Source organism: Nannobrachium achirus, assembly GCF_963921795.1.
Source record: "Nannobrachium achirus genome assembly, chromosome: 1".
Lineage (NCBI taxonomy): Eukaryota > Metazoa > Chordata > Actinopteri > Myctophiformes > Myctophidae > Nannobrachium > Nannobrachium achirus.
In genome coordinates, this window is record NC_137810.1 from 24,379,880 (window position 1) to 24,451,968 (window position 72,089).

At 41.0% G+C, this 72,089-nt stretch overlaps 5 protein-coding genes across 6 annotated transcripts; 1 reads left to right on the forward strand and 4 right to left on the reverse strand.

Annotated features, from left to right (window-relative positions):
- Positions 1-2,186: 2,186 nt before the first annotated feature.
- On the reverse strand, positions 2,187-7,582 carry ccl44 (chemokine (C-C motif) ligand 44; the record flags this gene model as incomplete). The annotated part of the gene is made up of 5 exons (XM_080724499.1): positions 2,187-2,286; positions 4,388-4,463; positions 5,290-5,437; positions 6,298-6,427; positions 7,519-7,582. The coding sequence occupies 4 exons, from the start codon at positions 7,580-7,582 to the stop codon at positions 4,425-4,427; spliced, it is 381 nt and encodes a 126-aa protein (XP_080580625.1). The 3' UTR covers positions 2,187-2,286; positions 4,388-4,424.
- A 5,451-nt stretch (positions 7,583-13,033) lies between these two features.
- On the reverse strand, positions 13,034-16,110 carry pole4 (polymerase (DNA-directed), epsilon 4, accessory subunit). The gene is made up of 4 exons (XM_080721286.1): positions 15,767-16,110; positions 14,992-15,076; positions 14,025-14,066; positions 13,034-13,239 (listed from the first exon to the last, which is right to left on the reverse strand). The coding sequence occupies exons 1-4, from the start codon at positions 16,010-16,012 to the stop codon at positions 13,226-13,228; spliced, it is 387 nt and encodes a 128-aa protein (XP_080577412.1). The 5' UTR covers positions 16,013-16,110; the 3' UTR covers positions 13,034-13,225.
- Positions 16,111-18,591: 2,481 nt separating this feature from the next.
- On the forward strand, positions 18,592-21,619 carry LOC308286664 (serine/threonine-protein kinase NIM1; the record flags this gene model as incomplete). The annotated part of the gene is made up of 4 exons (XM_080727760.1): positions 18,592-18,697; positions 19,115-19,396; positions 20,288-20,556; positions 20,870-21,619. 4 exons carry the CDS (start codon positions 18,592-18,594, stop codon positions 21,617-21,619), a joined length of 1,407 nt encoding a protein of 468 aa, XP_080583886.1.
- Positions 21,620-29,370: 7,751 nt separating this feature from the next.
- LOC308292016 (thyroglobulin-like) lies at positions 29,371-45,169 on the reverse strand. 2 transcript variants are annotated; one of them, XM_080734211.1, is made up of 17 exons: positions 44,920-45,169; positions 42,654-42,722; positions 42,394-42,507; positions 42,117-42,269; positions 40,387-40,520; positions 40,161-40,266; positions 39,238-39,365; positions 38,716-38,821; positions 37,462-37,562; positions 37,280-37,379; positions 36,050-36,165; positions 35,713-35,818; positions 34,786-34,919; positions 33,101-33,203; positions 31,833-31,960; positions 31,629-31,734; positions 29,371-29,453 (listed from the first exon to the last, which is right to left on the reverse strand). In XM_080734211.1, exons 1-17 carry the CDS (start codon positions 44,978-44,980, stop codon positions 29,446-29,448), a joined length of 1,773 nt encoding a protein of 590 aa, XP_080590337.1. In that variant the 5' UTR covers positions 44,981-45,169; the 3' UTR covers positions 29,371-29,445. The 2 variants fall into 2 exon arrangements, with proteins under 2 accessions (XP_080590337.1, XP_080590338.1); XM_080734212.1 differs by lacking the exons at positions 42,117-42,269; positions 42,394-42,507; positions 42,654-42,722; positions 44,920-45,169 and adding an exon at positions 40,849-41,001.
- Positions 45,170-51,905: 6,736 nt separating this feature from the next.
- ccl25b (chemokine (C-C motif) ligand 25b) lies at positions 51,906-56,483 on the reverse strand. The gene is made up of 5 exons (XM_080722130.1): positions 56,417-56,483; positions 55,887-55,976; positions 53,865-53,982; positions 53,308-53,419; positions 51,906-52,616 (listed from the first exon to the last, which is right to left on the reverse strand). The coding sequence occupies exons 2-4, from the start codon at positions 55,948-55,950 to the stop codon at positions 53,308-53,310; spliced, it is 294 nt and encodes a 97-aa protein (XP_080578256.1). The 5' UTR covers positions 55,951-55,976; positions 56,417-56,483; the 3' UTR covers positions 51,906-52,616.
- Positions 56,484-72,089: the final 15,606 nt, after the last annotated feature.

Consider the following 72,089-nt stretch of genomic DNA (forward strand, 5'->3'; position numbering starts at 1 on the left):
TAACAGACTGTTCTATACTGGGTTTAATTTCTATACCAGTTATTGATATTTTAATGGTTTTGGTTGAATGGTTTTCAATCACTGCATTCTATATTGTATTTCTGTGTATTTATAGTGTTCCTTTATTGAGCAGTCTTTGGTGCTAGTTCTTTTTCATGGACACGAGGCTGAATGCCTTCCCACTTATGGATGGAAGACAATACATTATTTGAAAATATTTTTTTGGTTTTTCTGTCATTGTGTAATATTTGTTTATTCCATTACAAGTATGAACTTTTTCTAATGTTCATTTCTACTTAATTGTGCTTTAATGTTATTTATTTTTTTACATTTTAAAGGATTGTTTCAGCTTACACCGGACTTATTTGTTTTAAAAGGTTCACAAAAATCCATGTAGACTCTTCAACCTTTGATACGGCCTACATCAGTTAGACACAGGAGAAAGTTGTTGTATAATATCATTAGCTCACCATTATATATATATATATATGTATATGTGTGTATTTTAATTTATGCTATCAACTAAAAGTTTTATTTCAGTTTATTTCATGTCTTGGCTTGAATATTAGTTTTTGTAGTTTTATGCTTCTCAAATTGGTTTATTTCCTAGTTCTGTGAATAGGTACTGTGAAAAGATTTTGGGAAGGCAGTTTAAAAAAGAAATAAGGAAAAAAGTGCGGTTATTATTTCTGGTGTTAAGTGAAGAGTGTTGTTTTAAAGGCAGTATAAGGCACATAAAAGTGAAAACATATTTAACAGAGAGCTTATTACTTGACTTTAGTTCCAGTTTAAGGGTTTGTTTTTGATGTTTTGATATTTCACAAAATGTTTAACTCAGTGTTGTAATGGACAATTTGTTTAAATTCAACAAATAAATGTCTCAGGAATGAAGTTTTGTTCAAGCCACATAATTGTGTGTGTGCGGCTGTGCGCGTGCGTGCGAGTTACTGGAACAAGCGTTGCAGTGCAAAAAATACAACTATGTATACTTTATACACACAAGCACACACACATACACACAACGTTTTATTGCTTAAAACACACAGCTGTGAGGAAATCAACAGTCAGTTGAAGTCATAATTTTAGAATTTATAAAAGAATTTACTTGCAATACTCCTTGAACATACAGTGCATTCTTCTACATTACATTTATGTTTCGACAATATCAAGCCCTCTAACTTGGTAACAGCCATAAGTTGTTGTGAATGTCATCAGAAATGTTTGATAAATACTTTGGCATAGTTTTGTGACAGTCAGAATAAAAGGTGATTTTTATGTTGATACATATCAAAACCTCCAATGGTCTCTTTCAAAAAGGCAGATTTTCTTTTTTCCAGTACACAATTTGTATGCATACAAGCATACAAACACCCCATATAGCCTACACTGAGAATACAAAATGTTAGTAACACACATTATTAGTAGGTGACCAAGTGAATCATGATGAAAGCTATGGAATTTTTACTGTAAATGAATACATGGTAACTAAGGAAACGTTTGACCTTTCTTTCTAACCCAAACCCTTAGACATGGGTTGTGTAAAAATAAATGCAACTTCTATTGTTGCCCTTAACAGTCCTTGACAAAATCCGGTGCTGTGCTGTACTGTTCAAGGCGTCCTTACTGTACAGTACATATTATTGAAGTATACAAGTCACAAATAAGTATATATCTCACAGATATACAGTATTCATACCACTGAAAACTGCTAATTTTTTGTGAATCACAATCGCCATTGACACAACATAATAGGCTACTTGGACCATTTTGATGCCCTTGATGACCTGCTGTGGGCTTGACCCAATAATAGTAGAGTTCATAGTTAAACCACCAGTAGCAGTAGTAGCATTAGTAGCAGTAGTAGAAGTAGTAGTAGTAGTAGTAGTAGTAGTAATAGCAGTAGCAGTAGCAGAAGACACTTATAGGGAGACCTGGGCAAAATAAACTTCAAATTGGCCAAGAAAAACACATTAGGACTTGATTTTACAACTCTCAACATTTACCAATAATAGCCAATATACAAGCTCACAACGTGTCGGCTATTTTTGTAAAATACATTTGGTGTATAGGGAAAATGCGCTCTAAGTACAGTTGCAGCTCAAGTCCGTTTTACTAAGACTAGAGGGTTTAGTGTTTAAATAAGTGTTTAAGCATTAAATATAATGAAATTGAATCAGTATGTGCTGCTGCCCAGGTCTTGTCCCAGGGTACAAAGAGACACAAGGTGACTGGAGGTTCAGCTCGCTCCACCAAATAAGGATGACAGGCTGCTGAAATATACTTGGCCTGGGAATGAGAAGGCAGGGTTATTACTGGGTTACAAATGCATAAATGAAAACACACACACACACACACACACACACACACACACACACACACACACACACACACACACACACACACACACACACACACACACACACACACACACACACACACACACACACACACACACATAACGATTGTTATTGTCGCTTAGTTAAAATTGCTGTAACTTGTGATGTTTGTTTGTTAAAATAAGTGTTAAATATAGCTCTATATTATGATAGCAATTAACGTGTCTGTTCAGTAACAGTCTAAAGCTATTTAGTAAACAGAAAACATTTTGAAGTCGGGATACGAGAGAACTCACACAGGATATCAGGATAAATAAGTGAAACTGGAAGTGATGAAACAAAAACAATTAGCATAAAATGTTTGAATTGGAACACTGGTAATTGAAGCTGATAAATGGGTTCTCTCCTGGTTGGATGAAATTGGTGACCCACCTGAAAGTGTATTTTCTGTTCATAATGAGCTGGAGGTTGCCTACGGCTCCATAGGCTACACAGTATACGCGATACGTGATACGGGGAGACCCCTGACCACTATGTGTGTGTGTGTGTGTGTGTGTGTGTGTGTGTGTGTGTGTGTGTGTGTGTGTGTGCACGCGCATGTGCATGTGCATCTGTTTGTCTACAATATGTCATCTGCATTTCTGTCTTATCTCTTCTCTTGTGCACGCTGCACGCCAGCAGGCCACAGAAGTACTGTTTTATACTTTTTGAAATAATTAGGTTTAATTTAGGTAAATATTTTGTGCCAAGGACCTCCATACAATATTTGTTAAAATGTCTCAAAAACACATTTGTTTTAACATGCTTTTAAAGTGCAGATCTGCTAGCTCACGGTGAGCTTGTGGATCAGTTATCTGATCTGGAAAAGCATCTGTGTCGTCATAGATTTTATACGTTGGCTATTCAAAAATGGCTATGCTTACATCTGCTATAACATATATACAGTATATACAATCTTTAAAGTTGAGAACTACTGATTTAGAAGGCATTGGTAGAACTAACTCCTGTCCTGTGTGTCATTCTTATTGGCACCTTGTATAACAGCAGCCAGTAAGAATGGCGCACAGGACAGGAGTTAGGCTACTGCTAGCTGGTCCAGTAACTCTGGACTAACGCTATAGGCTACAGCTAAGAGCAAGTGTCAAGAGCCGAGCATTGACATTTGAATCAGATGTGTGGAGGGAGATCCTGTAGGCTGAGTTGGCCCTAGCAGACTAATGTGATGTGACCCTTTTTTGATTTGGGTTGTGTTCCCACCTTATTGACACGGATCACTCAAATGAATTGAATGACTGACATCAGGAAGTAATGTCCATAATTCACGCAAGGCCTCACGGGACATTGGAAACTTTTGGATATACAAGTGATTAAACTGATTTTGATGCTATATTAAGTTATTTTGCTGGGGACCCCCTAGAATCCCTTCAAGGAACCACTGTTGACGACTGACATCACAGTTGACTGACAACACATTTTTTGATATTACTCCTTCAGATTTGTTCAAAAAATCACGCAAATCAGTACACAGTATCTCTAGTAATGTATGTGATCAAGACTGATCTGTCCGATATTTCTTACATTGGCTTCCAAAGTTTGCAGGATTGGTCCGTTTTGAACAAAATGCCTCAAATCATAAACGCAGCTTGCGATTTCCATGCAATTTTGCACGCACATTCCCAATAGGTCAAGGAACAGATGCCACCCTCTTCACATTGGCCTGTTATAGCACCACCAGCAGCTCAGTTTTTGCTAAACACATTTTTGGAACGAAATGTCTCAAATCATGACAGGCAGCAGATGACATGGCACCCTTTTCACATTTGCCTATTATAGCGCCACCAGGAGGCCACAATAAACTACCTGACCTGGCGGAGACCTGTGCTCGGAAGAGCACTGCTTCTAGTTTTAAATGAGTTTTGTTGCATCACTTCCAATTTGACATGTTTATCCTCCATTTTGAAGTATTCAGGATAAACTATTGGAATACCGGTATAGTACCATTTAACAGTTACACACCTTTATAAACTACTCATTTCACAATTGTATCTTACCTATGACTATGAATATTGCTCCTTTTATAGTCTTTTCTCATTCCACGTGGAGGGCTGCCCAGTTATCTTTCTTGTCCTGATAAAGATACAAAAGTCCATAATATCTCATGTCATGTGTAAGAGGGCGTGAAACAGTAATCACACTATTTAATTCAATAAATTAGAACAAATAATAGATTTGAATAAAATCTTTTTGGGGAGAATAAATTGCATCTTTTCAGCCATAACCATACGCCTACATATGGAGTGTGTTGTCTAACCTCAATGTGTCCTCATGACAGCAGCAAAAAAAACGGTCAGCTCCATATATGGGCACAAAAGGGTGTATGCCCATATATGGGCATACAATGTTATTTTTGCACGCCAATCTTGGTAAAAAAAAAAGGTGTCAATTTGTTGATATATAAAACCAATTATTAAAAAAGCACTTCTCCATTATCTGATTACCGGTAATCAAAAATCACACCCGTGTGAACTGAGCGGTGGTCGTGGAGGCTGCGCAACAGCAAAACTAATATATAATAATAATAATAATTATAATAAAAAATATTTTAAAAATATTTAAAAAAAAATTATAAAAAAATATATATGGGGGGGGGGGGGGGGGGGGGGTGCTTGCTTGTGTGTGAGAGAGAGAGCCATCCATCCATCCATGTCACTCCATGTCATTGCAGTTGATGCTCAGGGCAGACTAGACTCAACAGCACCTCTCTGGTCATCAGAGGTACTTAGGCTACATACGGCTACATACGGACCCACCCACCCACCCACCCACATAGACGGATACACACACGGCCACGCTATGGAGACGGTGTGACCACCGCTCAAAAAGTAATCGATAGAATAATGGCTATGAAAATAATGTCAGGTTGGCCCTCGATAGTTTCCATAGTATAGTGTACCTCTGACATGACAGGGAGGTTGTCATGAGGAAGAAGCCACATGGTCCTGTGGGATTTGGTTCTCTGTCTCTGCAGGAGCTTCCTCAGTAACCTCTTCACCTTCCTGTCCCGGGGATCTGCGCACTTCACTGCCTTCTTAGTGTACAGGCTATCCACCAACAACACACAACACACACATATCCTCAGTGTTAATTCAACTCGGCGCGTGCCAAATGGGTAGATAAACGCTGAGGGTTTTACTGCGCAGTTTTACCGAATGCAGACCCCACAAAGGTGAAGTTAAATCTATGTTTGGAACAATTTGGTGCTACAGTACAAAAGCACAAGAGGTGGTGGTGGTGGTGGTGGTGAGTGGTGCAGGGGAAAACATTCATGCAGAGGTGAGATCAGTGGACCTTCAGCTAAAAATGTATGGGCACTGCCAGCATGGGATACCAAAGGAATATGTAATTATACACAACCATTCCTTATACGGAATGACTAAGCCGCATGAGACGACAAGCTCCTTGAGCCTGTTCAAATTAGATCTGCTTCTAAAGTATTAGGATTGTTTTTTACAGCATGGTTTAGTGAGCTACGTTATCCCTGCTACCCTGACTGACTGTAATAACTGACATGCTGGCTGACTGTGATGATTAACTGGCTAACCGACTGACTGACAGACAGGATGACTGACTGACAGGATGACTGACTGACTGACTGACTGACTGACTGACTGACTGACTGACTGACTGACTGACAACTAACTGACAACTAACTGAGTGACTGTGACTGCAGCAGGGTTCAGCAGGCTCAGAAGGTATTTTCTGATGGCGTGTTATTCCCACATATTTCCTTCCTCGCCTCCCTGGCAATTACAGCTCAGATCCCTGCCATAACAACATGACCTGGAAAGACGACAATGCCTCTCCGCCCCGGCTCTGCCCTGTGCTAACGAGAGGCATATTTTCCATGTCTGCAGATGGCTGGTGTTCTTTCGCTCCGGGATGAGATAGTTGAAATACTTGCATGATGGCTTGTATGCTGCAGTCGGGCCCCTTCGTCTGCACCTCGAACCTCAGCACGTCTTTGGTGCGCACCTTGCCCTGAGAGTACAGCATGCAGCACTGGACGTCCCTCTGCATCTGCACCCCTTTCCCTAAATGTGGAGAGGGAAGGGAAGGGGAAGAAGAAAAAAACAAGAATTGTTGTGTGTGAGAGACAGAAAAACACATGTGCAAAATTAGAAGAGCCTGGTAGGGGGAAGAATGAAACTCAGTGTTTTTAATTCCTTGTCCTTGTCCATTTCAAACTGTATTTTATTTTACTTTTATTCAGGCAGAAGACCCTAAGCACTTGGGTGAAACTTTTTACGAGACCTGACCAAGAACGCAGGTTGTTAACAAACACACAATTTCATTGCAAAGTAATTGTATACTGTACGTACGGCCACACGCTAAAACAGAATAGAAAAGAAGATGACATAAATGCAGCATCACATGTTATGCTGTTAGTGTGGCTTAGACAGAAAACACAGAAACACTGAGACCAAAGTGTTATCTCCCATGCTTTATACTGAGGCCAGTGCTCTGTTTTGTTATTACAGGTTGAAACGGAATGTTTTGGCAGCTTTTGCTGACAGCAAAGTGTTATCTGTAGACTACTGTACACACCCCCTTGACACACACACATACACACACACGCACGCACCAACACATGTGTGTGTGCGTGCGTGCATGTGCCTGCCTGCCTGCCTGCCTGCCAGCCAGCCAGCCATCAGAGCTTTTCATCCGAGGCAATCGTGTAAACAAAACAAAGTGGAAGCAGCATGAGCAGTAGGGCAGCACTGCTCTGTTACACCACAGATGGCTGGGAACCACTGCCCCTTCAGCTCTCTGTCAACAGCACTGTGTTCAGGCAGACAGGCAATGGCTGTGGACTCGTCAAACGCAGCCCGACCCTCAGGTCGGTGGCTTGCTTGCATGCACAGTGTTGTTGATATGTGACAGCTCCTATGGTGGCTCCCCTCGCCTTTACATCCATGCCTTTTGCCCTGCTGCTGCGTAGCATACACAGTACATCCCTGTTCCCCTCCTCTCGCTTTTGTTTTCCTCGCCATCACTCCCCCCCTGCTATGCTGCCCACCTGCCGGGTGCATGCAACCCACACACACACACACACACACACACACACACACACACACACACACACACACACACTTGAGACACTTGAGGTGCGGTTGTGTCCTACCTTCCACAGATGACAGAAGAATAACAGTCAAAGAAATAACAGTCAGCGTCTGCAGCACAAACATGGTTAGCCTGGCAGAGAGGAGATGAGAGGAGAGGAGAGGAGGACAATCTTCTCTGTCACCTCTCCCTCTATGGCTGCCTCTATTATATTACTCCCTCCCTCTTTCTATGCCTCCCTCCCCACCACACTCACTCACTCACTCACTCACTCACCCAGTCACTCATTTCCACTCTAGCTCTCTTTTTCTATCTATCTATCAGCCTTACTCCCTCCCTAACCCCCGCCCCCACACCCCCATCTATCCACTTCAGTTGCTGCTCTGGCCCTCCCTCCCTCCCTGGTGCGTCTCACTCGTTCTCTCCTCTTCCTTCACACTCAACAGTACTGTCATTTCTCCCTCCACCTCTCATCCCACCTTGTTCCCTTGATGGCACTCTCTGGTTCCTCTCTGCCTCTGAACTCTGAATACATTTAATCGATTTCTAACACAATGCTTGAAAGTCAGCCTTTCGTCTAACTTCTCTGATTTGCCTACTGCATCATTATGATTTAAATCATTTGAACAGATGAAATCAACAAAAAATATATGTTTCAGCTTGGACACGCAATATAATAATAATGTATAACCTGTACTGTATGACATTCATCAACCCCCATCCCTAAAGATGCATTCCCAACATGAATATTCTGTGATTTAATGTAAGTCCTTAACCTTAAGATGTCGTTTTTGAATGACTGGAACAAGGCCCATTTGGCGTTTGTTATTTGGTGTTTAAAGTGGTGATCACGAAATATGTTCTTAATTTGCATACAGAGTTGCGCTGACCATAAATCGTAGATAAAGATGCGTGCTTGCTTCCATAACTGAACACCACAGGAATACGCTGTGAGGCAGTTCCTGAAAGTTAAGCATCAACAACCCATTAAATAGAGGCTTTGACCGAGACAGCAGCAGGACCTGATTACCCAGAGATTCAGGATGAATTGAAGTTTATCTCTTTCAGAATTCTCTTCCTTTGAAATAACCTTTTGCTTTTGTTGAGAAATGTCAAACACATGCCAATATCTGGTAATAAGCCTGATAAGGTAACACATGCTGTCATATCAAAGTATAGTGTTTGGCTACTATCCCCTTATCAGTAAAGGGAAGCAATATGGGAGCACTCTGAAAGTCAATATCTTGCCTTATTGCTTTAATCATGTGGGAACATCTTGTGGAAAGGAAACAATTGAATAGACTTTTGACCCCATTTTCCAGACAGTGCTTTGCATGTTCCTTGGAGCGTTGATCATTTACATTGTATGAAAAATCTCCACTTTTCACCACTCCCACTCCCAAAACAGCCTCCCTTCACCTGCTGGTATTCTGTTAAATCCAGCCAGCAGAAATGATGTGGGGAAAAACACTATAAAATGTTTGACTGGTTACATAAATTCTAAAGCAAAATGAAATAAAGTATAACACATCATACTTCATTAGGCTAAATACTTTGGACATGCCTCAGGAAATACCCATAAGAGTAGATGAATTCTAAGCATATTGGCATTGAGTTGGTTGAAATATGACTCACCTCACCTCATAGAACCTCTCAATGCGTTGCTTCACTGGAAAAGTGTAATTAAGGGTCATCACAAATGTGCTGAATTGGCATGTAGTGTACATTTCGCAGAGGTCAAGTAATATAACTCTGTGCCTGGCTTTAAGTTCCTATGGTACAATAGTTTATCTTTGAGAAAATTAGCCTTGGTGGGAGGGCTGAGAAGATATTCAGTCGACATGGCCACAGCATATTCCCATATCTGTGTACATACTGCGTGAGCCTTGGCAGTGAAAATATGCTGTTCTGAAGGGGCGAGGGAAGACTGTGTGTGTGTGTGTGTGTGTGTGTGTGTGTGTGTGTGTGTGTGCGCGACAGTGCGCGTGTGAGCATGTGTGTGTGTGTGTGTGAGAGAGAGAGAGAGAGAGAGAGAGAGAGAGAGAGAGAGAGAGAGAGAGAGAGAGAGAGAGAGAGAGAGAGATGGGGGTGGCAGGGGGTTAGGTGTTCAAGAATTTGACCCTCAAGAAATCAGGTTGGAATCTCTCAGCTGCAAAAACATACCTTTCACATGACTTCAGGTCTGCTTGTAAGGCCAAACACATTTCCTGCATATCTTTGCAACGATTAACAAATCTCTTGTTGAAGTATACAGACACACAAACATCCTAGAAGTTGGACAAAAATAAAAATAGGGTGCAGGGAGTGCCAGGTCTCAATATTCAGAGTAATGCCTTTATCTTCACCCTCTCTGAAAGTGTGGAAAGCCAGAGGTGTACGGTGGGATATCATGGCCTCCTGGAGAGGTTATAGGACAAGGCTAAGGGAGACTATAGGAGCTTAGCTGAAAGATTTTCAGGCGATCTTGTGCAGGGGTTAAATTCTTGCTTCAAAAAGTTAAGACACTATGTAAGATCATATAAGACACTTGGTAAGCTGTATGGAATGCAATTCAGAAAACAGTTTACAGTATACATTTTTTCCACTGGTCCAAATGACGACAATCAATCCAGCAAATCTAATCCCTGATTCATTTCTTCATGTTCTCCTGAGGACAGGAGGGATCTGAACTTTAACTTACTTCACATGTGAGTTCCTTAATGGAATGCCTTTATTGACTGTGGAACTAAAATTATGTCCATGTCCGCAACATGTTGTGATTACAGTTTATTAGAAAAGAGCAGGACTCCATGTTCCCCTCTGCCAGTCAAGCATTCTTCAGGAGGGAGTTGACTGGACCTCCTCTCCTCTGAAACCTAACATCTGTGCTTCTCACAGGCCTGTTTCATTACCCACCGAAACACTAAACCCGGGAAAGTGTTTGCTTAAACACACTAAAGCATTTATTTTGAAAAACCCAGTCACAAAAACTAAAGAGGTCTCGACTGTGCTGCGAGTGTGAAACTGAACACTTGTCAGGAATGGATATGTTTAACAAATGCTGCCAGAAAGTACAACACATATTTCTGTCTAGGGAGATTCTCATACATCTCTGATGTGAACTCAAAACATCAATTGATTTTCTCAATGATACAGAAAAGTCACACTGGGAAAGCTTGAAGTACCTGGGTTGGAGCAAAATGTGAAAGACAGCACTGTTCAACAGTGGTCTGGCCTCTGGTGCTCTCTGCAGGTTGTTTGCCTTAGATTGTGCACTATGACATATTTGTCTCCACCAGGCCGAACCGAGACTATGTTTTGCACCCTGTCTGTCTGTCTGTCTGTCCGTCCGTCCGTCCGTCCGTCCGTCCGTGTGTGAACTAAACCATTGGCACGATGGCAGCGAAACTGTCCACACACTCTCCCTGGGTGCCAGAGCAGAAACTCTGCCCCAAATGTTCACATGGGCCTGTTAAAGCGCCACCAGGAATCATCAATATATGGTCATTAAAAGAAACAGGTCTTTCAGATTTTTCATATTACATCCTGATTGGCTAAGATTGACTTCCAAAGTTTGCAGGAGTGCTCCGTTTTGAACAAAATGCCTTAAATCATGAACACAGTGTGTGATTTCTGTCAAGTTTTACACACATTCCCACTAGGCAAGGAAGAAATACCACCTGAAATTGTTCTAATTAGCCTCACGGTGGTGCTATACCATTAACAGGTTGATTCATTTTTACAATGATCTGTGTAAAACTTATCAAAATTGCACGCAAACCGGTACTCATGATCTCTCTATAATAATGAGATCAATATAGATAGATCTGCTCGATTTTTCATATTCCATCCTAGAATCTAAAGTTTGCAGGGGTGGCTTGTTGTTAACAAAATGTTGCAAATCATGAACGCAGCGTCCGAATGCAGTGAAACTGTGCACACACATTCCCACTAGGTAGAGGAAGAAATGCCACTTGACAATGTTCAAATCAGCCTCATGGTGGCGCTATAACAGGCATCGAAATGAAAACAGCTAAAATCGAATCGTATCGTTTTATTTTGTATCGTATCGAATCGGCAGTGTAAAGAATCGATTGTATCGATACTACCTTCTTGTGCATTGCATTTAGCATTTTTAAGAAGAAAAAATGAAAAGGAGGGGTTTAATTACTTTCCATTCCATATAGCTACTCTTGGTCTATCGATAAATGTGTGTAATATCTCTCTGTTCATGTCAAGGTGCAGGTTTGTCAATATATAATGTCCATGTATTTGGCAGATAATCACTGTGTACTTATTTATATCCATAATAATTAAAAAACTGCACTATCCACACCTTTCAGATTTAATTTCTTTGCTAAATAGTTACTATATCAATTAAATCATTGAATCGTATCGTATCGCCATGAATGAACCAATATCGTCCATGTATCGCATTGTCAACCATGTATTGTGATACGTATCGAATTGCTATTAAAATGTATCGTTACACCCCTAATCGGTACATGAATGGATATAGTGGATACAGTATGTGAGGCCGTTATATGTAGTTTTGTCTACACAGTGGGAATATACTAGAAGATAATATAAATATGTACTGTCAATCTACAGCGAATAATTGACATAGCCTCTGGGATAATCCCATGCATTGTCTAAAATGGTTAACTTCAACAGCACTATTAACCACATGGCTGACTATCTATTCAGCAAAGGTGTGCATGGTGACTGAAGGAATGCACCCCCAGAAGAAAAGAGAATATTGACAAAGTACTGCAGTGCCTTTTAAACCCACCCTTGATTTGCTCCAGATCATTTTAATTTTCCATAGCAGAGCGGACCACCAGCACAGATAATCTCACTGGCATGTCTGCCAAGCCTGAGCTACTCTGATCTATTACAAATCTCTTGCTATGTTTTCTTGAAAATGGCATGCCAAACCATCACTGATTGTCTGTAGAAAGGTCAAAAATAAAAACACAATGATCTGATTGGAAGATATATTTCTAATTTAACCAAACCTGCTGACAGCAGTGTGCTTCAATTGGTTTTGCAGCAGGAGCCCAAATTGACCTCATCCATCCAAAGCGGCCCATTGTTCCAAGTGATTTCCTTAACGGATCAATCTGCTATTCATAAAAATAAAATAGCAGGCTCAGCCAAATTATTTTAAGTCTGACGTAAAGCACTGAAATAAACAAAAATCTACAATAAACACATGACACTACATGACTGTCAAAGCTTGGAATTGTCTGTGTCCCAATTGAACTACAGCACATACAGATAAGTCATCTAGCATATTGAAATGTAATTCTTTTGAGTCCCATTTATGTCTTATCCTGTGAGGGCAGCAAACATTCAGAAAATTGGGTTGAGACAAGACCCAACTGAAATTCAATTTCTATAATGATTCTGGTAAAATGTCCCTCTTGATTAATAAATTGTAATATCAGTATCAGGTGGACCTTTCTGAAATTAATGAAACAATGTCTCAAATTATTAATTTCAAATGGATTTATTTTATCGTACTATTTAACAAATATTTACAAAAGAGCAAACTCCATGCATAGTAAAAGACTGACCACTACTGATACCACTGATGTATCAGCAGTTTAGCATGAAAGAAACAAAAATCTTCATGGCACATTTTGTATATACATACAGTATTCTAAAAAGCATTTACAAATGTCCAAATGATTAATCTGACAAAATAAGGTTCCAGTTCTCCGCAGTAAATGCACGGTAAAACATCTCTGATGTAACAGATGCTCAGTCCTGTCCTTACGTGGCATTTAGTCCAGTGTACCTAGACAGAGAGGATGAGAATGTTATTCATTTATTGCTAACTGACATGGATTTGTTTGCATGCCATAATAACTCTGCTGTTATGCCTTCCTAATTATTGTTGTGTGTGTTATAACCAAAGTCCTCTTCATTTCTTTTAACTCTTAAAGGCATACTTAAAGGCACATACCCCTGGCCCTGTGTATAATATATAGCATAGTGTTACAGTGTGTGCGCGCGTGCGTGCGTGCGTGTGTGTGAGCGTGATAGTACCAATTTGCATTATGAACATGAGGATGGACAGTTCAGATGGGTATTCCAAGCTAACAGAAACTACAGCCTTTCTCAAACTGGAAAGTTAGCACAACAAAATAGAAGCCATTCTTCTTGGATGAATACATAAAAAGAAAGTGGAGCAGAGTGGAGCGTGCATATCATTAAATAGTTCATACATGTCACATGTCTGCGCTGCGGTGGATGTTTATGAAACAAACACTTTGCAGATAGAAAGAGGATAATTCAAGTTTTCCATATAGCTCCAATGTTGGTGAGTTTAACATTTATTTTTAATACAATCAGATAGGACTTTGTTTGCATGTATGGGCTGTCAATGGTTGATATTGCAACTCTAGATTCAACAATTATTAAAAAATAAATCTAGAGTTGCAAGTTGCAGCTAATGCTGCACCATGGTATCAAATGACTGTCACTGAACATTTGTACTTAATATAATATCTGCAGGAAACAATACAAGATGGAATTATCTTAGAGCAATAGTAGGCAGATAATGCTTGATATATTGCTTACCTTCTAGAAAAGCAAACTCATCTATGGCCTCTATTGCATTGTCTGTCAAGCAGAAGAGAGGAAAACATTACAAATCTTAAGAATTAAGTTAAAATTGATGACAGTACCAGGCATTGACACTAAGGCTTGCCCACCTGCCCCCAGCAGGTAAATAAAACTTTCGGGCAGGTGAAGTTTGCTTTCTGGTTGCCCGACAGGGCAAGTGCTCATTTGAGAGGGGACGCAACCGCCTAAACACAACACCAGATATCTGTCTAAACACCTGAACGTGGCTAGCGTGCTCTGTTTTCTGGTCTGTGGAATGTAACAAGTGTGAAATCATAGACATATTCAATCACAGCGATGGAGGTATTTGGATATGGAGGTATTGAGGTATGACATTTGTTTTATCACACAGCCCCAGAAAGTAAAGAAAGAGTGTTAAATTGAGCAGTAATTCAAATCCTACCTATCATTTTATAATGGACGATTTACTTTTCGGGCAAGTGGGCATGACCTTTGGGCAAGTAGAACATGAACGGTACTTGCCCGACGGGCAAGTGCCTCTGAGACCTTAGTGTCAACCCCTGCAGTACAGTAGGTTGAGTGTCAAAATGTTAGGACTTTTAATACAACAATATGGTCTCACTGTCCCATAAGTTTAACGGGAGGCTCTCTCCATTCCGACATGTCGCCACTCCGAAATTGACTTCTTATTGTCGGAGTGGCGACACTCCCATGGGCCTAAGGTTTAGGGTTAGGGTTAGAGATACTGAGATAGGGTTAGTGTCGGAATGGAGACATGTCGGAAAGGAGACATGTCGGAGTGGAGAGAACGAGAGATGCACTCAAGTTTAACATTATATCAATGTTGGTGTACAATAATTTAGATTTCTGTAAGGCCATGGCAAAACCAAACCTGACCCCAATGCCCATTCCCAGCCCAGTAGTAATCAGGAGAGAATATTAGCTGTTTTACAAAACTTACCCAAATCCTTTCTCTGCAACGTTTTCCTCTTTCCTTGCTGGGCATATACCAGAGCATCCTTGGCAATCATCTCAACAAATAACTCCTGTTGGGAGCACAACAATGCTAAATGTAATGTATCCGAGTGGACTTTTTACACAGTAAAAGTGTTCAATTTATGCAATATTAATTGCTCTAGCAGTTTATGGCATTGGTTCTAAAAGTGGTGTCCGGGGACCCCCAGGGGTCCTTGAGGGAGTTCCAGGGGGGGTGGGGGGTAAATGGAACCAAATGGACCTGTTAAATTAACATTGATTTTACAATATATATTGGGGTCGCTTATCTAACTGCTTCTTTATTTTTTGTTATTGATGATATCCTATGCATATAGTACTGTAACTGTATTCTATCTGACTGTCTTTCAATGTTATATGAGATACATAAAGGGATCCTGTGTAAATAGAAAAAAAAAATAGAAATATCCTTCTAATCTAGTTGACCGTGTACCAGTGAACTGTACTGTCATTAAACTGTACTTTTTCTTATGCAACCTTCTAATACATTCTTCAATCAATCAATCATCCAGTTAATTTGGCCAAGGACAACACACACGCACGAGACACACACACACACACACACACACACACACACACACACACACACACAAGCACGCACGCACGCACGCAAGCAAGCAACTTGAAGCAAGCAAGCAAGCACGCACACAGCTACGCTAATGTGTCTGTCAGCACATGTGAACATGCGTCTCTGTGTCCTGCAACGTGTGCAACAAACGTACCGTGGCTTTAGCGATGATGAACACAGACTCCTGGCTGGCCAGCGACACGTCCGGGTCGGCCTTCATCAGCGCCTTGATGCGGGCCAGCGGCAGCTTGGAGAGGCGGCTGGGCGGACTGGGCCCGGTCTGCTGGCCGCTCTCCTCCTCCGCCTCATGCCCTCCTGCTCCTCGGCTCTCCTCCTCACTCACGCACCGCTCCGGCTCGGCCTCTGTGGGGGTGACGGGGGTCGCCACTGTAGCTGCCATTCTCTGGTTCTACAAACGAGATGTGTTTAGAACTTTAGGATCAAGAAGGTTGTTGTTTTTGTCTACATATCATCACGTTTGCTGCTCGGCTCGGCCAGCGTGTTGTTGTTTTCGCGCAATGGAAGGAATGTACTACTCTGATTCGTCAATGGAGGACCACATTGTCCCGCCTCTTCCTCTCCCGCCAACTAGACCTCGTCGGCGGTTGGTCAAATAAGAAAGTAAGAGCTCGCGATTGGCTCTGGTCTAAAGCCAATCAAGGTTCATTTGGCAGTGTTGCTGTCACTAGTGCATGTTCAAGACATCTCAATGTTGCTAAAAGTGTTAAGAAATTAGAATTAGACTCACACAGCACCACCTGTATGATAATGAATACATATCATCAATATACCCCAGTATCCTCGGAAACCCATACTTTTAATACCTCAGTTCAGTTACACCAGTAGATATTTTATATGCCAGGGGTTTTCAAGTATAATTTCTTATGTTTTATATTAAGCATGATATTGAATGTCTACATTTCTGCACTTTTACATTATGGTAATAGAATATTGGTTACACTAATTTAGCCAAACCCCCCTGGCTGGAACCCATAAAAGACCCTGGGCCGGGGGCTACCCTGGCCATAGTTTTAAAACAACTAGCGGCCTATATATTTTATTTTGAATCCTCCAAATTAGTGCAATTTTATATTAATTCTGGTATTATAGCATTTCTGTTTTAGTTTTTGTCTATGTTGATGCTTACCTGTATATCAGCCTTGAATGGAACCAGGATGGGTTTCACTCTCATAAGATGCTTATTAATACATTGTGTTAATAGGATTACCAGGAGGAGGTGAGCTGTTTAGACTCCAGAAGCTCATTTCAGTGTCTCCAGTCATCTATAGCTGCCAGAGGGAGAGACATGAAGAATCCCCTGCTCTCATGTAAGCTACACACTTTTGACACAGGGCAGAAACTTATTGCATATTAGAAATGTGTGTGTGTGTGTGTGTGTGTGTGTGTGTGTGTGTGTGTGTGTGTGTGTGTGTGTGTGTGTGTGTGTGTGTGCGTACCGTGCGTGCGTGCGTGTGTGTGTTTAACATTCCAACTGCTCTCCTTTTGTTGTTATTGTTTCTGTTGCTTTTTACACGTTTTTCTCTCCAATTTAGTCACTGCCAATTTAATAGTTCCTACTCAGTCATACACATTGCTGCTCTACTGTTACTGTATCTTACTGGCTCACCTGTTGCACTCTCCTTATAATGTATTGATCTTTAATCAACTGTGTAAGTGTGTATGCATAATCACAATTATATGTGTTGGTGCACCAACTTGTTTTTATTTATTGATGATGATAAGTTTGTATTTTCATGTAGCGTACCTCCTCGTTTGTTTCTTTAGTTCCAATCAGGGCAGGAATTTCAGGGAGGCCATGAAGGCCATGGCCACCCCTCAGTTTGGCCTTGTGCCACTCCAAAAAATGGCATGCCCTGAGGCCACTGGCCTTAATGCCCCAGCTGACTGTAATACTTTCTCCTGTCTCTGTCTTGTCAATACTGTATGTAGACACCTGTCTCCTTCTTGTCATGTAGACACCAGTGTAAGTCCCCATTTTTAAACCAATCCAGTATATTTGATTTGTGCAGGGCTGATCAGATTGTAAATACCAATAAATCATCCTTAACCCATAAATTCAATTAATTCTTTCAATGGATGAAAATCTTGTTTTATTTGATGGCCTTCCTGCCCTGGCATTTGGCATTCGTGCCCTCAAAAAATGGACAACACCAAAGGCCAAGTGGCCTTGCCCCTAAAATGATGAAATTGCAGGCCTGGTTCCAATGTATTATTGACCTATCTCATATATGCATCTTACAATATAGTCTATAGTCAAATGCAGTTTATATTTGTTTAACACATCATCAGGCGGTTCTTTTTATCATGTTATGTCAGTAACCTAGTTAGCAAATCATCAGAGTTCTATAATTAGCATCCTGAACTAACCCAGTAATGTCTAAAAGCAGAGCCATAATCCTTACCGGTATTGACTGACAAAGATTTGTGGCTTAAATCATCTGCCCAAGGTCTAACAGGTGCTATCGGTAACCCATTCTGAAGGAAGAAAAATAGCAAACTTACAATAGACACTACACAGAAATTCAACATTGAGTCGTGTTGTGTTGCCTTGCTTAACTAATTAATCACTTGTCCATGTTTTCCCTCATAGTATGGGTCATACTAGCCCACACTAAGGCATTCTTAAGTCAATAGGCAGTGAAAGTCAATAGGATTACTAATGGAGTCTAATCTCATTACCACTGTCTTGTAGTCAGAGTAGACACCCTGCCGTCAGCACCGGCACCACTAACCTAGTTCAAGAGTCCTTGTTTACATCCACTGATTCATTACTGAATAGTAAAGCAACACATGTATTTGTAACAATAAAATAATGGACCATAACTGACCTTTCTTTCCATGACAGTAGTATTTATTTGGCATTTTATGATGAAGACAGACAAGACGCTATTTTACACTGATGCCTTGCCAGCATTCCAATTTAGCTGCTTCTAATCATTAGGGGTTAGGGTTAGGGTTATGCCACCCTACTCTGCCCCTGAACTCTTTAAGAACAGTGGCTACATTGTTCAGACATCTGGGCCTTTCCTCTTCTTCACGGTGACAGCTACCATGCCTTTCCATGGTAGGCTGGAAAGGGCAGCTGAAGAAGACCTTAGGGGTCGAAACGTATATCTTCTTGCTGTTTGCTAAATAAAATAATTGGAGCTACAGAGAAAGTGAGTGCGAGCTATTTTGTTTCTTTCTAGTACTACTGCACTGTCAGTTTTTAGCTCAGCACCAAGAACAGGAGGATGTGCGTTACTTTTTCTCTAAAGGCTGGAAAGGGCACACATACATTACTACTGTATATTTTGTACAATCTTCAAAGAAACCGTTATACTTAGGAAAGTAGGTAAATAAAATCATTGATATATTGTATTATTTAACATTTATTTTCATTAATGGATTTACATAAGATTGGAATATTTGTTTAACAATGTCATTATTTTAACCATTTTAACTTGTTTCTTTCAAGTCATCAAAAAACGTCTATGGCCAGAATGCGAAGAGAACCTAAAATCGAAGCCTAAGACTCTGCCAGTGGACGAGTCTACCAAATCCCTGCCATCCCTGGCTGTTGCCTGCACTGTCCCACAGCTGGTGTACTCGGAGAGAATGAAACAGTCACCGCTTGAGAAGGTTGTCTATGACATGGCCCACAACCAGAGGGTCATCAACGACTTAACACTGGGCCGGAGGATCAGCTTCTATGAGTTACGAGGGGAGATAGGACAAGGCAACTTTTCTCATGTCAGACTGGGTGTTCACACGTTGACTAAAGGTGAGGTCCTGTGCAGTAAAATCTGTGTTAATTTAACCCTGAGAGTGCGCAAATAGAACCAAATAATGGACCCTTCCAGGTCCATTTGGTTACATTTGGAAACCATTTGATTATAAATGGATACATTTACACAACTCAAAAAGTTTTTAATTCACACATAGTGCAATGTATCCTTCTTTCATCCATTCATCCATTAATTCATCCTGAAACTGATTCATTTTGGATAGTTTACCCATATTCTGCATCTAGCTATCTAAAATATTCATACTTGGCATTCCTCAATAGTCTCCTCTGCCACACAATAAGTGACTCCAGGGGGATATTAGGTCTAGGTGAATACACATGCCAGTGGATATGGGGTGGTCGCCTAGATAAGCCCTGCTGATCAGCGCAGATCCTCCCCACCCCCAGCATTGAATTAATGTCATGTTTCTTGGTGTTCACTTTAATTTCTGTTGAGATACTCTTTGGAAAACAACACCCTGGACAGGGAGTTTATGTACGTGTCTGTGCGTAGATGTATGAGCGTGTGCCTGTGTGTGTGCGTGTGTGCGTGAGTGCATGCGTGCGTGTGTGTGTGTGTGTGTGTTCGTTCGTGTTTGTGCTCACATGCCGGGGGGATATTCTTCTTTTAGGCACATTTTTAACATGCCTTAAATAATACTGCTGCAGACCTTCTCAAGATTATGCCAGATGTTATGTGTGATGGTTTACTGCCTTCTCTCTCTCTCTCTCTCTCTCTCTCTCTCTCTCTCTCTCTCTCTCTCTCTCTCTCTCTCTCTCTCTCTCTCATAGTGAGTCCCTGTAACCCGATCTTGACCTCTGAACATTTTTACCTGTTTAACCTCTCACTGACGCTCAGCTTAATCCTCTTCTTGTCTCCTTTGTCAGAGAGGGTAGCCGTCAAGGTCATGGACAAGATGCGCCTGGACAAGAAGTGCCAGTCCTTGTTCGCCTCAGAGATCAGCTGCATGGAAAAGCTGTGTCACCCCAATGTGGTGCGGCTCTATGAGGTCATTGAGACTAGCACAAAGTTGTACTTGGTGATGGAGTATGGAAATGGTGGGGACTTATACTCACGTGTCAAGGTTGGGGGGAAGCTCACTGACATGGAGGCCAAAAAGATCTTTGCCCAGGTCATCGCTGCTGTTAAGTACATGGTGAGTTCTGATCAAATGCTGACAACACCTTCAGTTGACCCCTTTCACAACACTTTCACAACACTTCACTTTACCAATTAGGCTTTGATTTGGGAAGTTTGATACATTTTGTCATTGCTGTGAATGAAAGTGACTTTTGCACTCTATTTCTGTGAGCAAGATGCTCTAGCAACAGTTCTTGTCAATAACTATTACATTTCATTATAAACGTATTTACCTCCAGATACCTATTATTACTTAGTAGTCATTTGCTCATAGTTACCGGTATACAGTATCAAATCTTAATCAAGCATCTTCCAATTTTTTGTTCTAGCATGACAATAACATCGTCCACCGAGACCTAAAGGCAGAGAATGTCTTCTATACCACTTGCCACTGCGTCAAGGTGGGAGACTTCGGTTTCAGCACAGAGAGCAGCCCCACTGAGGTCCTCCATTCCTTCCGCGGCTCGCCACCCTACTCTGCCCCAGAACTCTTTAAGAACAATGGCTACATTGGCCGTTACTCAGACATCTGGGCCTTGGGCATTCTCCTCTTCTTCACGGTGACAGCTACCTTGCCTTTCCATGAAGATAGCATGGGTAGGCTGAAGCGCTGCATTCTCCAAGGGACCTACAGTATCCCTCCCTATGTGCCTGAGCAGTGCCAGCTGCTGATTAAAGGCATGCTGCATCTCATGCCTGCTGAGCGTGCTTCTCTTTCCCAGATTATAAGTAGTAGTTGGCTCAAAGGGATCGATTACCCGCTGCCTTATGCCTCCCTGCCACAGTCCCCAGCCCACTTAATCCAGACATCCCAGACTCTGTGTTTGGAGGAGCAGGAGGCGAAGCTTTCCCTGTCAAATGTTGGCGTCTCTGCGGCCCATTTACAAAATAACACTTGTTGGGACTGCCGGAGCCCGCTGACAGGGACCTACCGAATATTCCTCCACCGGGCCCAGAGGAGGAGGTCAGGGGAGTTGGTAGGTTTCTCAGCCCTTGACCCTGAAGAATATGGAACACAGAGTAGCTGTTCTGCCGCTTTGGACAACCACAACCCCACTGCTGTTTGTGTTATACTATAGAAATGTGCTTACTTACGGTAGCTCCTGTAATAAACACACACACACACACACACACACACACACACACACACACACACACACACACACACACACACACACACACACACACACACACACACACACACACACACACACCTATTTTACACACACTTTGAATGGTCAATACATTCTGCATTCACTCAAGGAGCTGGAGTGAGCAAGTGAATCCCCAGTCAGCTCATTATTTATAAAAGGATGGTGCATAGCGCCATCCTGTGCTGAGGACAGGCTGTTGTGCAATATGGAGCTGTACTGGTGGACATGAGAGAAAGGGCCGATACGTACTCCACTTTTAGAGCCGAATTTATTTCGGTTCGGGGAGTCACAAAATCTTGGCAGCACCGAACAGCCGAATTAATGACGGTACCTACCGTCCCCGAACCTCTGAATGACGTCATAGTGTAGTTTAGACAGAGACGAACTGAAATAATTTTGGCTCTGAAAGTGGAGTAAAAGGTTGGGGTCAGGGTTAGTTCGTTTCTTCTCTATCCTTTAAGTCTGTCTCATCTTGGAGGACTGGGCTGATCTCTGTAATTAGCTGCTGTGGTTTGTTGGGCTGATTACATCACCTGCTTTAACTCAGCAAAATGACCTTAACTGATGCAAAGGATCAATATCTTTCTCTGCTTCTCCCTGTACTGCTTTGTCAGAACATACTTCTATCGCACACTTGCTCCACAGGTGGATAATATCTATAACTGATATGCTGAGGAATCTTTTTGATCATATATAAATGAATATATGGAAGGCCATGTGAAAATGGTTCCTAGAAAGTAAGGCATTGTGCAAAAGTACATTTGAGTAAGCCTTCTGATTGATTGATGGATGGGTTGAAATGCAGTGGGTTAAATTGGGAAAACCCAAATGCAATCATGTTAAAAGGACCATATCCGCTGTGGATATTGTGCATTCATGGCTTCAGCCATGTATACAGTTTTCTGTTAATGGATTTAGATTTTGTTTACTGATACTCCTTAGTCATTCGAGTCATTCCAGTTACCGAACTTAGCTGAATACTTGAGTCAGCAATTCATTCAAGCATTAAGAAAAACCCACAACTACTTAACTATAACATAAAATACCGTAAACATTCAGTGCACAGTGTATTAACAGCAGTTATATATATTGCATTTGGGGATGGGGTATTTGTTTGGGAGGGGAGGGGAGGGGAGGGGCGTTATGAGTTCAGTAGCTCAACGGGTGTCCTGGGTGTAAGGAATTACCTGTGTGAGGCCTGTTTGTGGAGATGGCTTTAGCGGCATACCCCTGAGCGGCATAGCTCAGGGGTAGAGAAACCGTTATTAGAGCACGAAGGGTTCCCAGTTCGAATCCGGGCTCCCCCTGAGTTAATGTCGAAGAGTCCTTGAGCAAGACTCTGAACCCCTAATTGCTCCCGGTGAGTAGGTTGGTGCCTTGCATGGTTTCCTCTGCCACCTGTGTATGAATGAGTGCGAGAATGGGTGAATGTAATGCACAATCTATGTAAAGCGCCTTGGATAAAAGCGCTATATAAATGCACCATTTACAAAAATGCCTTAATTGAATAGCCTAATTGAATAACAAGTAGGTTCAAGATTCAAGGTTGTACTTTATTGTTATGTCTTTTGTACATAAGAGTAAACTGTATTTTCTTTAGGCAATGCAGTAAGTAAAACTGTTGTGTACTTTATAATTCCAGTCCAGTTGTGTTATATAACACAGATTGTTCAATCCACACATGCAGGGTCTTCCTCATAGGCTATTAGGTCAGAAGAAAATAACCCTTGTGCACTCAGTAGCATTACATTGTTGAATGACATATTCTTACCTGAAATACCGTAATAAAAACATGTTTTCAGACTATCAATGTTTCTAATTTCTCTGATCATAGTCTTATTAGCACAGGCAGTTTTGCATTCTTCCAGCAGGAGGCGTGGTGTCATAGGATTTGAATGATGACCTCTGTTCCAAGCTGAAATGTTGAGTTCTCCAAAAACAAAAATAGTGTAAATAGCAGATGCAACAAATTGTTAGTTTGTAGATTAGTAGATTTGTAGATTAGTTTGTAGACTTTTTTCTCTATTTTTAAAATAGGCTTAAGTGGTTAATTCTTAATGTACTTTTTCCATTCCTAGAAATGTAGTCGAGTCAAAAGTAGGCCTTCAATATTTGTCTTTGAAATATAGTGAAGTGAAACAAGTCATCTAAAATACAAATAGACTACAGATACTCAAAGAATTCACTTAACTGCATTACTACAAATGTACTTTGCTGTCCAACACTGGCTCCAAGCCAGAGCAGAAAGCAGAGCCAGATCTTTTACAGGCTTGGAAGGAACATGATTTATATTGTATTAGAGTTGCGTGTCAACCAACTCAAAATGTTTTCCACAGAACATCCCCTGTACAGTAGGTCAGTTTGGTGGAATGTGGAAAAGGCACCACAGTTCATGGATAATTCTCGGATGTTATGTAACAAGCTATTACTATAGTCACTCCCACATCTTTTCTTTTCTTTGTTAAGATTGTTTTGGGCTTTATTGATAGATTGCAGTGGACTGACAGGAAACAGGGAGAGAGAGATGGGGGGGGATCGGGAGTCGATCCCGCGACACGTTGTCAGGCTACATCAACAGCCCCCACATCTTGAAAAGGTACTGGGTTGAGAAACGGCAAGGGTGAACTTACATGATACTACCGTATTTTATTGGCAGCAAAGATATAATAGAGAAAAACATGTTTCAGGCCACAGGTCATCTTTTTCTTTTAAACCCCATTTGGTTCCCTCAGGGCTCTATGCTGTGTATTTTCTCATTGTTTTTTCTTGACTCCCCCCTTCTTTCTTTCTTTTTAAATGTTTTTATCCCACGATTGTGCAACCCATTTTTCACCCGATGTCAATTATCTAATTATTATTATCTAATCCTGCGGGCGCTATATACACTCCCTCTGCCAACCTGGTGAGACGGACTGACCTCATGCTTCCTTTTATACACGAGGAGTCCAAGTCGCTTCTTTTCACCTGACAGGAGGGAGTTTCCCCAGTTGGACGTAGCATGTGGAAGGAACACATTATTCCAACCAGTTCCTTTCCCCTCCATCAGGTGCCCCGGCTGGCCAGGGTACCTAACCTCGGAGACACGGGGAGAACATGCAAACTCCACACAGAAAGATCCTTTTGCCAACCCCCCTACTGTGTAGGGTATGGGCACTGATGACACGGTTCCAGGGCACACGGTTACACGGTTCCAGGGCGTCCCCAGCAAAATGATTATATGAAAATGAAATGAAAAATTATATAGCATCAAAATCAGTTTATTTAACCACTTTAATGGTGAATGATGAGTTTCATGATATAAGACTGTAAGGCATTTATATACTGTAGGGTATTTTTATAGTTTCTTTGATTATTTTGTCTTGTGCAATGAGCTGGTATAGATTGAGTGGCTGTGACCACACCTGAATATACTGTATCCAAATGCACTTATCTTATTATAAATGTGATTCCCTCAGGAGTAAACAGCCTGTGATCACAGGTGCCATTTACGATCACTTTCCCCTTTGGTGCCAATTTCTGATGCCGACACTATGCCTGTTTCCACATGCACGCTCCTGTTTCATTCTGTATTACTGTGCTGTACCCGCCGTTATATCTATAACCATTTAAAACAGGAATGTGGACACACCTCATGTGCCCTGTGTGGGCAAGAAACAAGGGAAGCTGGGGTGAGGGAAATACAGAGAAATAGATAGCCTAACAAGTTTATATGGGAGGACTTTGTTGTTACCGTCAACAAAAGATTCAAGAATGAGTTCTAACTTGACTTTAAGTACTGTTAATGAATATATTGGGCCTGTTTTGACTCAATAACACACTGCTGTGTAAATCTCTCTGGCAGTTGTTTCATTTTAACTTGCGGAAATATTTAAATATTTCAACTGATTAGCCTATAGAATAATGAAGAAAGAAAGCAATTGCCATTTCTTACCAATTGCACAAGGGTTTCCTTGCGTCACTGAGACACAAGGAAAACAATTAAGCCTTCTCAGAAGAAAGGTTTTGAAAGTTAATTCAAATTAAAAAATAATATACCAAAGTGAAGAATTTGCCTCCTAGGAAGGTCCAAGATGCACGTCCCACTGGGAGGAGACCCCGTGGCAGATGGAAGGATAATACTGTATCTCCACACTGGCCTGGGAACGCCTTGGTATACTCCCGGCCGGAAGGAGTGGAGGAAGTAGCTCAGGATAGGGAACTCTGGAAATCCCAGTTGGAACTGTTACCCCTGCGACCCGATTCCGGATAAGCGGTTGAAGATGGATGGACGGATGGATTGGATTCTTGGTCTACTCTAGAGTCTAGACTATTATAATATCTACACTTATATTTCAGGGTCCAGAGTGGTTGATATCATAGCTGAGCAGTCACCCACAAACCTTCCTTAAAATTCTTATATGAATAGGAGAGAAGAAAAAGCATGCCTTTAGGTGAAGTTGAAATAAAAAGGAGGTCTGTTTCTGCACATTCAATTACACAGTCAACTACACAATTACACAGTTCATTTCAGCTTTTGGTTTTTAATCAGAATGACAGTTTTAATATCTGCAAGACCTTTGATTGGTATTTTTTGGAGCAAGACAGGGAAAAGAATCTGCTTTGATCGTTACACCAAATGCTTGATCCGACCTACAGTCAATAACTAATAACTAACTAAAACAAACAGAAGCAGCCTCCATTTCATTTGAATATAGCAATATAGAAAGACCATTTCTATTATGAATCCATCAAAAGGCCAATGCTTACAAACCTTCTAGACGTGTGTTGTTGTTTTTTTGTGTGTCACATTGAGCTGTGTTTTGAGCTTGTAGATCTGCTATTTCTGGCTAATGTTCCCTCCAGAATATGAATGTCGGGGTTCAAGTGGTTAATTCTGGCCAAACTGTATTTCTGGTAAACCGAAAATGTCTTTGAATCATTGCTCAATCCCAAAACTAATATTTCACCCCTGATTCATTTTGGCATAATCACACTTTCACATTCATGGCCGGGCATTAACTCCAAAGCTCCAGTGAAAACATGTCCATATCCCTCTACATAAGTGCATTTGGCAACTACATGTGTTCAGGTCATAAAACTTGATGAAACGATTAACTGCCTTTCCTAATGTGGACACTTTCCAGGAACTAAATGGGACTATAAGGAACTCAACATAATTATTTTATAGCCTTTTAGGTGAAAAACAGGAAAGTAGAAGCTTATTTTGTGGACATTCTTTGATTTGATTAGACGTCATAAAAGAAAAATATCAGAGAAATGTCAAGGATATACAGTAAACCCAACAAAGTTGTGAGACTTATTTCCATTGTGGTCTTTGGTCTGAGACAGTCAATTAAAAACAAAATACAGGCTAAAACTTTAACTTCATACAAATGGACAGATGTTACAATGATAACACTCATTGGAGAGAACTCATGGGAACTGACATATTGTGGTTAACAAGGCACTTGCTTAGACTAATGATGACTATTTTAGTCATCATTTCATCAGAACTTAGGCTGGCTCAGCCATAGTTTATATTACAGTAGAAACAACAAAGTGTGCCTAAGTACTGTATAAAATACTGCCTTGGATCCACAAATTATCAAATATTATTTAATCCTATTTTCTTTTCCAGGTGAGAAAAGCCAATTTCTTGTTGTAGTTTCAATTTGTGCAAATTGCATGTAGTTTTCAGTGTATTAAATGTATATAGATTAGTGTTATTTGTCAATATGTACAAACATGTTTAATAAAGAGTTATGGTGCTGCTGGGAATGTGTCAAATAAATAATATACAAATGACTGCACAAAAAGGAATCAGATCCAGAGAGAGAGAGAAATAACAGGGTGGAACGAGAAGTCAATTCACACTCTCATTCAGTACCTGCAATGAATTAGATGCCAGGTATTTAGAGCGTGACACCTGCAGACAGTCATGCTTCAAAGGGTAAAACAGCATCACCGCATTGTTGAGGATGGAAAGCCCCAGGGCACCTGATAACAGCAGTATGTTTTCTTCATTATTTTATATAAACAACTAAATCTGACACTTAACTAAACAGTGGTTTGTGAGAACGATTCTTATTTGCTCATGATCCTACATGCGGCAAGCAAAAAAGCTATCAAAAATAACTGGTTACAGAAAAGAAAATCCTATTTGTCAATATCATGAAACAGTTGAATCTTCTAAAGCAGATGACCTATTGAGACTTAAAATGATCATAATTATAATAATACAAATATTTGGGGGAAAGGAGATGGGAGAAATGGCTAGACCATTTAAATAACAGTTCTGACTTCTTGTGAATGTTGGTAGCATCCATGTTATATCTCAAACCTGTAAACATTTGCCCCTGCTATCTGTGCTGGACGTCCCATGACCTCTTTTGCTTTGTACTGTATGTTTGATTGTGTCTGCTTAAAAGCAGCCTACTGTGCTCAGACAGTAGCATACAGAGCAAACTGATTTCCTTGTGCGGGAGATGCAGAGTCGTCAAACAACAAATCTACAGCACCATTAAGAGCAGATGATGTAAAATAATCTTGGTTGGAAATAATAAATGCAGTTATTATGTCTGGCACCAGTCCTTTGACAAGCATTTCTCATTGTAAAGCCCAGTTTATTTGCTTTTTTTATTTCGTTTTTTGTCTACTTCTATATATGTTAGCCTAACAAAACGTTTTCTGGAAAATTGAGAAATAAAGAGTTTAAAAACAACAACAATGTGTATTACTGTATGTGTACAATGCAAAACCAAAGGCATGCCACACATACTAAAACCCTGGCCTCCAAGCGTTCTAGACTCTTCTCCATCCTAGCTCCCAGGTGGAATGACATCACAATGAGCATGTGTTTTGAGCTTGTAGATCTGCTATTTTTGGCTAATGTTCCCCCTAGAATATGGATGTCGGTTCATTCATGGCCAAACTGTATTTCTGGTAAATCGAAACTATCTTTGAATCATTGCTCAATTCCAAAACTAATATTTCAGGGAATTACCTTCCCCCAGTCAGGACTGCTGGCTCACTGCCCATTTTCGACCACAAACTCACCTCTTCACCTCAACCCCTACTACGTCAACCCCTAGACTCCTAGTCATTCCTTGTATCACTTCTTGTTGCTTATTTTTGATAGATGATAGTTATGCAGGGTGTGCTGTACAGTACTGTATGTTGGTTACTTGTTCACATAGCTATGTAGTTTAAATAGACATAAATTGTTTGCTTGTCCACAAATGCTACGTATGTTACTTAGATATAGCATATTAGACAGTTACTTTGTAGCATTTAATAGATGTCTTTGTCATTTATTGACTACAGTTCTTACCTCTCTTACGGCAATTTTGCGATTGAAAGTCACGCTGGATAACGGCTAAATTGTAAGATTCTGCAGTCCTGTCAATTTCAATCATAAACATTTGACCTTGCTACATTTTTATACTCTCAGAATTCAGTTGACATGCAGTGCACTAGGCGAATCTGCTAACTGGACAGCCCTTTTGGTAGTTATGATTTTGAAAATGGATCATATAATTGTGGAAGAACTTAAACTTGATTATTGCATAATTTGGCTGCAGTTTGTTTTCATAATCTTACAAACAGTTCAAGCTCATACCAAACACTAGACATATTGTGCAACACACTATTAGCCTCTTTTAATGGCTGTGCTTGACAAAGAATTCAACAAAAGAGCATTTAGTTCACTCTCCTTTATTGGATAAGGAAGGAAATTTTCCATTATGTCTCTTTCTTCTATGGTTTATCTCTTCTCATTGGTCTGTAAAAGACAAAAAAGAGAGAAAGAGAACACAAAAGATTAATTTAAGCATGTGGGTGGGTAGCTTTTTCAATTGCCAAACAGAAAAGTAATAAGTATGCAGCCATGTCATACTAATATCATATTACTCATCTTATCCTAGTGCATATGCTGTGAGTGTGTGCTTATTCAGGCGCCTTCAATTATTAACTTTCGACGATGACACATTTCACCACAGGCATTTCATGTGCCATGTGCTTTCTTAAAAATCTGTCTGTGGCTAGCCTGGAATTCTTTTTCTCACTTCGCTTCACGCAGACTAGCTGTGGTTAGTTGTATCAAAGAGAAATCGTTAACAATGAAGCAGAAAGGCTAATGCATCCATGTCTATGGTCCATTATTTGCTACACCCTAACCCCAGTGTTTCCAAACGTCTCCATGTCAATAAAAGACCCCAAATAGCCATGACCAGTGGCTCCAGTGGCAGCCCCAGCCTATATACTAATGCAGCTAACTAACTGCAGTATGTTTTAACATGGCTGGGGATGTCTAGCTGAGCTAGGCTAGCGGCCCCCATGCGGAAAGGCTGCTACTGAGGTAATGTGAGGTTAGGTGAGGGAGAGAGCTCTACTGAGGTTATGTGAGGTTAGGTGAGGGAGAGAGCTCTACTGAGGTTATGTGAGGTTAGGTGAGGCTGTGAGGGAGAGAGCTCTCGGTTGGCTGTTCAGCAATGACTAGAAAGATGCAATTGGAAATTGCAAGTGTGGTTGCTGTGACACTTGCAAATCTCTGTATCTGTCCTTGTCCCTATTTGAGCGGCGCTAACCATTCTGTCCTTGTCCCTTTTATGCCCATATATGGAGATCCCTGATGTCATCAATATTAAGCCCATATCTTGGAATGCACATATATGGACATAGTGTGTCAGTCTCATGTGGTCTATGATGTCATACATCTATGATGTCAGAAGGCCTACACGTAGCAATTCCTTCATCAATATAAACCAGTAACGACCAGAGGCGTCAATTGGGTATGGTTAGGTATGGCAGTTGCCATACCTTGGCTAAAGGGGAAAAAATTAAATGTATTTCCTAAAATAAATTCATGCCTGTTGATAGGGTATGTCAACATGACTGGTGTCTTGCACGCGTGAAGCCACAAAAAGATTAATCCAATGACGCTGCCAATGGCCATACCCAATTGATGCCTCTGGTCGTTGCTGGTTAATATTAATGAAAGAAATTGCTACGTGTATCAGGGGCTAACAGTCACCATTGACGTCCAGTTGTGCAATAACCGTTGTATCCATCTGTGATGTCAGTACTATGATGTCAGTCAGAGTATGACGTCAGCATGCAGACAGACAGCCATGTTGGCAACACTGTTTATAATCAGTGATGTCAGCATGCTCATCTCCAAATTTGGGCATTCATCTCCAAATTTGGGCATTGTTTCAGCATGCGGTGGCGACACCGTTTAGTATCAGTGATGTCGGCATACAGACAGATGGTCAGACGGCGGATGGCAGACGGACGGACAGACAGACATTCGCAAAATTAACCGATGAAGCCGGTCATTTGACATATGGCCTAAGTGCGTGCCACCAAAAATGTGGGAGGAGTAGTGCGGAGGAGTAGTGTGGCTTTGGTGACCTGGTCGCTGCCTCCACCCAACATCAGCTTGCTTAAAGGACAACTTTGTTTTTTTACAACAAGGGTTCATATTTTAGATTGTAATTAGAGAAAAGAAAAAGTGTGCGTTAAAATGTTTTCATTTTCTCCGTTCTATTGTTTTATCGCGTTTACCATGCTAAAATGTGGGGCATGCATACAATTGGCTAAATGTCTTTTTAGACACAATAAGCCAGCAGTTTCTTTATTGCTATTTACAGTAACACTTCTAGCCCCCATAAGTCACATTCAACCATGAAAGGTTGCGTTTTACACAGAATAAGCCTTGGGAATGGGCTTATTCTGTGTAAAATGACATATTTAGCCACTTGTACGCATGCCCCCAACCACTGAAATAAGAATCTCTAAAACAATAGAAAGAAGTAAATGAAATAATTTTAACACTCATCTTTTATATTCTTTAATTACAATCTAAAATATGAACCATTGTTGTAAAAAACGAAAGTTGTCCTTTAAGTACAGCAATTCACTACAAAGATAATCTCATGAAAATAAAAATTCTCACATAGTTTGTCACAGTCTATACGTGGTGTACCAGGTGATGTCCTGGTTCCTGCTTTCTCCTGTCCCAGACTGTCCACACACCAACAATGTCCAATGGAGCCGTGGCACTGTGATACACACAAAATTATACAGTATTATCTACAACAACAACAACAACAACAACTGTGTTTATTCAACTAGCTAGCTAAATCAACCACAGTCTTACCTGTTTAGGTGTGTATGTTCCATCAGCTTCACATTGAGGTATGAAAGCTCCAAGTATAGGATAACCTTCTGAAGTGGTGGTCGGAACGCTGTCTCTATGATGCTCACAGTGGGTCTCAGGACGTTCAGCTGGAGAGGAAAGAATTACATTACAAATTGCTTTAATCTCCATTGGCCCACCCTGAGGTAACCTTCCCATATGTTTTCAAACTATACTATAAATAACTGACTTTTGGATTTTAAACTGGCTATGTTTGGGTAAAAAGATTTGGAACAAAATGCCTGAAATCATGAATGCAGCATCAGATGGCTGTGAAAGGCCAAAGAAGACATGGCACCCTTTTCATATTGGCCTATTATAGCGCCACCAGAAGGCCACAATAACCTAAAAGACTTAGCGGAGACCTGTGCTCGGAAGAGCACTGCTTCGAGTCTCCCTTTTTGTCTTTTACAGACCAATGAGAAGAGATAAAACATAGTAGAAACTTCTAGAAAGAGACATTATTGAAAGTTAACCATCCATTAAAGGACAAGAGTGAACAAAATACTCTCTTTCAAGCGCAGCCAATAAAAGAGGCTACTGGAGTGTTGCACAAGAGCTTGAACAAAAGATAATGAAAACAAAGTTTCAAACAAGAGGCCACAGGCATTTTTTCAAGAAAGTAAATGGCACAAATTGGCACATGCAATGCTAGAGATGACATAATGGGTGAATAATTGAAGACGCCACTCTAAACATAATGCTTTGGGTTGGTTGCATAGAAACACTGGCTCCCCATCTTATGGCCCAATGACCACAGGACATGTTTGATTAGTCGTACATAGAATTTGAAAACTCCAAGGAATTGTTTTTCTTTCGATGCAAAAAAAAAAAATAATAATCCCAATTAACCTATTTTATTTATATGTTTATGAATTGAAGATGCTTTTCCAGTATTACATGAACCTAATGAGAGGTGACTTCCAAAACCTCCAAATACAATGAATGTGGTATTTTTCAGTTCAAAGGCTTTGTGTATATCCAGAACTTAAAGCGAGTCCATAGCAACCGTAGTTATTGTGCCCAACATGAACTAATCTGCTCTTATTTTACTCACATCCTGTTTAGTAACATACAAAGCCTTTAGGATTTGCAAATCAGATATTGAATAAGAATTTATGCATATGGAGAATTCCCCCCGACCCACACTCCTGATTTTAGTAATATTTTCAGAAAGACAAATTATACAGTGTCTTCCAAGACGATGCCGCCTATTTCCACATTCTCACCTGGATTGTCACAGTCTACGGTGGTACCAGGTGGTGTCTTGGTTCCCAACCTTTCCTTTCCTTGACTGTCCACACACCAGCAATGTCCTGTGGAGCCATGGCACTGCAATAGACAACAAAGAAGCTAGAAAAGGCAAATCTCACTGGCTCGTAGGCTGATACTGTTAAATTGGAAACAAGTGTATGTACCGACACATACTGCTCTTATGAAAGATGTTATGCAGCAACCTTTCATCAACCACTTCAATAAAAGTAAGCTGACCCCTCCAACATAGTAGCCTAATTATTGAAAATAATAATAATAAAAATCTATGTGGAAAAGATGGAGAAGAATGAGAAAGACAAAAAGGACTAGAGTGTTTCCATTTTTTATTATTCCATATCCCTTTGTTTCATTTTACAAGTGAAATACATCCATGTGTAACACGCCCAAGACCACTATCGATTAAAGAGACAGAGAGAATAACAGAAAGGGCACGATCCGTGCTGGAAGACTGAGAGCAAGAGTGTCTATTTACTGTTCTGTTAGTTTTTTTGTCTGTTTTTTATGTTGTTTGTTGTTTGTTTCTGTTTTTCTTTCATGTTATATTTGTACTTATATGTATTATTCATTGTACCATATCGCTGCCTTTCTTATATTTTGTTGTTTATAACTGTGAAATTATTCCTTGGTATGCCCAACACACAAATAAAAAGAGTATAAAAAAAAAAAAAAAAAAAAGCAAATCTCTGCAAGGATAGAGGGGATGCCCCAATAATAATAAAAATAAAAACACCACTGGTTCTCATAATAGGGTCCAGGGACCCCCAGGGATCCTTGAGGGGGTTCCATGGGGTCTCCAGCAAAATGAGGAACATGTTAACCCTATTTTACACTGGGTATTTGAAAATAGCATCAGTGTGTGGTCTCTGTCAGTCTGTCTGTCTGTCTGTCTATTTGTCTCTCTCACCATACTCTCTGTCTGTCTGTCTGTCTGTCTGTCTGTCTGTCTGTCTGTCTGTCTGTCTGTCTGTCTGTCTGTCTGTCTGTCTGTCTGTCTGTCTGTCTGTCTGTCTGTCTGTCTGTCTGTCTGTCTGTTTGTCTGTCTGTCACTCTCTGCCTCTGTCTACCTCTCTGTGCATTTGAAAATAGCCGATCTACAAGCTCTGCTCTGTTTTCTGATTTTGAAAGATATTTAGGACGCAGATCTTCTCTAATGGGGGTCCATGGCAAATAAGGTGTTCAGATAGTGGCCCACAGCCATGAAAATGTTTGAGAAACAGTGTCTGCAGTAACATCAAACTGCATGACTTGTGCACCTATGATACATGCTCGTGCACATGCATGCACAGTGCACGTGGCGCATCAACCCTGTCTCTCTCTCCTTCTGTCTTTTTGATGAATTGGAAAAAGGTGGTGTTGGATAACACACTCATCCAGTATTCAGCCAATCACTCATACAGTATGTATGAGTGATTGGCTGAAGTGAATGCATTCCATAACAGACACGTATCCCATAGCAAGGAGGGATAGTGAATCCACAAATATAACATTGTTTTTGGTGACTGATGGGAAAAGTATTGTTTAGTTCATTGGCATGCAGCAGCATGCACATGAAACATTGATCATTAATAACTCCTCTGTCTATTCGTCTGTCTATCTATAAACCATAGTTTTACCCTCTATCTATAAACCATCGTTTTACCTGTTTAGGTGTGTATGATCCATTAGCATCACACTGAGGTATGAAGGCTCCAAGTACAGGGTGACCTTCTGAAGTCAGGCTCGGAATGCTGTCTCGATGATGCTCACAGTGGGTCTTATTTCGCTCTAGCTCATCTGGACAGGAAAGAATTCATACACATCATTCAGAGCCTCGTAGTGTATACATGGTTTAACAACATTCTTGAATGCAGGCGCAGGTTTCAAGGGTGTTTAAAAAATTCCAGGCAAAGGTACAAGTGGGATAAGAAAAAAACGTACTCAAGGCACAATTCAGAAGTCAACTAGAAGCGGTGTTCTTCGAAGCACAGATCAGGTATGTTATTGTGACCTCCTGGTGCTATAATAGCCCAATGTGAAAATGATGCCATGGACGCTGCATGCATAATTGGAGGCATTTTTCTCCAAAAATGCTTAGCAAAAGTCATTCTTCTGGTGGTGCTATAACAGGCCAATGTGAAAAGGGTGGCATCCGATAGAGTAATAGTAAAGTCAGCCTCCTGGTGGCGCTATAATAAGCAGATAAGCAGGGAAAAGATTTTCTTTTGCCTCTAAGGAGTGTGCATACAACGCTTTACAAAGCATCCAAGGGAGTGTGTGTGAACAGTTTGGGAGCAACCGGGCTCTAATATGTTTGTTTCAAATACATCTTAAGATTTTTAAGACTGTTGCTACATTTGCAATTATGGAGGGTTCAGTCTTGAGAAATCTTGACGTTTTAATTTCCTTCTAAAAGACTAACAGACTGCCAGTTACCTTTCACTCAGAGTTTTTTTTTCTTTTCTATTACAGTAAGTGTTTGCTTTCATTTTTCTCTTGACTCAAGAAAGACAAGTTGCGGAGAAAACATATTCAAGTGATAGTAAATGTTAAGTGATTATGCTGCGGGAAAAAACTAAAACATTCTCACCTGTTTTTTCACAGTCATTTTGTGGCATACCAGGTAGTGTCCTGGTTCCCGATTTCTCCCTTCCTAGTGTGTCCACACACCAGCAATGACCAGTGGAGCCATGGCACTGCAATACACAATAGAAAAATTGTATAATATAATATTATAATAATATTGTCTGTCTGTCTGTCTGTCTGTCTGTCTGTCTGTCTGTCTGTCTGTCTGTCTGTCTGTCTGTCTGTCTGTCTGTCTGTCTGTCTGTCTGTGTCTGTGTCTGTGTCTGTGTGTGTCTGTGTGTGTCTGTGTGTGTTTGTTTGTCTAGATCTGTCTATCTATCTATCTAAAAGCATAGTTTTACCTGTCGAGGTGCGTACTCTCCTTTAGCATCACATTGAGGAGCGAAGGATCCAGGATAACTCACTGGAAGGCTGTCTCTATGATGCTCACAGAGGGTCTTAAGAGGCTCTGGTTCAACTGGAGAGGAAAGGATTAACAAACATGTAACACTAGCAGGGCATATTCTCTTTAAATAATAACATAACCGATGGTGATGATAAAAAAAATCCCATAATAAGGTATCAAATAGGCATCTCATGGGCAAAGCACTTTCTTGAGAGATGTTAACACTTAATTTCTTTCTTAGAAATCACTCCAGGCCCCTATCACTCCTAAATGCAGACTTAAAGATGTTTTGCTGTAAAATCTTGGCTTTGTGCCTTCAAGGATATTTCTTTATCCTGATTTTAAGAATATTTTAAGAAAGACATGTTTAGTCAGGAACACTTAACATTTATTGCAACAAATGGATGTTGTTCAAGCAGCTTGATATGCAAAATCAGGGAATGTTAAGCAAACCCCCCATAAGGATACAATAGCAGTACAATAGTAATACATTGACATATAAGCTTGAATCAACAGACGTAAATCACAAGTTGTCAGGATCTGGTGGTGTGGTGAGGACCCAAATGCAGACAGCCAGGCAAAGTAGAGTGCAAAACCCATTGTAGGGTGTTTTAATACAGGAAACAAACAAACATGAAGCTCTTGACAGCCAGGTGACACTAGACAATGACTCAACAAAGACTAACTGGGGAACAAGACTGATATACACATGAGGACTGATTACACATGAGATACAGCTGGGTAGAACATAGAAACATGACAACTAGACCAGGGAACACACATAGAAATACAACACCTAGACAATGACAAAAGTCTGTGACCGTGACACAAGTATTTCATCCTATGCTGATCAAAGGTGGAGGCTGGGGTGGAGGAGGCAGCTAAGCGGCAACGGATCCGAAGCTTCGGATCCAAGACAAGCAGAGCTATAGTGAATGCAAGCCAAATGCAAGCCTCCCTTACTGAGCGTGAGCTCTGATTGTATGGCAATGTGACGTAATGACCAGCAGATCTGTGAATGAGGAATAGGAAAGGAGCTGACTGACAGCCGATTACAGCTGGGTGGGAGAGACTCTTGTGTCCTGCATAAACTAACGCAAAAGTTGCCAGTTTCTGCTAGGAAATATAGTCAGGTGATTGGAAATGACAGGTGATTACTGATTATGGCTAAACACTACATTCTCACCTGTACAGCCTGTGCGTGACATACCAGGCCCTGTCCTGGTCCCCGATTTCTCCTTTCCTAGACTGTCCACACACCAGCAATGTCCTGTCGAGCCATGGCACTGCAATACACAACATAAAATACTATGATATAATAACTTATCCATCCATCCATCCATTATTAAGGTTAAGCCATAGTTTTACCTGTAGAGGTGAATACTCTCCATCAGCATCACATTGAGGTACAAAGGATCCAGGCATAACTGGAGCATTGTCTCTATGATGCTGACAGGGCTTCGGACTCACTGGATCATATGGAGAGGAAAGGATTAGAGGATAGAGGATAGAATTGATTAGTAATGATTCACTAACAATTCCCATATTGCCAATTAAGGTATGTGAACAAGGCATTTCATGTACATCCTTGAGAAGGTGCCCGCGGCTGCTTGTATCAAACTGGACCATAACAAGTTTATTATGCAAGTCAATTGTTCCTTGGACCCCAGGAAGACTAGCTGACGTTAAGGAGTCATGTAATGGGTAGATCCCCATTACATGACGCCTTAAATAAACAAATAAACAAATAAAATTCAATGTGCTTTTATACAAAATGTTAAGCAAAAGAATTCCATTATAAAAAGACAGTGCATAGTTTTAAATGCCATTCACTGCTATTCATTTTGAAACGGTGTGTGGAAGGTTACCAGAGGGGAAGCAGTCGTCAGGTAAAGGGTTAGAGTGTAGCAATGGACCATAGACATATTACTGTAAATGTATAGGCCTTTATGCATCATTGTTGAAGGAGTACGACCATGTAATTTTCCATTGTCAACATCGCCACCATAGATAACATTTCAACCATTTCCATAAAAATTGCTTTATTTTTTAAATATGTTTATGTTTTGTTCATATTAAATAAACATTCATGTATTTTTTGTCATTAGCTAAAACTAACAGTGTTATTAAAAGCCATATTAATGGCTGTATTAGAGCAATGCAGTAATTTTAGATGAAATAAATAACAGCATTGTGATTTGCAAAAGTTTGCATATCTACAAAAATGTCTCGTAGTGCTGACTATGATGCATCATCTTAAGTACACAATTCATTACATAAACTAGACTACACTCTGTCGAGGTGCCAACTTGCAACTTGTGCACTCATAGCCAAATATGTCTGGTAATTCGTGTCACTTTCCGTAGAAAAAACAAGTATGACCAGCAGAGATTGCAAGTAGGGTGATGATAGCTGTCAGTGGCTATATGTTGTTAGTTGGTGGTGATGTCACCGCAAACATCACAGAGAACACCCAGCCAATGAGGCTGGGCCTCATTGGCTGTGGCCACATACAGTACATACCCTCATACCTACAGAGTACAGACATCTATCACCCTAATTGCGGGCTCTGCTGGAGCAAGTAATAATCTCAAGAAAAGAACAAATACAATTCTTTCTCACCTAGTTTTTCACAGTCTTTGGGTGGTGTACCAGGTGATGTCCTGGTTCCTGCCTTCTCCTTTCCCAGACTGTCCACACACCAACAACGTCCAGTGGAGCCGTGGCACTGCGATACACACCACATAACATACGGTAAACACATAGAAAGGTGCACTCCATAGAGCGCGGATCTCAGCCAGCTGGTGATTTTAAAACAAGTTTGTAAATTAACTGTTCTTTACTGATTCAATGCGTTAACTTTCTATAATATTGAAGAGCATTCTCTTTTTGCAAGTTACAGAGGTGTTGCTTTTGCTGATATTGTGTTAGTTATCCCTCTGTCTGTCTGTCTGTCTGTCTGTCTGTCTGTCTGTCTGTCTGTCTGTCTGTTGCTCTCTTTCTCTCAAATCAATTCAATTCAAAGAGGCTTTATTGGGGTGGGAAACTTAATTGAAAACATCATCTCCACCCTCGGTCTTCACGGCCTGGCAAAGATAACAGCAATTATATTTATTCAGCTAGTGAAATTAACCACACTTTTACCTGTTGATGTGTGTATGTTCCATCAGCATCACATTCAGGTATGAAAGCTCCAAGTATAGGATGACCTTCTGAAGTGGTGGTCGGAATGCTGTCTCTATGGTGCTCACAGTGGGTCTTAGGACGTTCAACTTGACAGGAAAGAATCAAAACAAGTTGATCAGAGCCCTTTTGCTTCTTGAGTGTATACAAGGATTATTGCGACCGTCAGGTCGCATTTACTATCCAAACCTCCACCGGCTGTCTGTCCGTCCGTCTGTCAGTCTGTCTGTCACACTTTTGCCCTACTCATATCTCCGCCATCGTTGCCCCTATCCATGTGAAATTTTCCACACACACTCCTTGCCTGCCAAACCACAACCTTCAGGACCCCTGGACCTCCACGGACCCCCAGGGACCCCCTGCCACCAACACCAAATCAACACCCCAACTGGGCTGCTCACGGGGAATTCCCGGGGACCACCGACTCCTGCTGCTCCAACAGTCCTTCACCTTCATTGGTTTAACTTTGCCCCGCCCCCTCCTCTGATTATCCCAAACTTTATTTGGCTTTACTCATTAACTGTTTGTCGTACACACTTGTGGGTGGTGTCAATTAACTTCATTAAGAGTCCTTCACCTTAATTGGTTTACTGTAACTTTGCCCCGTCCCCTCCTCTGATTGTCCGAAACTTTATTTGGCTTTGCTCATCAACCGTTTGTCATACAAACTTGTGGGTGGAACCAATGCCACTTACAGGCCTCTTTGTGTAGACTGTGACCTACTATACTTATATTCTGTGCATTACAGCATTCACAGACTAACAGCAGAGGCAACCATGCAAGTAACCAACCTGCTCATCAGCGTATTTCTGCTAGGAAAGGTGATTTTAAGGTGATTTTAAATGTCAGGGGATGTTGGGGAGAAAATAAATCAACATTCTCACCTGGGTTGTCACAGTCTTTGGGTGGTGTACCAGGTGATGTCCTGGTTCCCAGTCTCTCCCGTCCCAGATCGTCCACACACCAGCAATGTCCAGTGGAGCCGTGGCACTGGGATACACAACATAACAGAGTAATATATAATCTGTCTATCTGTCTGTCTGTCTGTCTGTCTGTCTGTCTGTCTGTCTGTCTGTCTGTCTGTCTGTCTGTGTATCGATCTATTTTTACCTGTTGATGTGTGTATGTTCCATCAGTGTCACATTGAGGTACGAAGGCTCCAAGTACAGGATGACCTCCTGGAGTCTTGCTCGGAATGCTATCTCTATGACGCTCACAGTGGGTCTTAGCACTCACTGGTACACCTGGACAGGAAAGAATGAAAACACACATCAGTCTGCCTTCAGGTTGACACCAGCAATAGTCACGTGCCTCCTCGCTCCCACAATCTTAATCAATCTAAAACTTCAACGGTACAACTCGAACATAACAGAACAGAGACAATTAACATATTGAGTATCAGCATTTAAAAAAGGTCCTCCAATGGAAGGAAGACACGAAGGAAGCACAAACACGACGGCGATTGCAGCATTGCTAGTGAAGCACAAGGCCTCATTCTCTGCTGAGTGAGTTTAAAACTCTCTAAAGTGAACTTGCTCCAGGTATAATATGGTCTGTTCAAAGCCTTCCTACCTTGAGCCAGGCTCAGGTACATGCAGGCGAGCAGCAATAAGAAGAACATGAGTCGGTTCATGGCTGTTGGTGCTGCTTTCTGATCAGAATAAACTGAGTCTGCTTTCTCTCCACTTTTATAGAGTAAAGTAGGCCTACTGTAGTGTACTGCAAAGCAAATACTTGCTTTCCAGCAGTGAGCAGCTGCTGCTACAGTTTGAGTTCAAAGATTGTTTGATGTTATGCAACTGAACTTTCAGTATATTCATATGAAAGCCCCCCCTTAGGGTCTACTGTTTTTATCAGAGATTCTGAAAACTAAACAAAATGCTTGCAAAATCAAGATTAAGAAAACACAGCCGACAAACAAATTACATTGTTCTGTCAGGTCGGGACAATGTCCGCAGATGCCCTTTAGATTGTAGGGCAACACCGGACAATGTGTGTGTGTGTGTGTGTGTGTGTGTGTGTGTGTGTGTGTGTGTGTGTGTGTGTGTGTGTGTGTGTGTGTGTGTGTGTGTGTGTGTGTGTGTGTGTGTGTGTGTGTGTGTGTGCGTGCGCGTGTGTGCGTGTGTGTGTGCATGCGTGCGTGTGTGTGGTGTTACGACTGCGGATGTGATATGATTAGATGGCATAATGGGAATTATTATTCATGTATTGTATGTTATTCAGGTCCTATGTGTAATTTATCCATGACCAATCTGGGAAGCCATCAGCAAATATGAATTTGCTGAGCTCTGAATCTGTCTTGAGCAGGGCAGGAATTTCAGCGAGGTAACGAAGGTCATGGCTGTCGTTGCCCCTCAGTTTGGCCTTGTGCTCCTCAAAATGGCATGCCCTGAGGCCACAGTGGCCTTAATGCCACAGCTGACTGTACCACTTTCTCCTCTGTCTCTTTCTTGTCAATATGTAGACCAGTGTTTCTTTCTTGTCGTAATGCAGTGTCTTTAGTTGAGATTCAGAATTCTTAACTCCCTGAGTCACCATCTTTAAACCAATCCAGTGACTTCCAATCCAGTGACTAATCTAGTGATTGGTGCTGCATGGGCTGAGCATGGATCAGTTTGTAAATACCATAATTTATTTATTTCACTGCAGATAGTCTACATATTTCATTTAAAATCCTTAAACCTTAAATTACATTAAATAATTTAGTATTTCAATGGACTAAAATCGTGTTTTATTTGATGGCCTTCGATCCTGTCCTGGCAGCACAGGTGGATGTCATAATATTGGTAGAAATTGTTTGGTGGATGTTGAAAGGGTTTGTTTGTTGTTTGAAAGAATACCTCTTACAACCAGGCTGATCAGAATTTCATCAAAGGGCTTGATATCATTGGGAGCTGTGACCTCACAACGATAGTCTGCAGTATCTGATCTTGTGGCATTAGTTATCACTAATGTTGCAGGCTCTTTGATCATTGCTCTATTCTCCAAATCACCTGCAGGAGTAAACAATATATAATCATTAAAAAAAAGAAATAACACATTTACAATTAATAGTTCATTTCCATGGTAGAATGGGGTTTCATTTAACTCTAAAATGTGTTCATTGTTATACATTACCTGAAACCTTCCCATCAAAGTACACAAAATGGTAATCCCCATTCTGTATCTTCTTCCATTCAATTCTGGGACTGCGTGTGGTAGTGGACTCGATCAGACAGGATAATTCGATCGCTGCAAGAGAAGGAGGAAGTTAGATCATGGCAAGAGATTCAGTCAGGATACATCTGAGAGAAGACTGACTTCATGATTTCATTTAAAGCATCATGTGACAAAACTGTAATTGTCAAATTAGCATTTGGCAGGAAATTTGCTCTTACATTCAAACTCGTTGGTCCATGGTGCCTGGTTGTTTGACTTGAGTGTCACTGCTAATACATTGACATAGCCTGTAAGACATGGTAGAGGGAAAATAAACATTAATCTACCTGGTGCATGGGTTTTGATGTCAACATATTACATCAATGACCTTGTGTTATATCAATGACGATATACAAAAAAAACATAATAAATGGGTGTTTGTTTGAGTCTATTTCTTTTTACAGACCAAATAACTTTATTTCAAGGCAATTTCTGAAAAGTACACATTTGTGTTTCTGTGTTTGTGTGCGTGCTACCAACATGGCGACGAGGTCGCATGTGTGTGTGTTGGAACTGTATGAGCAAGAGGGCGCTTTGGATATCATGTTTGTGCGTGTGTGTTTGCTGTGGGTCCACAACGTGCCAAAGGATAGATGATAGATAGATAGATACCTTTATTATCCCAAGGGGGAAAATTAGTTGCCCAGAGGCAGCACAGCAGTATAAGGTTATTTACAAAGTTACAGAGAAGTATGAAAAAGATAAAAAGAAAAAACAAGAACAGAGTACAGAGTACAGTAAGTACAGTAAGAGCAAGGTACAACAGGAAAGGGAACGAATAATATATATACATAAAGTGTCAACAACCGAACGGTCTTCCCACTAGGAGCGACCACAACATGAGGGACGCACGTGTGTGCGTGTGACATGTGTGTGTGTGTGTGTGTGTGTGTGTGTGTGTGTGTGTGTGTGTGTGTGTGTGTGTGTGTGTGTGTGTGTGTGTGTGTGTGTGTGTGTGTGTGTGTTGACCATGTAGGTCAGGCCTACACAATACCTTCCATGCCTGATATACTGTGCACCCAAACTCTTCACATAGCCTACTATGGGTGCTCATATGGCCGAACAGGTATGGACTATATTTCTTTTGAGTATAGTCTTGTCAGACATTTCTCATTTATGACAGTGGTGTAAAGTAACTACTAGTAAGACGCCTCAGGGCGACAAGCGACCTCGCCCTAAAGGGAGAGGTCACGCCACAGTGATGTGGACATCAGGTATCTCCATATATGGGCATAAAAGTGATTTGTTCCTATGGCATCACAGGGATCTCCATATCTACATATATGGGCATAAAAGGGATTTGTTCCCCCTGGCATCACAGGGATCTCTCTTACAGGGCATCATTAATATTGATGACATCAGGGAACTCCATATATGGGCATAAAAAGGGATTCTGTTAGTGTGACATCACAGTGAAGCCAGAGCGTGATGTCAGAGCGGCAAACCCATTCTGTTAGAGTGGTTCCCCTGACATCACAGTGACATCAGAGCATCAGAGCACCAAACCCATAGACTGTAAAAATGTGTACACGTCTACACGGACGGACGCGGACAAGCTGTGACATTTCTCATAGTAAACTGCAAACTTCTGTCGCAATTAACTAAGTACATTTACTCAAGTTCTGTACTTAAGTACACTTATTAGGTATTTTTTACTTTACTGGAGTATTTCACATTTTCTCTACTTTTACTTCTACTCCACAACATCTCAGAGGCAAATATTATACTTTTACACTTTTACACATTATAACAAAATACATTCACCACTTCCAGCCCTATACATTTCAGTCATTTAAAATTAGCCAATCTACAAGAGATTTTTAAAATACATTTTATACATTTGAAAACATTTGTGAAATGGGACATTCTGCATAATGAGTACTTTATGTACATTTTGATACCAATACTCTTGGTACTTTTACTCAAGTAAATTTTGAATTTTGGACTTTTACTTGTGTCTGCATTGCAGTATTGATACTTTTACTCAAGTAAAACATGTGAATACTTTTACCACCACTTTAATTATTTTTAGCCTTCTTGATTAAAAGTATACAATAGCACAATGTAGAATATAGCCTACTCTGTTATTAGTACCATACTTTCAAAATTGTACTTAAATACAAATAAATATACATAGTATTTTTCAATAGTCTACTTTACTCACTCACTCAGTATTAACAAAATGTACAGTAGCCTATTGCTACAAATTGGTGCCTTGCAAAGGGCTTTATAAGAACCAAATGCAAATTTTTCCAACTTGTATACACCCAACTTTTCCAAATCTTAGCAAGGAGTCAGCATTCAAACTGTGATATTATAGATAATATTTGCCTAGTGGCTTTAGTATCACAACACATGTCACGTGTCATATTTTCTTTTTGAAAGTCTTGGAAAAATATGAATTATTCTCAACAATAGTTTTGATCAAAAAGATCACAAGCTCACCCATAAGCTGAAGACATAAAACAAGTGCAGTAAACCAATGCCAGTTGCTGGAAAATGCCATGTTGGAAATGAGATGATTCCACAGAGGCAGCACAAGTGGGATTCAATAATAGGCCTGCTGATCTGTCACTTATTAACTATGAGTAACTAAAACGTGATCGCTACCATGATTGAAAATAATTATGAACCAATTGTAGCACCATCTACTGTATAACTATTAATTTAGCGAATGTCTGTCCGTCCGTCTGACCATCTGCATGCTGACTACACATCACTGATACTACTCAGTTTTGCTGCCATGGTACTGTCTGTCTGCATGCTGACATCATGTCATACTCTGATGTCATATTACTGACATCACAGTCTGGCCAGGACAAGATCTGCCCAACAGGCACTCCAACATGGAACACCATATATGGGCATAAAGATCTGCCCAAGAGGCACCCCCTGGCCACAGGACTAGTTGTAGTATAAAGAAACTGTGCAGCATTAATTAGTCGACTAATAGAAAATATGCCATACAATGTATTACAGTTTTACATTTCATATAAAACATTGTATTTATATTTTATTTATATATGTTCATAATAATCTGTATCTAATCTGGATTTCAAATTTTGGACTTTGACATCTATACTATAATTTTGCGAATGTCTGTCTGTCTGAGTGAGTGAGTGAGTGTCTGTCTGTCTGTATGAAACAGCGTTTCTCCTCGGTGGCTGGAGCAATTGATCTGAAATCGCATCACCATCAGCATATGAACACACCTGACATAACTGTGAAGCCCGTTTGTCACTTTCACAAATCGTATGCTGTATAATAGCATTTTTATGGTGTATCTATATCTATTTAGCCTACAGTACCTTTTGTGACCACACATGTTAAGGGAGGGGCGCTGTTGTTCAGGCCATGCACAATCACACACAAACCCACACACACACACACACACACACACACACACACACACACACACGGGGGGGGGGGGGGGGGGAGTGTGTGTGTGTGTGCAGGCGGGCAGGCGGGCGGACGGGCGGGGGGGAGGGGGTTAGCCATTAAACGAAACGGGTATTTCTTACATTGATGCTCCTACATATTATCATGCAAGCACCAGTTAAAGTTACTTTCCATCCCTCATATACTGTATGCACAGTGCACATCCCATAACCCACACACTGCACATCATTTTGGAGCTCATATCTTTGAACGGGTAAGGGCTAGTACTAGTTTTGATAAAATAAGGGGAAACAAAACGGAAATGGTCTTATGACGATGTAGGCATTCCAATCATAACAAGCCTAATGTGTGGGCGTTCCTAAGCCCTGTGTTTGAGTGCTTTTGAGTCTACTAGCCCTTACCCGTTCAAAGATATGAGCTCCGAAATGATGTGCAGTGTGTGGGTTATGGGATGTGCACTGTGCACACAGTATATGAGGGATGGAAAGTAACTTTAACTGGTGCTTGCATGCTAATATGTAGGAGCATCAATGTAAGAAATACCCGTTCCATTTAACGGCTACAGAGATACTGTGTACCGATCTGCATGTTTTTTGGACAACATCTGTAACAGGGCCAGAACCCCCCCCCCGCCCGCCCGCCCGCCCGCCCGCCCGCCTGCCCGCCTGCACACACCACACTTCCCCCCCCCGTGTGTGTGTGTGTGTGTGTGTGTGTGTGTGTGTGTGTGGGTTTGTGTGTGATTGTGCATGGCCTGAACAACAGCGCCCCTCCCTTAACATGTGTGGTCACAAAAGGTACTGTAGGCTAAATAGATATAGATACACCATAAAAATGCTATTATACAGCATACGATTTGTGAAAGTGACAAACGGGCTTCACAGTTATGTCAGGTGTGTTCATATGCTGATGGTGATGCGATTTCAGATCAATTGCTCCAGCCACCGAGGAGAAACGCTGAGACAGACAGACACTCACTCACTCACTCACTCAGTCAGACATTTACCCAGGGGGCAAAGGAAGGTGTGCTGCATTTGCCCCGACATACAAAGTTGTCCACCAGAAATATTATCTATGACCCAGTAGGATCACAACCTATATGGACAACCCGGTCAATTTGTACAACAAAGTCCAATATGGCCGCCTCAATAGCCCCTATTAGTTTTAATGGGAGGTGAATAGGGCAAAATTTTAAACTGAGGGATATTTCCACGAAACTTCACAGGTTGATCAATGGTATACATATGAACATTTTTTGTATTGCAAGTTTCCATGAAATCCAATATGGCCACCACAATATGGCCGCCATAATGTAAGGACCCAGAAAATAGGTTTTGCCTCTAACTTCTGAACCAGATGAGCTAGAAACGCAAACTTGGTGTCTATTTCATGGTGTCTGACCATGGGAGACTCAATGGAATAGCTAATTTTATTTTTGGGTGTGTCTGCACCTTTATTGTGCATATTTGCAAGATGGTGGACTCCCAAAATAGAGCTTTAACATAATTTCTACCATGATTGTTGGCTGCTTTTGCAAATACAAGCAATATGAATCCATTTGCTAAGATTTATGGCACAGAAGGGACTTATACCTGTATTATTCTTGAGTTTGCATGTTGTCAAAATGGCTGTAAACGAGATATTATATTTCCTGTCCGATTCTACTGTATGTAGTTGTAGCAATGACTTCAGATAAAATCAGAGACCAAAACAATGTATCTTAGAAATTATTTTTTAATTTAAAAAAAAATAAAAAAATAGAGATTATCTCAATGAAATGAATGCAACTGCCTTTTTGGGTCTTTCACACATAGACATGCACATGCTTTCCAACAACTTCAGCTTCAGGGAAATTATAATGAACACATGATTAAAACAGGCTGCATTATAATGCAAATAATTGCTAGTCACTATCACTGTCATGTGTACCTATCCTGCTGCATCTTGTCTCTAGTCCTTGGCAACGACACCCCAAGTAGCATGCAATTCCCTTCTTCGCACATGAACGTTTTTTCTGGCAGCCTTTGATACAGCTACATGATATTGCCTTGTCCATTGATATAGGCCAGGCTGGCTCTGTAGATGGACAGGGGACTGCCTTCCCATCACTGAGAGACCATCCATATTCAGTGAAGCAAGGGATGTCTGGCTTTGCGATGTGTGCAGTTTTATCTATTATGGCTGCTAGAGCAGCTCTTTTCAGGTGCAGGCCAAAGGCATTTTCTGTAGGTGGCAGCAGCTTCAACAGGGTTGATCGGTTATTTAGGAACTTGTACACTCTCAGCTTTGCCAGGTCAAAGTCCTCCGAATGGTCAGCTTTTGATGCATATACAGCTATTGTGAGGTCTCTAGCCTGATTCTTGACATCCTCTGAGAGGGAATAAGAGGAATTTTCACCAAACTCCTGAAGTGCAGGGAGATCTAGACCCATGCTGGTCTTGAACCATGCCTTCTTTCCAGTGAAAAAGGGATAGCTGGTGGTATCTCTGCCACTCAGGCTGTGAATAAAGGGCAGGGCACGACACTGTGCGAGTCCAAGGGCTGAGACCATGTGATGGATAGGAAGATATGCATCCTGCTCTGTTCTCACCCACAGCTCTGGAAGGTCTAGGAGGTGGGTGGCAGCATGATATAGGCACATGATGATGATGTGTCATTAGCATGGATGACAACTCTGTCAACTTTGTGAGACTGGACACTGTAAATGGTGTGTAGAATTACCCTTGTGTCGGCCTCCTGTTGTGTTGCCTCTAGTGCAGGGACATCAACAACACACCCCTCCTTGATCACCACACTCCTTGTCTCTTCTTTAAATCCTCCACTCAGGTAAAGATGGGTTGTACCAATCTTCCTATCCATCACATGGTCTCAGCCCTTGGACTCGCCCTGCCCTTTATTCACAGCCTGAGTGGCAGAGATACCAGCTATCCCTTTTTCACTGGAAAGAAGGCATGGTTCAAGACCAGCATGGGTCTAGATCTCCCTGCACTTCAGGAGTTTGGTGAAAATTCCTCTTATTCCCTCTCAGAGGATGTCAAGAATCAGGCTAGAGACCTCACAATAGCTGTATATGCATCAAAAGCTGACCATTCGGAGGACTTTGACCTGGCAAAGCTGAGAGTGTACAAGTTCCTAAATAACCGATCAACCCTGTTGAAGCTGCTGCCACCTACAGAAAATGCCTTTGGCTTGCACCTGAAAAGAGCTGCTCTAGCAGCCATAATAGATAAAACTGCACACATCGCAAAGCCAGACATCCCTTGCTTCACTGAATATGGGTGGTCTCTCAGTGATGGGAAGGCAGTCCCCTGTCCATCTACAGAGCCAGCCTGGCCTATATCAATGGACAAGGCAATATCATGTAGCTGTATCAAAGGCTGCTAGAAAAAAAGTTCATGTGCGAAGAAGGGAATTGCATGCTACTTGGGGTGTCGTTGCCAAGGACTGGAGACATGATGCAGCAGGATAGGTACACATGACAGTGATAGTGACTAGCAATTATTTGCATTATAATGCAGCCTGTTTTAATCATGTGTTACATTATAATTTCCCTGAAGCTGAAGTTGTTGGAAAGCATGTGCATGTCTATGTGTGAATGACCCAAAAAGGCAGTTGCATTCATTTCATTGAGATAATCTCTCTCTTTTTTTCTTTTTTTTAAATTAAAAAATAATTTCTAAGATACATTGTTTTGGTCTCTGATTTTATCTGAAGTCATTGCTACAACTACATACAGTAGAATCGGACAGGAAATATAATATCTCGTTTACAGCCATTTTGACAACATGCAAACTCAAGAATAATACAGGTATAAGTCCCTTCTATGCCATAAATCTTAGCAAATGGATTCATATTGCTTGTATTTGCAAAAGCAGTCAACAATCATGGTAGAAATTATGTTAAAGCTCTATTTTGGGAGTCCACCATCTTGCAAATATGCACAATAAAGGTCCAGACACACCCAATAATAAAATTAGCTATTCCATTGAGTCTCCCATGGTCAGACACCATGAAATAGACACCAAGTTTGCGTTTCTAGCTCATCTGGTTCAGAAGTTAATAGGCAAAACCTATTTTCTGGGTCCTTACATTATGGCGGCCATATTGTGGCGGCCATATTGGATTTCATGGAAACTTGCAATACAAAAAATGTTCATATGTATACCATTGATCAACCTGTGAAGTTTCGTGGAAATATCCCTCAGTTTAAAATTTTGCCCTATTCACCCCCCATTAAAACTAATAGGGGCTAATATTGAGGCGGCCATATTGGACTTTGTTGTACAAATTGACCGGGTTGTCCATATAGGTTGTGATCCTACTGGGTCATAGATAATATTTCTGGTGGACAACTTTGTATGTCGGGGCAAATGCAGGTTTCCTAAAAAAAGGCTGGTTTGCCCCCTGGGTAATTCGCAAAATTATAGTATAGATTGACCTATTGGAGAGACTGTTTGATCTACATGTGTTTACCTGTTCTTCTGTTTGTTTAATACAGTAAATACTTTAAGTTTATCCTGCCTGCCTCGAGTCACGTGTTTGGGTCCTCTGCTCTCTGGTTATACTAGCACATACTTTTACGACTCAGAGGTAGTCTCTTTGTCTCCAGACACTCTTTGCCGATCACTTGCTTCTAATGCTTGTTCAATCTTGCAATAAATCAATCACAAATATAACGTTCATATATGGCACGTGATTCACAGTTTGGGAAATGTTCAATTCAATTCAATTTTATCAAAGTGTCAAATCACAACAGAGCGGCAGTGGCTCAGGGGTAGAGAAACTGCCTTAGAACACGGAGGCTAGAGGGTTCCTGAAGGGTTCCCAGTTTGATCCCGGGCTCCCCCTGAGTTATAGTGTCAAAGAGTCCTTGAGCAAAACTCCGAACCCCTAGTTGCTCCCGATGAGCAGATTGGTGCCTTGCATGGTTTCCTCTGCCATCGGTGTTTCACCGTGTATGAATGTGTGCGTCAGTGCATGAATGGGTGAATGTATGCACAATCTCTGTAAAGCGCCTTGGATAAAGGCGATATATTAATGCACCATTTACCATTTACAACAACAGTTGTCCCAAGACACTTTACATTTAGAGAGACCCTCACCTGACATTGTCCCACCCTGTGCAAGCAATTCTTTCTAACAGTGGTACCAAAAAACGTCAGGCAGACCCAGCCCAGGCTCTACAGGGAGGGTGGCCATCTGCTATGACCATGTCGGAGGGACATGTACAGTATACTGACAGGAGAGATGGGGAGTGACACACGGCTAAGGTTGTCCAGATCGGGAATCAAACCGGCGACGCCGCCGGGCATCCATGCCTATGTGGCAAAGCCTGTGGTACTATGCACCTGGACCAGTAGGCCAGCGGGCGCCCCAACATTAATAAAAGGTTAATCTGGGCCACCTTTGATATGAAAATAACCGCTGGGAACAAAATGTAATCTATACCCCTGAATTCTGGGATTCTCTGGCTGTCTCTCTCTGGGATGTGTGAATGACCCAGTATAGCTGGTCTGAGTGCTGTGGTTCCAACCAATTGCCATAAAAATAAATTGAAGCTATTGCCTATTTTTCCTCTCTGAGAGAGAGAAGAGAAGACCAACCGACTTTGTCATAGAGGATAGAATAATAAGTACCATAGCTTTAATCTAGTAATAAATAAAGTGCTGAGTGATAAACTGTGTCTAAGGGTAAAAGAGTAGTAGGGGCAGCATTTCTATAAATTAAATTGCAAAATCCAGAACTGACATAAAAACTTCAACAATAAAAAAGAAATCTGCAGATCATAGGGAAGCTGGATTTGTTTCTGTTAAGTGTGCAGTGAACTGTGCAAATATGGGTGCATTTTGTTTGAAAAAGGATCATCTCATTGTGGATGAATGTAAACTTGACTGTTGCGTAATCCAATGGCTGCACTTTGTTTTCTTTATCTTAATAACTGTTCAAGCTCAAACCAAACAGATGGATATTGTGCAACACCACAGTAGCTTCTTCCAATGTCTGTGCTTGACAAAGAATTCAAGATAAGAGCATTTTGTTCACACTTGTCCTTTATTGGATATATGAAGGTTAACTACACATCGAAAAAAATAGAAAAATATATGGATCTGTGGTATAAAAAACTCTCAGCCCTCTGGTCTCCATCTTCTAAGCAATACAATGAAAAGCTGCCATGTAGACTAGAGGCTCATTCCTAGCAGATAGAAATTCTGTAAAATCGACAAATTCAACAGTAGCATAACAATGTATACCTTTTATATTGCCTGTAACATATAGACCTCCAAAGAACACCCTAATAATGTATACTTGAAAATCACTCATATTTGGCAAGCGACATAGTCATTCAACAGAGTGTAAATGATAGGTTTACCTAATTGGAACTGAAGATAACACACGCTTTTCTGTGCCTTTTTTGTGAGTGTTTTTGTTAGGACCTAATGGACCCGATCGAGGAAGAGTAGTTGCTGCCATGGTACGGGGATCCAAATAAACAACAATGAACCTAGTCTGTATTATTTATATACAAATATTTACATTCCATCTACACTGAACCCAGTCGGACTATTCTCCCATGATAATGTGATGTTGCAGTGACCTATTGGCATGATTTATGTTCTTCCTCAGCAACAGGAAATACCCCAGAGATACTAGAGCTTGTCCATGTGGGAAAGGGTGATTTATGATGACAACACCAACGTGGACAAGAACCTGATACTCTCCCCTGTCCCATTCTTCTTGGGGGTCTGTAAAAAAATGTAAAAAAGGTTAGCGATGATGAAACATATTTCAGAATTATGTGCATTTGAGAATCAATGTGCTATGTGCATGATTACGCAACTAGCCTGCCTATGAGCAGAAAGTCTTAAAACGCATGATCCACTTTGTCCGACTCCACAGACAGTGTGTAACCATCAGTAAAGTAACTCGGTACATTTACTTAAGTACTATACTGAATTTGTACTTTACTGGAGTATTTCCAATTTTCAATACTTTTACTTCTACTCCGCAACATCTCAGAGGCAAATATGTTACTTTTACTCCACTACATTTATCTGAAAACTTTAGTTAAAAGTTAATTTTTTTTATTATAATTACAAATCACTTCAGCCCTATATACATTTGAAAATAACAGGTGTACAAGCTCACAATGCGTCGCAACTCGATGCATTGTGAGTTTGTAGATCTGTTATTTTCAAAAGATAATATCTATTTATTTGAAAACGTGTGAAATTGGACATTCTGCATTATGAGTACTTTTACTTCTGGTACTTTAACTACATTTTGATAACAATACTTTTTTTTCTTTCACCTTTTCTCAAATAAATGTTAAATTCCGGACTTGTAACAGAGTATTTCTATATTGCAGTATTCATACTTTTACTTAAGTAGAATATTTGAGTACTTTTTCCACCACTGGTAACTATAAGTAAGTACCTAGATTTGAGGGCGCTGCACTGAGGCCATCACAGTCTGCACCCAATGGAGGTCGGGATTGGCACAGATTGTGCGTGGATTCCCCCACTCATCCTTCCTCTTCATCTCAAACCTAAACATATTCATAACATCATTAACCAAGGCACACATTTCCAAGTTTATTAGACACTGTTTGTAACACATTAGATTACAAACAAGAACTCCCAGTACCCTTTTACGTAACTTTCAATCTGGGAACCCCTTTTGGGGTTATTGTTGCTATAGAAACATAATTATTTTTGTAAATAAGTATTAACCTTTTATCACATCACAAGAATGACATGTGATCACAGCAGCTTTAATACGGGCCAAGTTTTCTATAAAGCCCTCAGGGAGTCATTCCAAATGTTCTACAGTTTAGTAAACAAGATTCATATCCATGTGTCAGTGCCAAATTACAGTAGCATGAGGACAATTGGACAATGTGTGTGTTGTTTGGAAGAGAGGGAAATCTCCCAGAGAGCCCGAAGGTGAACCGACACATTTGAAAGGTGAGTGAACTGATGTCTTAAACTCACACAACAGCTCTGATGTTGCACGCGCCATCGGTTTCCTGCATCCTGAAGCTCACCACGTTTTTCCTCACATTCTTTTTCAAGGCCTTAACATGGCCCAGGCAGCAATTGTTATAGGAGCCTGGAGACGAGAGAGACACAATAATGAAACAAAACAGTTTGTTTATATGAACAGTTTGTTCACGAACAAATTTCAGCTGACCATGATCATTCTGAAACATGTTCCCTTTGTTCCCTCAAGCACCAAATAGGTACTGTATATTACATTCAAAGCACTATATTAGTTAAGAACAGGTATTTGACTAGGTTGTTACCTTAACAGTATCATTTGAGCAAGAAGTGAAGTGGGAGGGGCAGTTATTGGTGCTTAACTGAGCTAAGGTGTTTGGATGTACCACAGTCTAGACTCTAGACATTGTTATTTCATTTGGCATAAGCACAAGATGTTGACATCTTGGAAGAGAGGGAAAAAAAGAAGAAGAAAAAAAGATATTGTAATATCTAGCAATAAAATGTGAAGCATTAGAGACACATATTAGCCGAGGGACCCCCATAAGAGAAGATTTTTTTTGGCTATAGCAGTGATTCTCAAACACTTTAATTTCCCAGCCCAGTTTGATATGCATTAGATTAGACCACACAGACCCCCATTTGATAAGATTTCTATCTCTCAGACCACAATCTAAACTGTATCTTACTGTATCTTTGTCCACTCTGAGAGTGGACAAATGCAACCACGGGTCACTTTGGATTAATTTCTGGCCTGGGTCACAGACCCATAAGAGTCCAATTTGGTTTTATTTCTGGGTCACAGACCCATAAGAGTCCAATTGTTTCCTAACTATCAATCATTTGTCTGGGCTCAAGGACCCCCATGGCAGTCCCTGGACCCCACTTTGAGAACCAATGCATTAGAGGACGCAGGTCAGGGTAACTCTTTAATATTTCTGAAATGTGTGAGCTCCCTCTCAGGACTGCAGACGCAATCCCCATTTTACAGTGCAGTCTTTAAACGCACCTCTTCATACTTCACCATTCCCCTAGCACTCCTCTTTTCTTTTATCGATTCTTGTGAACTCTCTTTTTAAATATTTGTTACTTGTTCACATATTATGTTACACAATTTAGATAGACCTCAAATGCTAAGAATGTTATTTTGATAGCATATTGATTTAGACTAGACAAATGCTAAGTTTGATGTTTAGTGTTTGATACCATACCGTACCATGACTTTTTGTTGACTATTATAGGGTTCATACTATTTACACTGATCTTAGCAAAAGTATGTAAGTTGTTCTGGAAAAGAGCATCTAAATGCCAATCTGGGAACCCATCATCAAAGAAAGGGCGACGCCCACTCGGTCTGTCTCTCCGGTCTGTCGCTCCGCCATCATTGACTCTGCCTCGAGAGAATGTCTAAATGCCTACATTTAAAATTGTAATCTAATTAATCCAGTTATTGCTTGTAAGTAATTAAATGATTAATTTAAGCACATGGTGGGTAGCTTTTTCATATGCCAAACATGAAAAAGTAATAAGTAATAATTTTACACCCACTTCTTTTTTTATTTTTATTTTTTTCTCATAAGCTGCAAGTCTAGACACATCAGTTTGAAGTCCTGCTGTGAATGGTTTTGAACATCCAAATTCACCAAGTTTAGCAGAGTTGCAACATAAAAGGTATGCATACAGATACATTCTACTTGTCCCTGCTTCAGCTATATAGAGAAAAAACTATTTATTATATATTTGGACCCCCAAATGTATTTTACTATATTGGTTTTACATACGCTGATTTGATCAAATCAACAGCGATAGCACCAGATTCAAATAAAATAAAAACTTTTTAAAGAATACTGGGTACCTATTACGTTAACAATAACAACATGTAATCCATTATAGGATTCATTTCCACATGAACAATACAGGTTTTTGTAAATCAGTACAAATTAAAGTACATAGTATTGCTAATGCATGACTGATGTGAACTAGCTAAAGGTATAATGTGGTCTATAATGTACCTACCTTGTGCCAGGCTCAGGTACATGCAGGCCAGGATGATTAATAAGAACAGAAGTTGTGACTTCATGGCTGTTGGTGCTGCTTTCTGATCAACTACAGGAAAAAAATGCACAGAACAAAACAAAGTATATTGTGAATGCTTGCTCCTCTTCTCTCTCTTTTTAATACAGGCAGTTTCCGGGCCTGTATTTTTCAGAAGTCCCCTCCCTCTGCACTTTTGCAGAGGAAAGTGCCATGGCTTTGACCCTTGTCAAACACTCTTGTTTTCAAGCAGTGTGCAGCTGTTTCAACTTATTAACACAAATGTTATCTCTATTTAGCAAGAGGTTCAAGGACTGTTTGATGCCAATTGAATTTCTGGTAAAAGAACTGGAAAAACAAAACACAAATAAGTCCCTTTGGGGCAGCCGCAGTAGACTTTTTCCATCAAAACGTCAGAAAAGTAAACAAATTGCTTGCAAAATCAAGTAAACAAGAAACACTAATGACATCGCTACATAAATATGCAGAGCTTTGTAATCACAAATACTCACATTCTGTATTTCACAAGATGTTCCAGCAGTGCAGCTTTCACTAGTCTTTCTTGTGGCTCTGTATTCTTATAGTACTGTATATGTGAAGCCTGGCCCCCTTCATCCATGGTTCTCACCACTCCTCCTCTCAGCAGAACCCACATTTCGCAATACTGGGAAGAGGTGTAATTCGATCAGTGAACCATACAAGAGTGACTGTTTAATCTTGGCACACTTCAAGCGAGAGCTATGATGATTGACAAATTGCACATACTGTAAACTGTGGATCTTGCCACGTTAGCATTTCCTTTGCTGCTTACACATACAGTATAAGCAGCAGACGTGACAAACAACTTATCTCGATCCTTCTTGATTCTTGGAGGGGCAAATCATCCAACCCCCCCTTCCCTCTCTAGTCAACTCCCAATCCCTGCTTTCTCTATTCAGTACATTTGTAACTGATTTCACCTATTTCTAGTTTGCCACGTGTCCAATATTTAGTTGTTCTTTAAACAATCATTTGAGATACTAAACCACTCAAAAGGCTGTGTATGGCAATCCATACTACCAGTAAGACTCCCTAATCGGGAGATAAGCGACCGTTGGTCGCTTATCTCCTGTCACACTGCTGACATCAGTATGACATCACACCGTACACAAATGACCCTTATATAAGACCGGCATTATCTACCGACAGATTAGTAACAAGATGTCAAAATCATTGAAGGTTTACCCTACTAACCAACTGTTTACCATAGCAACCATGTTTTTTACCTTAGCAACCAACTGTTTACCCTAGCAACCAACTTTTTACCACAGCAACCATGTTTTTTTTACCCTAGCAACCAACTGTTTACCCTAGCAACCAATTGTTTACCATAGCAACCATGTTTTCTTACCCTAGCAACCAACTGTTTACCCTAGCAACCAACTGTTTACCATAGCAACCATGTTTTTTACAGGGCCTGGGATTGATGACATCAGAAATCTCCATATATGGGCATGAAAGGGATTTTGTTTCTGGAAATATGTCTGTGGGGTGCCACATTTGGAATAAAACACTTACATCACACATCTGGATATCCATACAGCCCATCTAGTTTGCCTGTGTCCATTTATGCCCATATATCTGATGACATTGGGACAATGATCTCCATATATGGGCATAAAACTTATGTTAATTAGTAAAGCCTGGGGATCTCCATATATGGGCATGAGGGGTACCCTAAAAGGGCATCATCTGGGAATAGCAAATATAGTTATCCTAGAAAGTGAAAATCTTACATCAAAGGCCATAACTACCTACCTACCACCATACTGCATTCCTCATTAAACTACCTACCAGTAAGATGCCTAAGGGAGAAAAGCAAAGGGCGAGGTTGCACCATTTCTTGGTCTTCTGGCCAGTGATGTATATCGGACCATTTAACCATATATGGAGACATCTGGTACCCAAAGATATTCACAGATATGGGCTTAATATTGATGACATAAGGGATCTCCATATATGGGCGTAAAAGGGATTTGGTTCCCCTGGCATCACAGGGATCTCCATATATGGGCATAAAATGGATTTGGTTACCCTGGCAACACGGGGATCTCCATATCTCCATATATGGGCATAAAAGGGATTTGGTTCCCCTGGCATCACAGGGATCTCCATATATGGGCATAAAAGGGATTTGGTTCCCCTGACATTACAGTGATGTCAGTGGCTGGTTCTACAGAGGGGATCTCCATTTATGGGCATAAAAGGGAATGTATGTATGATGATGTCAGATATCATAGACGTCATAGGACTTTCACATAACGAATAACTGAGTAAGCATGTAAACCCGTAAAATCTATATTTGGGCATGGCTGATTTATGACCTCATCATGATGACACGAGCAAACACAGCTGAATTGTATAAATGATCAGTGCAGAAACCAACAGAAGTATTTGACCAAGACTCTTCGATTTAAACATCAACAAAGGTGTGACGTTTGTTGATGGTCACGTGTGACGTGTGACGGACGGACGGACGGACGGACGGACGGACGGACGGCCGGTGGAGGTTTTCATAGTAAACTGCTCCCTGACGGTCGCAATAATTAGAGAGAGAGGTCAGTCAGTCAGTCAGTCAGTCAGTAGGTCACAAAATGCATTATCTATTCACTCGCTTCAGCGACTGATCTCAAATTTAACATGGCATTGGCCATTAGCATTATACACACGGTGACGGAGCCCGAATTTCATTTTTCCCAAATTCTAGCTATTTATTAGCGTTTCTTCACTCTACAGCTCTACAGCCTGTTGTCAGGGTTACGGTCCGTTCCTCCAGGCCATGGGATCTGTAGCCCCGGGCCCACACACACCTCTCTCACAGTTAGGAATGTTGCAGTCTCTCTCTCTCTCTCTCTCTCTCTCTCTCTCTCTCTCTCTCTCTCTCTCTCTCTGCATGGGTCACGCATGCAACGGGTGATGTGTGTCTCATCTTCCAACGGGTATAGAAAAATGATGTGGAGCAAATACATCCTCATACTTCTATTCTACTAATTTTGCTGTTAAATTATTTGTATCCATCATAAATATACACTCCTCCATGGGCTGCTCCTTACATTATGATGCTCCCACATATTCTCACGCACGCACTATGCAGTTACAGTTACTTTCCCCATAACCCACACTCTGCACATATTTTGCAGCACATATATTCGAACGGGTAAGGTCTAGTGTTACAAATTACGAAACCATTGCTAAACTAGAAGCAGTGCTCTTCCGAGCACAGGTCTCCACCAGGCAAGGCGTCCTGGTGGTGCTACTGTATAATAGGCCAATGTAAAAAGGGTGGCATATGTTCTTCACCTTAGAGCTTTCATGGCAATTGGACGCTGCATGCATGATTTGAAGCATTGTGTTCCAAAAATGTGTGTGTTTTGCTAAAGTCTACCTGCTATTGGCGCTATAACAGGCCAATGTGAAAAGGGTAGCATTTGTTCCTTCACATATTGGGAATATGTGTGGCAAATTTCACGGTAATTGCAAGCTGCATTGATGATTTGAGGCATTTTGTTCAAAAACTGAGCAATCCTGCAAACTTTGGAAGCCAATATTAGCCAATCAGGATTGAATATGAAATATCAGACGGATCAGACTTGATCATATGACTATAGAGATACTGTGTACTGATTTGTGTTATTTTTGGAGAAAATCTGAAGGCGTAATATCCTAAAATGTGTTTTACACAAGTCGGCTCAAAGGTGGCGCTATAAAAGGCTGATGTGAAAAATGCAGAGAAAGGGTTTTTCCTTGGCCTCTAGGGAGTGCGCTTACAAAGTTTGAAACTGATCGGTGGAGTTATAGGTAAAACCACAAATCGGCCTGTTATAGCGCCACCATGAGGCTGATTTCAAAAATTTGAAGTGGCATTTCTTCCTCGACCTAGTGGGAACGTGTGTGCGCGATTTCATGATAATTGCACTTTGCGTTTGTGATTTGAGGCATTTTGTTCAAAACGGCTCAATCCTACAAACTTTGGAAGCCAATCTTAGCCAATCAGGATGGAATATGCAAAATCGGACAGATCCTTGTCGATCACATGACTGTCGAGATACTGCCTAGCGATTTGTAGGATTTTTGGACAAAATCTGTAAGAGTAGTGCACAGAAATGTGTTTTGCGAACATCGGCCACTAGGTGGCACTAGAAAAGGCCCATTTGAAAAAATTAGGGCAGAGGTTCTAGATTGGCATCCAGGGAATGTGTGTGCTCACTTTGGCAGCGACCGGGCCAACGGCGACTGAGATTAGGTGCACACAAACTTTGAGGACGCACGGATGCACGGACGCACGGACGGACGGACGGACGGACGGACGGACGCACGGACGCACGGACGGACGGACGGAGGGGAAAACATACTCTCCCCCATGCCTTCGGCTGGTGGAGACAATTATAATAAACATTATTACTACCTTTTATACAAAACGTGATGCAGCTCTACATGTACGTAAATGATTAACTAAAGCACATAATCAATCAATAAAACCATTAAATGGACAATTCAATTAAATAAAATGCCCCTGAAATGGTCAGCAATGGTGCTTGGGTTAAAAATAAATGTTTTTAAGGTTTCATTTCAACAGGGCTTTCCTCTCTAATCTCTTCTGTTCTATTGACAGAGAAAGCTGCCTTACTTAGCTGTCTGAGAATGAGGACCTTAAGCATTAATAAGTCACCTGAGTGAGTCTGAGGACTAGAGTTCTGTGATAACACTATAGTGAGAGAGCATTCCACCAATGAACTTAATAATCCATTATTAATTCAAATAAACTGGTAATGTTATCAAACCTTTCAGTCAGAGAGGATAGAAGCCTGCCTTCTCATAAAGTGCCCCATGATGGGTGCCATATCACTAGTGATCCATCTAAGGCACTGGCACCCAAACTAGGGAAAACAGCAGATCTTCAAGCATAGCCAGCTTTTAGATTGGCTATTTTCACTACTTTTTAGACATTTGTTTTCTAATTAAAAAAAAAGGCTTTTTTGGAGATGTTTTTTGGAAATGTTTTGAAAAGATATTAGTTAAAACAAAAGGTACCGTAGGTAACAACAAATAAAGGGACCCAGAAGAATGTGTCCGTGACCCACAAATGGTTCCTGACCCAGTTTGGGAACCATTGATTTAAGGGAAGTAGACCTATAATACACGTTGTCAAGCCGTTTTTTACCACTGTGGGTCAGCAAAGATTGGTGTAAACGGAAGAAAGCGTCAAAGTACAGAGCCAAATCCATTCCATTTTACAAACTTTTTGCTCTGACTCTCCTCTTGCCAGATCATACAGCAACACCTGTGATCAATTATCGATTGGCTTAAGAGGAGAGTGCGGGGAGTTGGGAGGGAGAGATGGAGACACATTTCGTTTTCTTACACTGTGTTTGTTGTTTCTCCACATCGGTTTACCTTTTCCTCTGTTCTGTTTGTTATTTTGAGGTACCCGTAGCCTAGTTTTGGGTCTTCTTTTTGGTTAGGCGAGTTTAAATTAAATTCAGGTTAGGGAGAAGAACTGGCTTCCCCTCCTTATGTTCTGTTCGGCCACATTCTGCCCTTTTTGTTATAATTAGATTTTTGTCTTAGTTCAATAGTCCCTTTCAGGGCCGGCTTAATGAAAGGTTTGGGGGAGCATAAACTGCCCGGGCGGCTGGGCCACAAGGTAATCTTTTAACATTTTAAAATAAATAATAAAAAATCATCAAGCCAGGTGCAGCGGTATTTATATTCAGAAACCCTCTCAATTCTAGAACCACTCACTGAGGTTGACACACTGTCAAAGTATGTGATTCTCGCCCTATTGAATTTTGTTTTCACCTGTGTTTATTTTAGGATAAACCTAATATTATCCAGATCATCCTGGATAGCATTAAAAAGCAAGTTGCAGATTCTTAACAGCAAGCTGAACCAAGTCTGCAATATATACAGTAGGCATATAACCGTCGTCTGCATAAAGGAATAGGGCCTAAAACTGACCCTGCCCATTGTTAGAGTGTCCGCCCTGGGACTGGGAGGTTGGCGTTCAATCCCCAGCCGGGTCCTACCAATGACTCTTAAAAATGCCAGTCCCAGTGCCTCCTGCTTGGCACTCAGCAAGAGTTGGATTGGGGTTCCCTGTGACATACTAGTGTCATGTCCAGGAGGTGTACTTGTACATCAAGCTGCCTCACAGGAGATAGGCTCCTGCCCTATGGGCCTCATGGCTCGGCAAGGCTTACTTCCTCGCATTTGATGTCAAATCAGAATATGGCTTTGGATTCCCATATGAAAACCTAAAGGAGCTCAATTCAAAAAAGGTTCTACCTAGTTTGGTCAAATAGAAATAGAAAATATGTGTAATTTGCTCAACAATAAGAGGGGTCACTATATCTTGGCACCCAGCTCAAACACACCACAGGTAGAAAATGTGTCAGCCCTGTTGGACAAAAATGGTAAATCACTGTGATTTATGGATTTAGAACCATTATAAACATTTGGCCTAGTCTAGTTTCAGAAACCAGCTGTGATAAATTCAAATAACCTATAACTCCCTTGAGATGTTTTGAAGCGTCACCCAGCCAGTTTAAATTAAATAAAATCAAGCAACTCATCATCAGAATGCATGCAGCATGCTCGCTAATTGAACCAGAATCAGCAGATTGGGGTCTATAGTCAGGTTCACTATGTTAAGATATGTTTATTCGTTGGAATTTTGTGGGGATTTGTAAAACTATACATTTTTGAAATATTCAGAGCATGGGGAATCCAAAAATATTTGTTGTAATTTGCCCAGACACCTGCAAAGTCTCCATTTTGGACGTTCAAAATGGCCGACATAAAATACATAATTTGTGCATCTTGGCTTCTAAACGACCTAGAAACGTAATTAAACATGCCAATCCTATGTTTTCTGGGTCAAGGCATCGAATGTGTAAATGATGGGTGTAAAATATTCTGGACCCCCACCCCCTTTCTGGGGGTTATCTATATTGGGACCTCCCAGAACAGTACGCCAGCCAGTTAATGTCAGATTTTCATAATGTTAGAGTTGTTTTGTAGGTTTTAAAACATCCTGAGTTCATTTATTACACTGTTAAAACAGCCAGAATAACCTTTCTGACTTTTGGTTGGGGTTTTTCCTCACCTGTGACCCCCCAGGGAGCCTAAGTAATCGCTGTGCTCCTGCTCGAGAACAATGTTAAATTAGATCATAATTGAAGCAAAGTTGTTGTAGCTGGGCTCTGAAAACAAAGAGTAGTAGCAAATACCAGGGGTCTTCCACGGGGGGTCCGGGACCCCTGGGGGTCCTCAGAGTTACTACAGGGGGCCCGCCAAATCTTGATGGGATCATTTTCTTTCGTTTTTTTTGTACATTTGAAACTTTTAATGTTTTTAAGTGTCTTGGGTTTATTGTATACGTTGATGGTTTATAGTATTCTTAGTATTATTTAAAAAATGTTTGTGTTAGACAGTTATGGTTGACAGCTGTTACTGCAGGGATTGCAAGATTTAAGGTATTGCAACTTCTCACTTTGGGCGCGCAGACTAACATGTCCATTTATCACACACACACACGCACGCAGACGCACACGCACGCAGACGCACACGCACACACATACACACACACACACACACACACACACACACACACACACACACACCTTTGTTATCGTCACCAAAAACCCGCACCCTATCCTCTTAAAGAGCTCATGGTCAATTATGCCCAAAGAGATTCACTACAATACATCCATACGTCCTCCCTAATAGTGTTGACAGTCTCCACCATAGCATTTGCAGGGAGGAGTGCAAGGCAGGTTATTGAGCACCTGCACCGTTCCTTGCAACCTGCTTTGCAGCCACATTTGATGAGCTCAAATCAGTGGCGTAGCCAGGATTTAACAACTGGGTAGGCCTGGCACAATGTGGGTGGGCACAGATGTTTTCTGACCCCGCTGTGACCTGAAAAAATGTACAGGTCTTTCGGGGCAGACCGGGTTTCTTGTGCGATTTGGGTCGGGTTTCTTTGCGTGATTAAATCATTCATTAATGCTTGTTTTTGCCTTAAATTGCATTACAAATAAAATCAAACCAACCACTTATTCAATTAATAATAATACCTAGAATACCTAAATAATCAGCAGAAGTGATAGTGTGTGGAGTTCCTTGTGTCAATTCTGTTTATATAAGATGAGAGTCTATTCAAAGAAATGATTTGCGATCAGTTTGATTCATTCATTGCACAGCCCTCTGTTAAAATATCCCTCTTTGCGCAACACTGGCAGTTGTGTTTCCTATATCCTACATATACAATTACATATCCTGAGAGGGCGTTGGGGTGAACGTGTTGCTCCACAATAAGCTGGTAGAAACCAAACTCTCAGTTCCACTTCTACCTTCATAAGTTCCCCATGATGCAACAACAATGCTTTCACTCTGATTCGGTATTCTGAAGAATTCAAAAACCAAGCATGTGTCCAGGCAATCATGCTCCTCACTGTTTCATTATTGTCATGAGCACCATGTCCCACATCATTCATGGGCAACTGGCGGCCCCCACCTTTACTTAATGTGGCCCGCAGGTTAATATCGGAATACTGATATATTATTGATTTCAGCTGTTACAATTTCAAACATGCAAACATGACCCGCTTTAAAGTTGTACCATGTAACTTTTTTTATAAAACAAATCTTAAAATTGTCCTAACTGTTAAATCGCTAAAGTTGTAGAACACCCACTCCGTTATTTTCAGCTTCTGAAGCCTTCTCTTTATATGTTTTCTATGATCCTGGCCGTGGACCGGATTTCGCGCCAAAATGACGTAATCTGCATCATCTGTATACGTTGTGTATACGTTGCCCAATCACATCGCCGATCATGCACACATGGTACACTACCGGCCAATCACAGCTTATCTGCTCTGGTCTCCAGGAAGCGCCTCCGCTTGGCTACAGTGTTTACCATGGTGAAGGATTTTAACCTCTTAATTCACAAATCCTGGCCAGAAAATTACGTTCTACCATGCGTTCTACCCCTCCACGGATTACTATCGGTCGCGGTGGTTTGCGGCGCCGCTCCGGTGGTCCGCGGCGGTGGTCCGCGACGACTCCGGCCGAAAAACGGCCGAAAAAAGCAATACCGCTACTGACCACTAGTTGAACTTACACAGTATAGCTTTAATTCTATTTTTCATTTCCAATGTATTTGTATTTAAGTTCATAAAGTTAACATAAGTATAACTAAATGCATTTAAGCTAAATCAAAATCTTACGTTTCAGGATTCCCATTAAACAATAATAAAAGACAATTCAGGATTCCAATTAAACTCATTAGCAAAAATATCAGATCTACAAGCTCAAAACGTGTCGCACACAACACTTTTTGAGCTTGTAGATCTACTGCTACTCTTACTGGAGATAAGAGGCTTCTACTTGACAGTAACATTAGGGTTAGTAACAACATGCAAAAAAAAGGATCCCATTATGGCGGGCCCCCTGTAGTAATTCTGAGGACCCCCCAGGGGGTCCGGAATATTTTACACCCATCATTTACCCATTATATTCCTTGACCCAGAAAACATAGGATTGGCATGTTTAATTATGTTTCTAGGTTGTCTAGAAGCCAGATGGCACAAATTATGTATTTTATGTCGGCCTTTTTGAACGGCCAAAATGGCGACTTTGCAGGTGTCTGAGCAAATGGCAACAAAGATTTTTGGATTCCCCATGCTCTGAAGATTTCAAAAATGTATAGTTTTACTAATCCCCCAAAAAATCCAACAAAAATACATAGTAAACCTGACTACTATATCCTCACAACAATCATTGACAGAGTCCCAAACTGAACATTTAAAGGAAGCCACTCAAAGCACAGGAGGACAGGAGACAGCATTTTAAATTGTAGTAGTTGAAGAGTTTGATGGTAGGCCAACCCTAGCCTGCTGAGAACTAAAACTGGGTCAAACCCCAGCAGGGCGCTGGCTGGCCCTAAACAAGATTTAGTTGCTGCCCAAAAACACTCCCAGTCTCCCACTGCAAACACCAAATAACATCCATTGTTCACACATGCACGCACGCATGTACGCAGTCGCGCGCACACGCACACACACACACACACACACACACACACACACACACACACACACACACACACACACACACTTTTTTGCATGGACATACACACATGGACATTCACACAAAGCCACGTATTGGAGCATCTATAGCACTGCTCAAAAAAATGCGAGGCATTGTGTGCTTGTAGATCGTTAGATCTCTATTTTAAATCATTTAAAAGATTTGGGTTTGGCACAGTGGACCATTCGGCAAAAACTCCATTTGGCCATCCCTAGTCAAAACGTTTTCATTTGCTGTTGGTAGTCAAGACTGCCAGTTCCCACCTGATGTTGTGTGGGAGTCCTGACTTCTCCAGACCTACCCAATAACTGCCAGCTTGCATACCGTCTTCAGACTAGGACTTAAGTCTAATATGTGCAGGTCATCAAGTGTGATGTCTGTGTGTTCTGAGCCTGTCAGAGTCCAACCATCAGTTGGTCTCTGTGTCAAATACTCTGATGTAGTTGTGGTTCTCGAACCGGAGCGCCCCTTCCCTTTCGCCCCCAAACACAAACATCTTTGTCCCGATGATGGTGGCAGAGTGCATTGATGAACGAGGTGGTTCCTAGCCTCAGGGTATTAATTAAAGACCAGACCATTGTGGTGGTGTCTATCTTGTACACGTCCTTATAGAACATATAGCCGGGGTAGAGAATTCCTCAGTGAATATACATGACCTTGCCAAAGACACAGGCTGAGTTTGAGTAGTAGTAGTAGTAGCCTGCCCTGCCTCACCTCTGGACTGGTCCCTGAAACATTGGGTTGAAACCATCTGTGGGCGTCCACATCAAATGCATAAAGAACCATGGGAACATACCATACATAAACAATGTCTTCTATAAGCACAGCTGTGTGGCCAAGTGGCATTGGGGGAACCTCAAGGGGAGGTTCCACTTGTCCAGTTGAAGATGTGCACCACGATCTGATCACGCTGGTTGACCTTTCCAATTTCAAAGCAGTAGCCTACACCTTGTTCTCCACCACCACAGCAGTATGGCAGGATCCTTGTGCTCCTCCATTCAGGTGCACGGTCCAGTGTAACATCGAGTTGACAACAAATTTACAAATGATTAAGTGGATTGGCAGGTAGATTTAGGGATAAATGTCTGTTTTACAGGAAAATCATTTTAAAGGACATTTATGTGGCTTTGATGATACTGTGATGTCACTAAGCAAGGTAACAGATGGTAATAGACAGGAAAAATGTAGTAAAAATTACAAACCTTTAGCTGATAGATTACCACAGGACAGAATTGAGTTAACCTTAAAAAAGGAAATAGAAAGAGAAAAGATGCAATGGACGACTACCGGCTCCGCCCCCTCCAAAAGCTGCCTCCGCCACTATCACAGCGCGCCGCTATTGGCTTCATTCACTTCAATGGGAAATACGGCGGATTGTACACACATTTTACACATTAAATATTAATTCCGTTTTGGACCCAGAGCTTCGAAATCTCTTCCAATCCATCAACAAGGCCTGGATCTGCATTGGAAAAAATATTTAGACCTTTACACTTTTAAAACAATACGACATAGGAATATATAAGGTCGCAGCAGAGGAATAAGGAACATGTCCATGTTTGCTGGACCACAGAAAGCCGTTTCAAACCAATTTAAATATGAATGGACTGTATTGGCCTAAACGACAATAACCCATGACTACAAACACCTTATTTGTTATGTTAAATAGCAACTGATATGTAATGTACGTCTGTGAATGTCTGAATGAACAGGGGTAGCGACACGAAGTGTTGTATTTCAACTCTGCTTTCGACTGCAGGCTGTGGGTAGGGGCGTCACAAGGGGGGGAAAAGTGGGACTGACTTACCAGGGCCCACGGTGGAAGGGCCTTAATTATTTTAGACTTTATCGATTGAAAAATAGCAGATATACAAGCTCATAGCGCGGCACTAAGTGCCACGCTGCGAGCTTGTAGATTTGCTATTTTTGAAATCCCACGATGAAGAACATTCATGTGGGCCCACAGCGAATCCTTGTACCCAGGGCCCAGAATTTGATGCGACACCCTCTCCCTCTGCGGCTCGGCAGCTAAACTTGTCAGGAATCGCGAACATTTCACGCCAGAGATATCAAATGTTATAGATAAGATTTATAAGCAATCGGCATGATAAGAAACATGTAGCCTACATTTGAAGCAGTTTATTCTGGTTGGTTGTTTGTGTAATGGAGAGTAATAGCCTCTAAACTAATCAGTGAAAAGTGAAAACGGCTCTGTATAGGTCCAGCAGACAGGCGATTTCCTCATTCTGCTGTTGCGTCCTTATATATATTCCTTTGTCGTATTGTTTTAAAAGTTTAAAGGTCTACATATTTTTCCAATGCATATCCAGGCCTTTGTTGACGGATTGGACGAGATTTCGAAGCTCTGGGTCCAAAACGGAATTAATATTTAATGTGTAAAATCCGCTGTATATCCATTCAAGTGAATGGTGCGGCTGTGATTCTCGTCGGAGGTCTCGGCGGAGAGGTGGGGGCGGAGCTCCCGGTAGTCATGTATTTGGTGAATAGAGGCCTTTCTGGGCCCGCCCCTTTCCCCCCTCCCCCTGAGCGGCAGCCATGATGGAGTTACTGCTGCAGCAGTGTGTGTCTATGTCTATGTCTATGGAGATGGGACTTTTAATGAAATTAGTCATTACCAGTCCCATCTCCATGATATTTAGATCTAATTCCTTCGCCAGTTCCATCCGCATGATTTGTAGATCTAATTCTATGAGTCCCATCTCCATGATTTGTAGGTCTAATTCCATCGCCAGTCACATCCTTATGATTTGTAGATCTAATTCTATCTGTTCCATCTCAATTATGTTTAGGTCTAATTCCATCGCCAGTTCTATCCGCATGATTTGTTGATCTAATTTTATCAGATCCATCCCAATGATTTTTAGATCTAATTTCACCACCAGTTCTATCCTTATGATTTGTAGATCTAATTCCATCAGTCCCATCTCAATTATGTGTAGGTCTAATTCCATCACCAGTTCCATCCACATGATTTGTTGATCTAATTCTATATAGTTCCATCCTCATGATTTGTAGATCTAATTCCATCGCCAGTCCCATCCTTATGATTTTGTTGATCTAATTCTATCAGTCCCATCTCAATTATGTTTAGGTCTAATTCCATCGCCAGTTCCATCCCCATGATGTGTAGGTCTAATTCGATACATTCCCAACTCCATGTTCTTTAGATCTAATTCGATAGTCACATCCCCATGATTTGTAGATCTAATTCCATCACCAGTCCCATCCCCATAATGTGTAGGTCCAATTCCATCGGCAGTTTCGCCAGTTCCATCTGTATGATTTGTAGATCTAATTCCATCAGTCCCATCTCAATTATGTGTAGGTATAATTCCATCGCCAGTTCCATCCACATGATTTGTAGATCTAATTCTATACAGTTCCATCCTCATGATTTGTAGATCTAAATCCATCGCCAGTCCCATCCTTATGATTTGTAGATCTAATTCTATCAGTCCCATCTCAATTATGTGAAGGTCAAATTCTATAGCCAGTTCCATCCCCATGATTTGTAAGTCTAATTCGATACAGTCCCATCTCCATATTCTTTAGATCTAATTCCCATGATTTGTAGATCTAATTCCATCACCAGTTCCATCCCCATAATGTGTAGGTACAATTCCATCGCCAGTTTCGCCAGTTTCATCCGCATGATTTGTAGATCTAATTATATCAGATCCTTCCCAATGATTTGTAGATCTAATTCCACCGCCAGCTCTATCCTTATGATTTGTAGATCTAATTCTATTAGTCCCATCTCATTTTTGTGTAGGTCTAACTCCATAGCAAGTTCCATCCGCATGATTTGTAGATCTAATTCCATACAGTCACATCCCCATGATTTGTAGATCTAATTCCATCACCAGTTCCATCCCCATAATGTGTAGGTCTAATTCCATCACCAGTTCCATCTGCATGATTTGTAGATCTAATTCTATCTGTCCCATCCCCATCATCTGTAGGTCTAATTCCATCACCAGTTCCATCTGCATGATTTGTAGATCTAATTCTATGAATCCCATCCCCATGATTTGTTGGTCTAATTCCATCGCCAGTCCCATCCTTATGATTTGTAGATCTAATTCCGTCACCAGTCCCATCCCTATCATTTGTATGTCTAATTCTATTGCTAGTTCCATCTAATTCATGTGCCGAATCTGAAGCCGGTAGGATGAACGTTTCTCGAGATAAGTGGAATACATACATACATACTCACAGAGATTTGTCACATTTATTGTAAGCAGATGAATTATGTGGATGGGACTGTATCGAATTAGACCTACAAATCATGGGGATGGAACTGGCGATGGAATTAGATCTAAACATAATTGAGATGTGACTGATAGAATTAGATCTACAAATCATGCGGATGAAACTGGCGATAGAATTGGACCTACACATCATGGGGATGGGACTGGTGATGGAATTAGATCTACAAATCATGACGATGGAACTATATAGAATTAGATCTACAAATCATGCGGATAGAACTGGCGATGGAATTAGACCTAAACATAATTGAGATGGGACTGATAGAATTAGATCTACAAATCTTAAGGATGAGACTGGCGATGGTATTAGACCTACAAATCATGGGGATGGGACTCATAGAATTAGATCTACAAATCATACAGATGGAACTGGCGAAACTGCCGATGGAATTGGACCTACACATTATGGGGATGGGACTGGTGATGGAATTAGATCTACAAATCATGGGGATGTGACTATCGAATTAGATCTAAAGAACATGGAGTTGGGAATGTATCGAATTAGACCTACACATCATGGGGATGGAACTGGCGATGAAATTAGACCTAAACATAATTGAGATGGGACTGATAGAATTAGATCAACAAATCATAAGGATGGGACTGGCGATGGAATTAGATCTACAAATCATGAGGATGGAACTATATAGAATTAGATCAACAAATCATGTGGATGGAACTGGCGATGGAATTATACCTACACATAATTGAGATGGGACTGATGGAATTAGATCTACAAATCATAAGGATAGAACTGGTGGTGAAATTAGATCTAAAAATCATTGGGATGGATCTGATAAAATTAGATCAACACATCATGCGGATAGAACTGGCGATGGAATTAGACCTAAACATAATTGAGATGGAACAGATAGAATTAGATCTACAAATCATAAGGATGGGACTGGCGATGGAATTAGACCTACAAATCATGGAGATGGGACTCATAGAATTAGATTTACAAATCATTTGGATGGAACTGGCGATGGAATTAGACCTAAACATAATTGAGATGGAACAGATAGAATTAGATCTACGAATCATAATGATGGGACTGGCGATGGTATTAGACCTACAAATCATGGGGATGGGACTCATAGAATTAGATCTACAAATCATGCGGATGGAACTGGCGAAGGAATTAGATCTAAATATCATGGAGATGGGACTGGTAATGACTCATTTCATTAAAAGTCCCATCTCCATAGACATAGACATAGACACACACTGCTGCAGCAGTAACTCCATCATGGCTGCCGCTCAGGGGGAGGGGGGAAAGGGGCGGGCCCAGATAGGCCTCTATTGCGAGTGTGGTTGAACTCAACCACACTCCCTCTATAATGGTGACGTCACCGAGAATGCTGCCTCCTGATTGGCTAAGTTGGCCGTAATAATTTTTGGCCTGACTAGAACAATAGGCTGGTTGATATTAGGCTATATTTCCTCGCATAGAACCATTATACAGCCCAGAAAGTATGATCTATGAATGCAAGGCTCAACCTGTCACCCTGCTTTAGTCATGGTCAGCTAAGTTGAATGTTCCCACGTTGGAAATAGTAACACTAACAGTCTCTATGGTCTCTCCAGAATCCAGATGACAAAACCACCAACATTTTCCATCCTGAATTTAAGTAAATAACCTCACTAGATTATTTGGTACATCTGTTAGTCAGCAAATCTGTTGTGAACAAAACACACAAGGCAGTACATTCTTCCCTCGCCACAATGCAATTGTACTGCTTCCATCACATGTGTGATATTT

Coding starts and splice junctions, on each gene's coding strand:
- pole4 (XM_080721286.1), bottom strand. CDS start 16,012: ATGGCAGCTACAGTGGCGACCCCCGTCACCCCCACAGAGGCCGAGCCG. Junction 15,077..15,766: donor TCATCATCGCTAAAGCCACG/GTACGTTTGTTG, acceptor TGCTCCCAACAG/GAGTTATTTGTTGAGATGAT. Junction 14,067..14,991: donor GTTGCAGAGAAAGGATTTGG/GTAAGTTTTGTA, acceptor TCTGCTTGACAG/ACAATGCAATAGAGGCCATA.
- LOC308292016 (XM_080734211.1), bottom strand. CDS start 44,980: ATGGCATTTTCCAGCAACTGGCATTGGTTTACTGCACTTGTTTTATGT. Junction 40,521..42,116: donor GATCAGCCTGGTTGTAAGAG/GTATTCTTTCAA, acceptor TTTCCTGTCCAG/GTGTACCAGTGAGTGCTAAG. Junction 31,961..33,100: donor CGTAGACTGTGACAATCCAG/GTGAGAATGTGG, acceptor TTTCCTCTCCAG/CTGAACGTCCTGAGACCCAC.
- ccl25b (XM_080722130.1), bottom strand. CDS start 55,950: ATGAAGTCACAACTTCTGTTCTTATTAATCATCCTGGCCTGCATGTAC. Junction 53,983..55,886: donor GTACCTGAGCCTGGCACAAG/GTAGGTACATTA, acceptor TCTCGTCTCCAG/GCTCCTATAACAATTGCTGC. Junction 53,420..53,864: donor TGCAACATCAGAGCTGTTGT/GTGAGTTTAAGA, acceptor GAATATGTTTAG/GTTTGAGATGAAGAGGAAGG.